Here is a 70,697-nt window from a genome sequence, read left to right as displayed (position 1 = left end):
TTTATTAAAACAGAAAAGTAGTTTTATAAACTAAAATACTTTTAAAATAATCAAAAAAAAGTTTCTTAAACTTTCTGTGAAACTAAGTCAGTTTTTCAAAACTGCTATTTTTAGTTTTTAACTTGTTCAACCTGACTTTTAATTAAAGTGACTAGCGTTTTTCTACCATAAAAAGTATTTACAAATAGAAATTATATTTTAAAAACAATTTACTCATAATAAACTATTTATTTGTTTTATGTTTATCATCTTTTAAAACGTTTTTATTAAAAACAATTCAGCTATCACATAGTTGATTTGTTGTTGTTTGCTAATATTTTTCAAATATTATGTTTTGTTTTCTTACTTAATTTTACTACTATTTTAGTTATTTTACAGTTCATATAATTTTTTTGCTAAGTAAGTATATTGCTTAAATTAACAGATGATATGTATGCTTTCCATTCATTTTCTGTCTAGCAGTCAACTCTGACACAATTTAAGTTTCTAGCTAGAAAGTTTTTAAATAAAACTTTTTTTTAATAAAAACAAGCAGTTAAGACTATTTTACAGGTTGATAAAAATGTATGGTATCAATCTGTACACTTGTAAGGTTGAAAAGACTTTTTTAAATATCATAATCTTTTATGTCTATCTATTTTTGAGTAAGTTATACTGTTGTATAATAGAAAATGTTTTAAAGTTTTTCTTTTGTTGTAATTAAAGTTTCTTTTACTTTCAAAAGGTATATAGTTTTTAACAAAAGTGTAATTGTAAATCTCTAATACACTGAGTTTATCAAAGAACAAGTACTTTATACCTTATGATTTTTATTTTAGGTTTTTGTATCTTTATCATAAGTTACCTGTATATATTTTGTTCTTTACTTGGATTAAATATACTAATAGAATGCTCTAAACCAAGGTTTACTTAAATTGGATGACATCACCCTTTTTTGAAAAGTTATATTGAAGCTTAACCAATTTACCTTTTAAAATTTAAAATGGGAAATTAAGATCCCCTTGCTTTGCAAACTATTTTGCTGTCAAAAACTACAACAAACTATTACTGTTGACTTATATTTTTTGATTATTTTCTTCAAATGTCTTACAACATCTTTGTTAATTATCTTTTTAACTTTTAATGTGTATTTAAACTAGTGTTTTACAATTACTGTGCCTATATATTTTGTGGATAAACTTTTTGATTTAATGTTTCAACTGTTATATTATTACAAATGTTGGTTTTGTTTGGTGCCAGCAATCACGTTATCAATCACAATGGTTTCTTGGACTTTTCTCAACTGTAGCCATTTGCTTAAAAATTTTAGCTTCATGAATTTTCTTTATTTCCAGTTTCAACTTTTAACTGTTATTTATTTGTTAGTGTTTTCCAGTTGACATGCAGCCAGTAATAAAAAAGATTTACCAGATTTATCACTTTAATCTTAATTGATATATTTAAACTCTCAAAATAGAAATGCAAAATTACGAATTATGGAAAATACTTTACTGCAAAAGTAAGAATGAGCCAACTTGAAAATATAACCTTTAGAAAACTGTTTTTCACTTTTTCAGTAAAAAATTAAGTGTAGTATTCCAATTTAGCTTTTTGTAGTTATATTTTAAGCCAATGGTCTTAAATTGTGTATTCTAAGCTGGCATATTTTGTATGAGCAAATTTTCAAAAATTACTAGAGCTTCACATAAAAAAAAAGCTTATCAGTATTTAAAGTTATTTATTTCAGGGTTGCCACTTTACCTGGTTCCTGGAAAAACCTGGAATTTTTAAGAACTTTAACATCTTCAGTAGTAAAGTTTCGGTTTGACTTAAAAAATTTATCATATAGATAAAAAATTTAAGTCATTACCAAAAATTTTTTTATTAAAAAACACATTTTAAGTAGCTTTACAGTATCTTTTCAATCTTTTTATACTATAGAGCACATTTTCTTACCTTAAATTTAACTTTAAACTAAAAACAGACCCAAAAATAAGTACTTTTAAAAACCTGGAAGAAATTTGAAAAACCTGGAAAAATTTTTGAAAAAACGAGTGTCAACCCTGTTATTAGCATTGTGGCAACCCTGTTGTGTACTGTGGAGTGTGGAAACCTGTGAAAAAACTGCTTTAAGCAGTATTTGTGATGCTATTTCAGTAATTTTTATTTAAGTAAAACATTCAAAAGTTGTTTGATTAAAAGTTAAAAGACATTTAAATAATACTTACAAAAAATTAACTTAAGTTTAATGTAGCTGTTTTTAGATTATGTATAAGGTGATTCATTTGTTTGAAAAAAGAAAAGTTTTGTCTTATAAAGAATGTTTTTACAATATTTATGATAATTTTTATGCTGTTTAATTTCTAATACATTGCTTAAATACTCTAAAATAAATTTTCAATAAATTATGTTTTTTAGCTGGCTTCTTGCACTACAAACCAGTTGGTCCAAAAATATTAATATGTTAATTTATTGAAAAATTAACATATATAGTTTAGTAAAAATGTACAAATCAAATTCACAAATAAAGTATAAAACAAACCTACTGTACTCCACACTTTTTAGCATGTGTAACATTTATCACAGGGTGGCATTTACCTTGAGTTTGAAACTTTTAGAAAAAACAGGAATTTTAAACTATTTTTATATGTAAAATAATTAATTTGAGATTGAAAAGAAAAAAACTATTACATACAACATAAATTACAATTGTTAGGATTTTATCTACTAAAAAACATAAAAAGTAGCATGAAAGCATCTTATCAGTTATATTATGCTATCAAGATATTTTCTAGCCAAAATTTTTCTAAAAATTTTTCAGAGTAATCTTTAATAAATATTAAGCAACTTGTAGAAAACAATTTTTTAAATTAAAATAAAAAAATATCTATAACAAATAAAAGGAAAAAAAAAAAAAGATTTTTAATTTTGTTCATAAATTTTTTAAAAGGTATTTTTCAAAAATTTACTTCCTACAAATTATTTGAATTATCAAAAAGTTAATATCTTAAAAATTTGAATTAAATTGCTTTAAGATGAAGGAGGAGATAGAATATTAGTAAAATTTTCAAAATTCAAAGAAAATTGACCTTGAAAGTTTTTGGTTCCATAGTGTTGTATCAGAATTTTTTTTACAAACCTTGTTATATCTCAAAAGTTTATAGATTTTTTTTTGTATAAAAAGTATCTTATCGAGTAGCTTTGAAATAAGAGCCAATGTTATTTTTTGAAAAAAAAAATGTTGGAACCCTATGCTCTTAATGTTAAAGCTATGCCTTTAATGTATAGAGAGATGTCTGAATATGGAAAAGAGAGATGTCTGAAAGTTTAATAAAAAAAATCTTCTAAACAACCAGTGGTCACACTGAAAACATAGTGAAACACATTCATAACTTATAACTGTGCCAAAAATAAAATTCTTAGCTAAATAATAATTTGCTGTGACATTATAATTACTGTATAGATGGACTTAAAGTTAGGAAGTAGTTTTGAAAAGGCCTTCAATAGTAACTTTACCAATTTTCATAAGTATATGTGTAGAAACTTTGTCAAAAATAAGGTTATTATTTAGAACTGAACTATAAAAAAGAATATTTCAATGTAACAAAAATCCTTATAGTAAGAACAAAAAATACATTAAAGAAATATTCAATCCTCTTTTAGATTTAAAACATTAAAATCATCCCACAATTACAATAAAAAAAATAGTTAGTTTATAACCAAGCATTTTTTAAATTTTTTTGAACACTGGACATAATCAATGGTTATTTCTGATAAATATTTCACCAGTTATTTACTCGTTTTATTTTATAATCTAAACTTATTAAATGAGTGCTTATATTTTTTACAGAGTTTAAATAGATAAGTAGTTGTATTTTGCCTTGCTGACAATATGCCAAGAGCAAAACAAAAACCAACAAAGATAAACTATGGCACTGTTGAAGACACCAAAGACCCAGGTATTGCTGTTTTAATATGTTGATAAAATCATCTTCCTTGAGTTTAGCTATTTTTCACGGGTGGGTGTCACTTTTGCACCGAGCGTCACTTTTGCACGAGCGTCACTTTTGCACGAAGGGACACTTTTGCACGACTGTCACTTTTGCATGTAGGGTCACTTTTGCACGAGGGGACACTTTTGCACGGCGACTCATTTGCACGAGCGTCACTTTTGCACGAGGGGACACTTTTGCACGGCGTCACTTTTGCACGCAGGGTCACTTTTGCACGAGGGGACACTTTTGCACGGCGTCACTTTTGCACGAGCGTCACTTTATCACGAGGTGACACTTTTGCACGGCGTCACTTTTGCACGGAGGGTCACTTTTGCACGAGGGGACACTTTTGCACGGCGACTCTTTTGCACGGAGGGTCACTTTTGCACGAAGGGACACTTTTGCACGGCGTCACTTTTGCACGCAGGGTCATTTTTGCACGGCGTAATTTTTGCACGAGGAGACACCTCTACACGGCGACATTTGTTACGGCAGCATTGTTGTACAACGGTACTTTTGCACAACGTCACATTTTTACGATGAAGATTTTGCCCAGCGACATTTTGGCACAATGATTTTTTCGCACGGAACATCAATTTTTCATTTTGGTAAAAAGTTCTTTAGCTAGCACCAAATTTTTAACATACTTATATTAAAGGTAAAAAATGAAAGATTTAAAATCTTAAACAGTAAAAGTTAATGTTAGAAACAAACTAAGGAAAGATAAAATATAGTTATTTATAAAAAATTGATACCAGGGACAAAAAAAATAATTAATTTAGAAACTAGGATAAAAAATACTTTGAGTGTAAGTTGTTCTAGTTTATTTTGAACTTTAATATATTAGTCAACAACTATGTCATATTATATATTTTACTACACAGTTACAAGTTTATTGTCCATATGATGGACCTAGGCATCAAAACCTAGACCACTTAAACTAAAAGAAACATAATAAAATTAAAATTAATACAAGAAGTTTATTTATTAAAACAAAGATAAAAACATAGTTTGATATAAAACTTATAGGTTAACATAAAAAGCAAAATTTTAAGCACAAACTTATATTTATTTACGCTTTGATGTAGAACGATGAACGTCAAATATTTAAACGCATTGATTAACAACAAAAATAAAAACCTAACGCACCAAGGACATTAAAAATAGACTGGCTAAATGAGTAATCATTAAATACATTGAAAAAGGCCTCATTATTAATAGAGTAAAGGTGCTGCTAATATAATAAATTGAATTATAAACTAAGCTTAATCTTAAAAGTAAATCAACGGTTGATGAAAATTACTTATTAATTTTACTAACACAAATATAATTTTGATAAAAAATTTTTAACTTCAATCGAAATTCTTTAAAATTTTTGCAGGAAACTAATTCATTTGTAAGTTTGTTCCATATTTCAACTGACTGATAAAAAAAATTCTGCCAAGCCTCATTATTGAAATGTTGCAGCGGTTGAAGACTAATATGGTATATTTTCTTTCAACATAAGTTCAAACTTCCAAATGTTACATTCTCTTTGGCTTATCATGATCATGCAAAGTTATAATGCTGAAATAATCCAAGTTCAAATCATTTTATTGCTCTTTTTATTCTCACACTAAATTAAAAAATAGACTGAAAAATAAACGTCAAGTAAAATCTGAAATACCTTTACAATTCAAAAATTAACTAAATCTTTTGTTTTATTTTAACAATCGTTTAAAATTAAAATAAATTTTAACCATTAGTTTAACAACTATATATTGCTAATTTTAACATCAAGAGAATATAAATAAAAAATAATACTCAAGATTCGTGTTTCAAAGCCTTACTAAATTAAGGTTATCTTTCTCTTTAAAATATAACAAGATTCAGATAATTTTTTTATTTAAATTATTCAAAATTGCTTGTTATTCATCTAGTTTGTTTTGATTAAGATTATAAATATGAATAAATGAATTGTGGTACGTAATTATATTGTTCTCCGTAAAACTTAAGATAAAAACTTTTATTTAAGAAATTTATTTAAGCACTGACGAGGTATTGGACCGAAACTTAGTTTGTAAAATAAATTTTTGCAACAATAATTTCATAAAAACTTTACATTAAAAATTCATTAAAAAACTACAACATTTTATTGATTCAAAACAACTTGCGTTTAAAAGCGAATATTATTTAAATTAATAAAAAAAAATGTATTTATATTTTTATTTGAGAAAATAAAAATTAGAAGCGTGCAAAAGTGAAGTTCCGTTCAAAATTGACTGATTATTTAAAATTTTGCAGTTCATAAGTATACCCGTAAAATTATAATGCCGTGCGAAAGTGACGCTTTGCAAAAATGTCGTCATGCAAATGTAACGTCGTGCAAAAGTTTTGACGTAATGTTGCTGTGCAAAAGTGACGACCGTGCAAAAGTGACGCCGTGCAAAAGTGTCCTTCGTGCAAAAGTGACCCTCCGTGCAAAAGAGTCGCCGTGCAAAAGTGTCACCTCGTGAAAAAGTGACCCTCCGTGCAAAAGTGACGCCGTGCAAAAGTGTCACCTCGTGCTAAAGTGACGCTCGTGCAAAAGAGTCGCCGTGCAAAAGTGTCCCCTCGTGCAAAAGTGACCCTGCGTGCAAAATTGACGCCGTGCAAAAGTGTCCCCTCGTGCTAAAGTGTCGCTCGTGCAAAAGAGTCGCCGTGCAAAAGTGTCCCCTCGTGCAAAAGTGACCCTTCGTGCAAAAGTGACGCTCGTGCAAAAGTGTCTCCTCGTGCAAAAGTGTCTTCGTGCAAAAGTGACGCTCGTGCAAAAGTGACCCGTTCCCATTTTTCACAGTAGTATAATATTTTTTGAAAGTTCATTTTCAATATATTTTTTTTAATTTTGTTGTAGGCTAAATTAAAATAAACTTATAAATTTTTTTTTTTTGAACTTGTATTAAAGTTTAAAATAACATACACAGCTTGAGTTTTAATTTTTTATACAACACTTTTAAATTTTTAAAGAATTGTTTTGCTAAGGTATTAAAACTACTTTTTTTTGAAAAAATTATAAAGTTATAAATACAAAGTATAAAATAAACTATAGACTTTAAACATAGCACAATCTGTCTATTTTTAAATTACTAACAATTTTTTCTTAGTGTATGAGTGTAAAAACAAATAGTTGAACTTTCTAATTTTTTAAATTACTTTTGCAGGAATAAAGGGAAATGAGCTTGAAATAAAAGATGAAGCAGTAACTTCAAACATAGATGCTGCAACTGAAGATGCTGACCGTCAATCTTTTGCAGGCTCCCCTGGGACACCAAAGTCTGAAAAAGATGCTGAAGAAAGTAAAGCGAGCGCCTTGTCACCAGAAGATGCAAAAGAACCAGAGTTTAAAGTAGAGATTTCCAGAGATGGAAGTATTGACGCTGAAATCAACAATGAAGGTAGCTTGAAAGTAGAAGTGAACAAAACAGAAAGCATCAAATCTGAAAGCATCAAGTCGGAGAGCATCAAGTCAGAGAACATCAAGGAGGAAAGTCTAAAAGATGAAAGCCTGAACGACGAACCAGAGCTGACAATAGCCCTGCCAGAGCCCATGGAACAGGACAATGGGGAATTGTCTGGAAGCAACTTTCTGGCAGAATGGAGCGGAAGCTCTAAATACAACGGTGGCTTCAAAAAGAGTCGTCTGCACTTCTCAGTGTGGAACCGCAAAAGAGAAACATTGTCAAGTCATCTGACATGTATGTGTGGAATTGGTGAGTTGAAATTTTGAAAAAAAATTTGTACACTTGTACTGTACATGTGTGCTAAAGTGCAGACTTTACCATCTTATGTTTAAAAACTTTTTAGATATAAAATACTATGTATAAAAACTATTTTACTTCAAAAAAATCAACAAAATTTTTATTTTTTATACTCATTGTATTGTTTGAAGTACTTTTATAAGATAATGGCAAAGTATCACAAAGAATAATTGACATACCTAAGGACGATTTGAGAATTTTAAATATTATAATGTTGTTACTGTAGATATAAAATAAAGTTTTAGAAGTTTTGTTGACTCTCCTGACTCTTTTTTAATTAAAATTCAAATGAAGTTATCTAAAATTTTAGTTTCCTTAACAAAAAGTTTGTTAAATTTTTATATGCAAAAACAAACAGGGTGCAAGAGAACTTGTGCTTGAGGAGCGGGTACAGACTTTCTGCCTCCGAGGTCTTGGAGGCTTACCATCAGGCACAGGATGCTGACCCGAACGCCGCCAACGACTTACGTGCCAGTTGTCATAAAGTAAGTAACCACAAAGTGAGTGATTTCACAAAAAATATTTGTTGTCTGTTAATCAATAAATATGTTTTTTATCAGCTTTAACAACTTTTATAGTATGTTTTAACAGTAAAATTAGTAATATTTTTTTAAGAAACAAAATATGTTTCTTAGTTTTATTTTACTGATAGCACATTACATGGTTAATTTAATACTTTAGTTTTCATTAGGTATTAGATTTATAATTTAGTACAAGTCATAAATTTTTAAAGTTTTTATTTATCTTAGTTAACTCTGTATTATGTTTGCTTTAAAACTAAAATAAAAGAATGATGTTATAAGAACAAAAAGGTTTTTGGCTTAACATATGTTTAAATTCAAACAAAAATAACAAGTTATGTAATGTAGTTCATTTTAGATTGTATATTTTTATTTATATAAAGTCTAAGTTCTTTATACTTAACTTATTGGTTATTTTTGAATATTTATATTTTTTTTCTAAATGTTAAGCAATCAAACAATTTTTTTTGATGTTTGTTTTAGCTTAAATTGTATTATAGAAAGTTTACTAATGTGTAAGTATCATAATTTCAGTTTAAGCTTAACTTACTTTTTATACACTAAACTAATCAAGTAATTTTTTTTCAGATATCTGTTTTAGCTTAACTTTTGTCATATACAATTGCCTTATCAAGTAATTCGTTCTCACAGATAGGCATGCTGGTGAGACGCATGTTTCCGGACATACAGAGGTGCAAGATCACCGTGCAGGGCAAACGCGTGTGGGTGTACAAAAACCTGTGCCTGAAATCAATGATCAAGGACAATGGGAACGACCCACCTGCCTGTTAGTGTTTTTAATTTTATATTTTGTAATTATGTTATATATTACATGTTGAAATCAATGATCAAAGACAACGGAAACGTTTCTAGAAGTCATGTGCTCCTATTTTGCAAACTAAGTTTTTACATATGCTTCTTAAAATTTACTGTTTAGATGGAACATAATTATAACTTTACTTTTTCAACCAATACATAAAGCCACATGATAGAAATACTTTAATGTTCAGACTTACCAAGTCTCAGGGGCGTAGGCTAATTAAAAATAACAAACATAAAAAGTATTATTTTTGTACAAAGCTGAACTTAATTTAGTTCAATAAAATATTTTTAAGAATCATTATAAAGTGAGACTAATTGATTTTTTTAATTTATATTTCTGCAGAACTAACTTATGATTACTTATACACAAATTTGGCTAGCGTTAAGTTTATTTTATTTTTAATTCTATTTTATTATGCGGCTCTAAGTGTTTTTTTAGAAAATATATTTATGAACTCTGGTTAAAATCATTATAGTCATTACTTATAGGAAGTTAACTGTTTAAGTATTACTTACATTTAAAACTGATTTCTACTTTAAATTGAAGTAATATTTTTATTTCTTTGAAAATTAAACAAATTTTTAAAGAAGTTTTATTTATAAAAGTTTTACCTTAACAAAGTAGTTCTTTAGAAGTTTCAATAATGCTTAGCACATTTATAGGTCTTAATTGTATTACTAATGTTGAAAATGTGTTTAACTAATAAAAACAAAATATACACTATTAACCGACCACCCAAAAATTATGTTTTAAGTAAAGTGTAGATAAACTAATTATCTACATTTGTTAAGGGAAAGTCAATTGTGGGCTTCATTATAATACAGGTAATTATTCAAGTTGTTTGTACAGTGATAAATCAAATTATTCAGACAGTCTGCTGAAAAAATTACATCTGTCTGCTAAGTCCTGTCTTTTGTTAGGTAACATGAATTTGTTTCGTTAAAATTTTTTCTTCTGGTTAGCATGTTCCGAAAAAATAGTTTGGTAAACATTTTTTGTTGATTTGAAAAATACAAATAAGTGTCAAAATTCATACATTATCTAGTTTCACTAAAGTGTAAATTGGTTTTATTACTAAACGCAGATTACCAACATTTTTTTAAACGTAAACAATGTTTTTAGCTTTTAATAAATTTTATCATAGGTTTAATTTTTTTTCTTTTTAAAATAAAACACAAAATAATGTAATTCTGTACTACTAACTTAATTAATAGAATAAATTACAGTGTAACATTTCAGTTTTATTTCTTTAGATTATTTTTTATAACTTAAGTTAATAAACAAGCTTATTACAAATTAGAACAAGGCTTTGTAAAAATGTAATGCACTTTAACATAGAGTTTATAAAGCACACAACACAAATGTTAAGTTGTAACTTCCGTTACAAAATGCCAAGATTTATTTTGGGTAATTAAAAAAATTTCAAGCATCACATAAAGCTTTATAACTCAACATAATTATTTTCTTACCAGGTTAAAAATAGTAATAACAAAATACAATCCATTCGAAATTACAAATGACAGTCCTCGCCTCACCGTGCGAAATTTAAATAAACACGACCCGCCCACGAGCGACTTATCAAAATACGTACACGTCAGACCGTAAAAAAGTGTTGACGAAATTTTTGCACGCAGCAAAACTCATACCACCAGCTCTTTCATACACTTGTTTTACGACCACCACATCAGCAGCTATGTGGCAAAGCAGTCCAAACGCGCGCGCTGCGAAATAATTCACTTTACTGTTTGGCAGTATCCGCTTTGAGCAGCGAATTATCGACGTGTTTGTGTGCTGCCCACCACCTTCTGTATGTATCGGATTTTAATTTGGTTTTTTTTTCAGCAGCAACGAATCTGCCTCCTCGGTCGAGCGGAAAGACATTGTGGAGCTGCAAGACCAACATTTCCAACAGAAACAGGTTAGAATATTATTATTAATGTTTTAATGTTGACATTTAAGTTGAAATTTATTTCGTTTTTGAATAATTTTCTCGTGTAACTTTTAACCTTGAAATAAGTTATTATAATAGCTTGTTGGTTACAGTATTGGAAAACGTTTGAAATTATTATCTTATTGTACCACAAACAATTTCAAACGTAGTTTAAAACCCAATAGTTTCCTTTAAATGCACTGTGCACTTTAAACGGCCATCAAAAAACTCGCCCGTACCCTTCGTTTAAAAATTCACAAAAAAAAAAGCAAAATTCAAAACGGGCGGCTGCCATACCTTATAAAGCACAAGCAGTATATCGAAGTCGTGACGCTTCGAATTTCTCTGCTGCTGTACCACATACACTGCACGAACACAGCTCCTTGTATCGGCCCCCCTCCCACCTTCTCTCTTCCCTTCTCTCCCACTCCTGCTGACTGCGCGCACCGCTCACTCTGCTGCTTGCTTGCCTCTCTCTCTCCTTTCTGCTGCCACACACGCACACAAGTTGCCGTTTCGGTTGCTAGCAGACCAGAAAGGCAGTTTTTCTTCTGCCACGCTGGCACTGTGCGTGCTCGAGGCTTCGATTGCCAGGTATTTCCTCTATTGCCCGCTTTATTTCAGAATTTTCTTGCCTGCGTTTGCGAACCGAGTACTTTATGGTATTTTTTCTGACGTTTGCATTTAAGAATTGCCGTTGAAACGTGCTGATTGTTTTTGTACTTGATTTTTTTAATTAAGCATAAACTTTTTAAGCTTTGAAAATAATAATTATAAACATAAATATTGTGATGTTTATTAGTACTAATTTAAGGTGTCATGTCTAATGTCAGGTTTTTTTGTTTAATACTATTGAGTTATTTTATACTTTTCTATTTATTATAATTGCTTATGTAATTTTAATAAAAGCTGAAAAGTTTGGCATATTTAACTAAAATAAATTGAAACCTAAAATAGTTTTTATACAATTCAACTAGCATTAGTTAAGCAGTGAAACTATTGAATCATCGCAAGTGAATAATTTTAGTTAAATGTTAAAAAAACACAACTTTTAGTAAGACTATCTAAAACGGCAACGGTCAAACGTGTTTTGAGCTTTCTTTAAAAACAAAAACGATATTTATAAGCATTCAGTGACTGTAAGGTGAAATTTTTCGAATTTTGTTTCCTCCTGTATAATACACACATAAAAATTTCTAAAAAACGTAAAAAGTTGTACATGTTTGCAATTAAGCGCCTATGTGTGGTTTATGGTGTTTTCGACTTGTTTGTTGTTATCCTCACTAAATTTTTTAATAACACCAATACATTGTAGCTTGTGTATTTGCTCGATAATTTCTTATTCCCTGTTATATCAATTTATGTAAAATAAAGTATTTAAACCTAAGTATTACTAATTGGAAAAATTACTTGTAAAGCTTGATAAATAATTGGGTTTTTGCTTCGTTAATTTTTTTAACTTGTAGTTTTTTATTTCAAACATCGTGTTTGACGGACGTGTAGCTTGGTCCTTTTTTTATAATCTTGCAAAAAAATAATGCAAGTACAGTAAAGTTTCAACTTTGTTAACTTTTCGCAGTCTATTTTATTAAAAAAATGAAGTAAATTTTTTAAGTTTTTTTTCGTGAAACTTAAAGTGTTTAAGTTAATTATATTTATACAAAAGTCTTATATTTTAATTATAATTTCAAACAGTTTATGATATTCTAAACATAATGAGTATTCATAATAATAATCATATCTAAAACTTTAAAATTATATTACGCAAAATTTTTTATTAATGATTCTGATATAAATTTATTACAGAATATCAAAAAAAACAGTCATTACAATCGTGTATCAAACTTTACCAAAATGCTATTCAATATTTTACAGTTAATACACTTATAGAATTATATTTGTGTTTTGGTTTATGTTTAAATCATATTATAACTAAATTTGATTCTTCTTTTTTTCGGCGCTTTTTGAAACTAGTAGGTTTGTTCTTAGAAACATATAAAATGTTCAATTATAAAATTACCAGGTTAACAAAGCCGCACAAGAAGTATCTATCAGTTTGAATACAGCTCTATTATATAAAATATTTTATTTAAGCTTCAGATTCTTACTAATCACATAAAAACGTAATTAATGATGAGCTTCTATTGCGCAATATGTGCGCAATTATGTTTTCGAGAAATAACTCTTCAGTATAAAGTTTTCCAAAATTTTATTTACACACTGTTGAAAAAAACCTTACCGAGCAACAAATTTAGATTAAAAGTAAAACTTTCCAGCAAAAGTTTTAAAAATATTTCCGACTGTCTACCAAACTTTTGCTTTTTTAAGATGTTTGTGTGTGCAGAATTAAACTTACGATTATGTTTTAGGTGTACATTTTTCTACGATAAAAATTTAATGGCATAACTGAAATTATAAAAAAATGATAATGGTGTTTCAACAAACAGGTGTTAATCATAAACTTTGTATATTAATAGAAATATAGAAAGTGTTTTAACAAAAATTAATGAGGTATGATAATTCTTTTTCTAGAATTTTAGCAACTACCGTTTCGATTTAGTCGAATTTTAACTATAAAAATCTAGTCTAATAAGCTCAATGGCGGTAAATATTTAATTGCATGTTTTTGATTCGTTTTAAAATTGTTTTTATTAAACTACCAGATGCAAGCAACGTAAGAAAGTCTAAATTGTCGTTTTATTAAAGATAAAAGTTAGCATGTTCGAAAAGTATTCAGGGTTAAAGAAGTACATTTGCTTAAATTCTGTTTAAAATAAATTGAGGAAAAACACCCACATTATGGTTATTTTTGTCAAGACAATAAAAACTAGCAACTGAGGTCGGTTGTAAAAGTCTTTTCTATAGTTTTTATTAAATGTTGAAATAAAAAAGTTAATAAGTAAGATTTTATGAACTATACAAATGCTGACAGAATTATTAAAGTATCTAACAGTTGTAATTTATATAATTCTGTATAAAAAACCTTTATCTTTTGATTTTCTGTCGTTTTCAAAAAGCATCACTTATGTTTTGAAAATTATCTTTTTCGGTTTTCTCGGTTTTTTCTTCTTAATGATCGTAGTTCAAGTATACCTTTCTTTCGACACAAAAAAAAGTTTAATCGTTTAGTAACTGAATCGCTTATTAAAAATAAAACCCAGAAGTTGATTGATTTTTAAACAGATTTAGTTTCAAAGACATGCTACTTTAATATCCGCCCAAACCCATTTGAAATATCCGATTTAGTAAAAATAAGAATTTGATACTATCATAATAACGACGTATCATCAATTGAAAACTTCTGGCAAAATAATAAATTTTTAGCTTTCTACCTAGATATTTTCTGTTTTTTGGGAACTGTTTTCCAGTGAAACGACGTAACCTAAATAAAGTTTAATGTTGTTAATTATGCGTCTTTAAAACTAGTAGCTTCTATCAACAAAAGTAAAAAACAATAACTTGATGCAACTTAAACAAAGTCTATCATCAACTGCAAAATTTTTAGCATTAAAAATACAAATTTGTAACCATCTGATACACAACAACAACAAAACTTCATTTCATTTAACTCACCTTTCTTCAATATTTTGTTTACAAAATCCTTTCATAACGGTTCCACTCTTAAGTCCGTCCATTTCGATCCTGTGATAACTTGCGACTACGCAAATAAACGTGTTTCATCAAATGTATTGTATAATCACTAGCTTGTTTATAAAAGGTGCCGGCTTTCGTTATTTGATCACACATTGACTAATGACTTGATTCATTGTTTGCCACACGACAAAATTTAATGTTTTTCACAACAGCCTGGTGCTCGAAAGGAACGCTTTCTACGACAGCATGCAGCAGAAGAGGTCCACGTACAACCAGCACAGCAGAAGTCCGCAGATCTCAGTGAAGTCATCGATAAACAGCGATGAAGAAGACGCAGCGGTGGAGGAAAGGTCCTCGGTGATCAACACAATCACCGTATTGAACGGGCAGAACTCTATTGACATTCGCAACTGGTTTGATTTTATTTTTATTTTTTAGCTTTTAAAACTTTTCACTTAAAATTGTCCTAGTATTATATTGATGATAATAAATCCTTCTGCGCTAACATTGTCTTATGATAGGCATAAGTATGCATTGATAATCAGAAGTTTACTTAAAATTCTATTAGTTCTTTAAGTTTTAATATTTATGCACTAACTCTGCATCATTTGCTTAATACTAGACCTACATGTTTTTAAATTTAAAATTTAACTTTTTTTATTATATTGAAGTCTTTAATTTGCAAATAGTAATCTGAGTTAGCAAGTAAAAATTAAATCTAAGTAACTCGAAAATGTCATTAATGTCGCAGGCTGCAAAACAATTACGAGTATTGCGAGGGATCGAACGTGCGTTCGCAGGAAGTTTTGGAGCAGTACAACAAAGTGCACTACAACAAGGTCAGGTTCCTGTCGCACATCGGCAGAATGATCAAGATCGTGTTTCCCGACGCCAAGCACATCAGGAGACAAGTGAAAGACGCCAATAACAGGTGAGGGATAAAACGATCAAGTACAACTAAAGTGTTGTTGTTGGAATAACAACTGATAAGTACACAAGCTTTCCAAAACTAATATTTAGTAGCGGTTAAAATGTAGTCAGATCAAAAATCAGGTAAAAATATTTACTATTAAATTGCATATTTTAGATTTTTTTTTGGTTTAAAAAAGGTCAAAACTTATCACTTTGTCAGCATAAAAATTTTTTTTTTAAAGTTTGATCAACTACATCGGCTGTAAATGAATAATTAATTTACACCACAGATCAGTGCACAACAAGCGCGAGTGGCTGTACCAGAACATCCGTCCCTGCCGCCCCTTCAACAACAAGTTCCCGCGTTCGGGAGTTTCCCTCTTCCAAAACCACGAGGGCAGCCCGGCGTCGACGTGGTCGTCGGGAAAGAGGCCGATGGGACACGACCACTCGGACGAGGACGTCAACGCCAACGGGGAAGCGGGTCCGAGCAAGAGGAGGAAGAGCGGTGACGTCAGCTTCAACGACAGCAATGACGTCATAGAGATAAACGACGAGGACTCAAACGACATAAGCGTGACGTCATCGAACGGAGTGGGTCACGTGAAGCTGCTCGAGTGGAAACAGCTCGCAGTGAGTTTTCTAAGATCTAAAAAAAAATATTTTTTATAAAATTTGTCACACTAGAAAATACTTGAAAATATATACTGAACTGCTCGTAGTTTTTATTTATTTATGAGTTTATGTGTAAAACTATCGTTAATAAATAAAAAATGACCACCAAGTTTTCACCCAATTAAGTTTGAAATGCCTTTTTATTGACACTCGCATTCGAACTCTACTCGAAACTTGCACAAACACGCAAACATTTTCGCGCATTTTCGCAGGAACTTCGCCAGGTGGAGAAGTTCGGGTGGCGCATGCTGCCTCTGGGCAACCACCCGCCCCGCATGATGGAGTGGGTCAAGTTCGACGACCACGTGGTGTGCGACGGCAAGCGGGTGTACAGGGAGCTGCAGGTGCACAGCGACTTCACCATCAGGCTGTACGTCATGAGCCGCCTGGTGGTCACCCCCGTCGGTGACGTCATACCCGCGAGGCTGAGGTCGCCCGGAAAAATACTGCAGGTTGGTGGACAGCTAATTTAGATTGTTTGTTTGGTGTTGTATTATCAAGGTTGTGACACTTTAGGGCATCCTGATTTAGCAGTACAAAATAGAGTTCTATTGAAAATTGTGTTGATTTTGCAATATAACACACATTTAATAAAAGCTAGTAAAATTAAATCAACTATAACAATACACGCCTGCGTAGCCGAGCCCGGCAAAATATTGCAGGTTTGATAGCTAAAGTTGTGTTTGTCTTAATTGTTTGTTCAGCAAAATGTTGCAAGTTTAGGTTCCGTTGGTTCGACACTGTGACATATATTTAATTGTGAATAAAATAGCTTGTTAAGTCCAGCTGGTTAGTTTGGTCATCTCAGGTCGCCCATCAAAATATTGCGGGTTGTAAACAACTTTTTACAAGTCTTTCTTTTTACAGAGAAACTCTGTTTAGTGCAGTGTTTACCAAATTCTATTGCGTGATTTCCCTCTCGGCATAAGTTTACAATACTTATTTTACAATATTTTTCGTTCTTTATTTAGTTATCACCCCTAAGGTTTAGTAATATTTTTTAAACTAAATTCCATTGATTCTACAATATTTCTCGCAGTAAAACTTTTTAAAGTAAAATTAACTATATTAAAATTTAATTCTATGTTATTGAAAGTTTTTCCTAGGGCAACAAAAAAGTTTGACATTGTATATGACTTTTTATTAATTTATTTTAGTCTGTAAGTTTACAACTATACAATCCATTTTGTTATTAAAGATTTATATAACTATTAACTTTTTTGTAAGTGGGTTATATCTGCACTGCATTCATTTAATATTTTATTTAACTTCAGATACATTTATATATTTCGAACTTAAACAAAGCTGCATTTTCTCTGCTGACTAACCGGTATAATTAAGATAAGCTTATAAAACAGTTTAGTTTTTTTAGTTGTAGAGTCGAATACCAATTAGTTTACTTTGTGATGTTTGCTGTTGAACTGCAAATTCTCCCAATTTAACCATTTAATTTTCATTAGTTATTATGAAATTAGGTTTAATTTACTTTAAATTATTCAGAGCGTTGACTCAGTCTTTTGAAAGTTAATCTTTTGCAAACCATGTTATTTTAGGATTAAGCTTTATCATTTACATTGATGGTTTTTTATTTCAAAGAGTTGGTGTTTATAAAGTTGTTTATTTTTATAATAGCTTGCCACTTACTAATTAATTTTTTCTGACCACAAGATTCATTCAGAGTGCAATAATATTTCATTTTATTTACATTAACATTTATTTTTATTATTTATTTTTGAATGGAAAAAAAAAATTATACTTGATACTAATTGTAAATTTTAATAGTTTATCATGGTAACATTTCCTTTTTTTTGTAATTTATTCAAATCAAAAGGTGTATTGTATGAGAAAGTAGCAGAAGAAGTTTAGCTGATAGCAAAGCAACTGTACTTTTTTGTAAGCAGTACTGCTAAATGCGAGTCGATAAACTTTACCAGTAATAAGTAATGTTTTGTTGTCAATGAATTGACTCACATCTTAAAAACTATTTTAGAGAAACTATTTTTTTATCTGTTTATTTGAAGCAATAGAAAAATATTATTGTTCTAAGTGGTGAAACTAACAGCCAGTTTCATTTGATTAGTTTCAACTGTATTAATTTACACGTCTAAAATACTTGAGTACAACATTTTATAAAAGTATTTTAATATTTTTTTTTAGTTTTAAGTTTCAAAACTTATTTTCCACCTTGTTTTAACTTTATGATCATAAACATTGTCAGTGATCTATATTAAATTATTAACTAATGTTTTATGTTATTACTTTACAAGCTTAGAGTGTATAAAGGATTTAGTTAAACTAACAACGGCCTTTAAAATATTTCCTAATATAATCTTTTATTTTTCAACTTAATAAGCTTATGCAGATATATTTTTGTAAAATGTTATGACATTTATTGTTTAAATTTAAAGTTATATACCGCTTTATGAGCACTTGCAATTTTATTTTTGAATATATCGTCAACACGCATAATAAATTAGCAATTTTTGTTCTAATTTTTACATTATTTATTTGAAAACAGTTTTCAAAAGATATGTCTGCCTACAAAAGCATCAAAAAAAACTAAATTTAAACTATTTAATTTCAAACAAAACGTTCATAATACACTCACATTTTTCAAGCCAAATCCGCAAAAAAAAGTTCATTTAATTACTAGTGCCACGTTCGCTTCAAACTTCCTTGTTTCGCTGCAGACAACTGTACTTCGGCCGCGCAGTGTGTAGCTGGTCTATCGGTTGAGAAAAATTTGATGCAGCGCCACCCAGAGTTGAAAGTTGAAAAGTGAGAAACGGACTGCGCTCGCGTATACTGTTTCAAAATTTTTGAGGTTTTCGAAAAGCCTATTTCCTTGTTGTTTGCGTTCCACCGGGCATTTGTTCCGTTGCTGCTTTTAAACGCAAATAACAATTTGTTTGTGATTTTTCTTGCGCATTTATTGTTTATTTTTTTTAATTCATTTTGGTATAAGATTTACCATGAAGTTTTGTTGACTAGAAACTTTATTAATTTGTGCGAAGCCCGCTGATATGTTTTTTTTTAGTATTCTGTTGAAGAATCATAAGTTTCTTGCACCTTTATGTTGTGAAAAATTTGAAAAACGCACTTCACTCGCGAGGTGAGGAGTTCATATGAAGATTTGTCGAATGTTGAATTTGTTGAAATGCGAGTTGAGCGCTTATGACTCATCGGCCAACTTCCAATAAGCTTCATAACTGCTCACTAACGCCGTGCAGCGGTGATATATTTTAAACGAAGTTTACATGAGACTGTTTTTCAGCAATGTTTTCCTAAAAAGTGTGAAAGAAACATGTCAGTATTTTTTTTACCTTTTTTCATTTTTTTCAACACTTATGTTATTAACACAAATGTTATTTTCTAATCTTTTACCGTCAACAAGTTTGACTTTTTAAATCTGAAATATTAGATGCATTCAGTGAAAATACCAAATAAACACAAACTTATTTGCTATAGTTTACAATCTAGCACTTAGCAATAGTACAATGATTTAGAAAAAAAAGTACGAAAAATATTCTAGATAGTATGGACATAGTAACTAACTTTCCTACTAATAGAATTTATTTTAAATAGCAAGTTTAAATGGTTTAGTTTACAAAACAATACGTGACAAATTTTCGACCACAGGTTTTCCGCATTCATAACTCTATCACCTTATAATACTGTAACTAAAACTTTTAAACTAATATCTGTTAATTAGTAGAGTACATGATTAAGGCCATAAGGGATTGTAATAATATTTTAACAAAATCAACATTTGGCCCTATTGAAAGCTAAATTTACATACTTTATGGTGCTTTACTCTCTCTTATACTTTGAGTTTTCACCCGCAGATCTTCCGCACCTTGTCAATGTTGAGGTTGTGCAGGGGAATCGCCGCGTTCCAGTTTAGTCACGTGACGGCGCAGACGCAGGTGATCGCCACAACCGAAATATGGAGCTCGAGGCTGCACACTCAGGAGGCGCTCAGGCACAGGAGTGTCGACTGTCAGGTTTGATTTGAATATATTTGCTCGGTGTGACTTCACAATAAATCAGTGATTTTCTGATCAAAATTTCAACAAAAAAAATCAATTTAGTTCGTCTTCTCGGACGCGATGCAGGATTCCCAGCAGGGCGGAGACAAATGCTGCCCCAAGTGTCGGCAACTGCACAAAATAACCAAGAACAGCGAGAACCTGCAGCGTTCGTCCGCCAGGAGGAGCCACCATCACCATGACGACCACAACGACGAGTACGCCGCCTAGCGGTAAAAATATTTTTGCGCGCATGGTTAACACTTTAGCCACATTTAAAAGTGCAATCAATTTTTCTGACCTTTTTTACTTCAAATCGCGTTGACGGGGTTGAAACGAAAAGCCTTAAAACTGAGTGTGGGCTGTATTTGGTTAATATAATAAAATGTGAATTTTTGGCCCTAACTTTTTAGCTTTTAAACTTTATCGTGTTTTATTAGCTCTATACTTTTTATTTAAAAATGTACAATTGAGTCGTAAAAAAAGGTAAGAAAAATAGATAAAAGCTAACAATAGTGAAAATGTAGACAAAAGATGATTCAAAACCTAAGAAAATATTGACAATCTGAATTTTTTAAAGATCACATGTAATTTTATATTATTTTCACTTTAATTGTGCAGTTTTAGATGCAGTATTATGTCCATGAATGAAGTTTAACTAAGCGTTTTTTAAAATAGTATGTTTTTTATTATTATTTGGAACTTTTTTTCTTCGCTCAATCTTTCGTACTTTCAATTTTGGCTAGCTATGAAGAAAAACTCGCTATTGTTCTTACAAAAAATCGTGTGAAAAATCTTGTTTTATATAAACTTTACCCGGAACAATTATGAACAAACGGTTTTCAATTAGTAGTTTTGTTCGTAATCTCAATTTGTTTATTTCGGTCTTGCCAGTACTACTTTTCTTTCGTCTATTACTCCCCCTATACTTTTTTATACTTTTTGAAAATTCTTAACTGATTCCATTCAACTTTTTGTTGGTGTGATTTTTATCTCAAACATCAGACAAATAAACTTCTTTTGTCACAAACAGTCGTAGTATTTTTGTTTTCAATAAACAACTACTGGTAAAAGTTTTAATTTTAAGATTAGTCACTATACTAATGATAGTTTAAAAGTTAAACTTTGTTTTTACCATGGAAAATTACATGAGATGTACTTAGCAAAATTATTTAAGTGAACTGCGACAATATTTTGTCTGTCTCAATCGCTAAAAAGTTTCACAAACTCAAATTTTTAAAAGTTTTATTAACAATACAATCTTTTAATTCGTACGAAATAAATCAAACGAGATCATCATTTGAATATAAAAACTATAATATTTATATAAAATAAAAATAAATGGTTAGTTTAACTTTTCACAAGATACTGAGATGTAGAACTGAACCTGCTTTGGTAGTAGTTTATCATTTTAATTTAAAATAAGTAGTATAAATTATTAAAAATCCCTACCGTATTAAGTTAAGCCAGGGGGCGGCAAACTGCGGCCCGCGAAGGGTAAATCTGCGGCCCGCGAGCATGTTAATGTGGCCCGCTGAGCAAAAATATATGTTAAGTTAAATTTTTTTTATTAGTTTAGTTTTAAGTCCCTGTATAACTTTTAAAAAGAATTAATAGACTTTACTGATTTAGTTTCAAAATGTTAAAAAGACAGTTTAGCATTCAACCAGGTTTTATTCTTAATTTCGTTATAAACTTCTTCTTACAACAGCATATTATTTTCTGAAAAAGAGTGTAAAAAGTGCTTTGAATTAGTAAGATAAATAAACAATACCTATTTAGTAAATAAAGTAAATGCAAGTGTTTTCCGTTTTGTACAAAATTAATGCAAAATAATTAACTAAATTTTCATTTCTTTACAGTTTTGTTTTTTTTTACGCTTTTTTTATACCTAAGTTTCTTTTACAGATGTTTTATTACTAAATGTTATATGTTAGTGTGCACAAAAATGTTTAAAGTAGAATAAAAATAATAATAGGAAGTAAAGTTATTTTCTTTTGGTTCTGACACCTTTGTTTTTTAGAAGTTTTCTTTGCAGTTTAAAATAGTTTTTATTCACATCAATGAACAAAAATACTCATATTTTAAACCACTTTTTATTTAATACTTAACGAGATAAAACTTAGTTGAAGCATAATTTTCTAACATTATTGTTTCTACATCTAATATCTAAGTTTGTACAGACACATTTAAAACAATATATATGACATAAATTAAAAAAGTTTTAATTAGTTATACTTTTTTGATTTTTCAAACAATGTTTTTTGGCAAAATAAGTTATTTTTTATGCGTTGCATACTAATATAAACAGTTGGTGTTTTTTAGAATTGCCTATATAATACAAACTATATTGAGAAATGGTAATTTTTTAATTTGTAAATTTTTAATCATAATAGTTCAAATTCGATCAAACAAACAAATAAAAATTGCCACACACTCAGACTATGACTATTTTAAGACTTCAAACCTCATGCCAATTTAGTCATTTTTCAGTTTTTGGCTTGAATTGCTTTTGTATGCTAAAATATCAGGCTAGTTTTGGTCACTCGTACTGACTTTTTTGCTTTAAAGAGTGGTAAACTAAATTTATGATGTATGCTTTGTTTAATGCACAGTGTTGGTTTGAATAAAAATATATTTTAAATTTTAAGTCTTGCAGCTGATATAGTTTTAATAATTATTTGTATTATTTTTATACATATAAGTCTGAACAATTAGTGTTGTCAAAAAATCCTGGATAAACTTTGAATTTAAAAATTTATACTTAAAAAATCTGTAAAAGCCTTGAATTTGAGAATTATCGAAAAAACCTGGAATTTTAAACAATTTTTACATGTAAAGTAATGAAACTTCGATTTGACACAAAAAATCTACCATATAAATGTTTTTTATTATAAAACACATTTAAGTAGCTTAAAAGTATCTTTTTAACTTTTCTATGTTATTTAAGACAGTTTTTTTAACTTTAACTTGATTTTATACTAAAAATAGAAGAAAAAAGCTGTACATTTAAAAGATTTTTCTTGGTGCATTGCACCATTGCTTTTATAATATCTTTACCTATTGTTATGCTTTGTATTGGAACCAAACCTAGAAATTCTTCTAAAATGTCATTAAATTAGTAAAACCACTTGTAATAAAAATTCTAAAATGAGCAATATCTGTTGTATCAGTTCTCTCATCTTAACAGGTTGATTTAAGTCCTACTTTAGTTTATGCGGCTTTATAATCTTCAGACATTTCCTAAACACGACTACTTGTTGATATTGAAGAAATAAACAAAAATATTTTTCAAACTCAAACACAAATTATTTAAATAAGTTTTCAACTCTCAACGGTATCTCTTTTTAGTAATTACTTTTGCTACTTTATAACTTGCCTTAACAGTTTTTTCTGATCAGTCTGTAGTTACTGAAAATAATCATGTGCGTTGTTCAAACTGACTTAAGCGATTTGTTTTTTTTTTGTTTCTTGCAATAACTCCAAACTAACGTATTATAGTTCTTATAGCGCGTCTTATAATTCACATTTGCTCTTTTTAAATGCAATATTTTTATTGCAGATAATAAATTGCTATAATGTTCAATAAAAAATTATTTTTCTAATTCATTAATTAAGTCCTGGACAAGACGTTAAAAGGTTTCCTTGGTGTGCGACTCGATAACCGAAAGGTTCTTTGTGCACCAGGTCATTGGACCAACTATTTTGAGCGTCTTTTTTGTCGTTCAATAAACTATAATAATAGCTTAATAAACTTTTATACATTTGTTAAAAATCTTTAAAAACTTAATTGTCCATTCCAGCTGAATTATGATATTTCTAGTTAAATAATTAATTCACTAAAATAAACTTCGATATTTCAGTTTTTACTTTTTTTTAAACAGGGTTGCCTAACAAACAGGCTAGTTGAAAAATTTTAAAAACTCAGACTAGGTCTAAGCTGTTTAAAATTTTTTTAAAATTTTAGACCTGTTTAAAACTCAGGTGTGTCTGAAACTTTTATTGAAACACTTTCAATAAATATTTGAATTCTCAGAAAAGTTTTTATGACTGTAGTGTAGTTTACTAATTTTAATTTTTTTTTCTATTAGCTTTTTTTAGTAATGATATTTTAGTTATGTATTTAAGCTTGATCAACAGAAAGTTTTTAGCTATTTTAACTTTTAATAAACTTTTATTATAATTCAGACAATTTTGCTGAAGTGGCGACCGTGTAAACGACTGATTAATTACTAATAAAGTATTTTATTAAAGAATTCGAGCACTGATTATGTTAAAAAAAATTGATTTAGTTTATCTACAGTATATATAGGTATTAATTTTAATTAATAAACTAATAACTGAATTTTCAAAAGAGTGCAAACTATTTCAGACGAAAAAATTATTTAAAAAAGTTAACATTTTTTTAAATATGAAAAGGTGGTTCATAATATAAAAAATGTATAAAAGTGACCAACAAATGTTTTTTAAGCTCGGTTTTTATAGAGAGTTAGGTTGTAAGAAAAATAATAAAAATAACTTTTAAGTTTAACTCATGAAGTGTTTAAGAAAGTATATATTTTATTAAGACTTAAGTATATTAAACAATGTAAATTCTATTCCAATAGATATTTATATATTAAATAGGCATTCTATGTGTAGCTAAAAGTCATTCAAATTAATTAAGTGAATAAAAGTAAAACTATCTCTGGTGTGACAAAAACTAATGCCAAGATTACTCAAATATCACTAAAACTGTGGCCCACAAAGAATTTGAAAACTTGAAATTTGGCCCGCGAGCACCAACTGCCTGCCAAGTGCCAACCCCTGTTCTAGATATTTAACGCTATTAAAGATCACCAGTTTTGTTGAAAACAAAACACATAAAAATAAAGTGTCTACAATAACGATAAATAAACAGCTTTCAGTTTCAAGACTAAAATATTTCCTAAAAGTTGACTTGATGAAAAATAAAGAAACTAAAATCTATACTCAGCTAACAATTAAAAAAAAAATATTGTTAGCAAGTAGACTATAATCGTTTTATCTTAGTAGAAACATAACGTACTTGTTTAATAAAGTTAGTAATTAAAACCTTATTTATGTGTTTTTATTTATATTTTTTGAGTATTAATATAAACTACAAATTTGTTTTGTATACTGTTTTCCGAACAACAAAATAATAAAAACAATAATGATAGTTTCAAATGTTCGCTAAAAGAACTCAAAAACTTAATAGATTTTTTAAACTAAACGTAATTATACCTACTGTAATACTTTAAATAGTTTTGTGAATTTAAAAAAGTTATAATCACATAGACAAGTCTAAATTTATGTAAGTTAGTATATATTGTCATACAAACATACTAAAAATTGCAACTAGACAATTGCATATTTTTTCTTAATGTATTACTACAAAAGTATCCGCAAGAGTATGCTAAATCGTGCTTATAACGCGCTTATACAACAAAATACTTTTATTTAAAACTCTTTAATTTTAACAATTTATAAAGTACTGTTTTTTATAAACATAAATAGAACAAACTTTATTTTTCGAAGTCTGACTTTTCTTTAACCTATAAAATCATAAAGAAAAAAAAGTATTATAAATTTGCTTTACTAAGCACAATCTTTTCTTGATATTAATAAAAACACAACACTGATAAATGGAGTATACTTTTTGCTTAAAAACACAAAATGTTTCAAATTCCATCAACTGTTATCCAGTAACTAAGTTTAAAAATTTTATCAGTATAAGTCTTTCACCATGTAAGTTTGAAAACTTTTCATTAAAAAAATAAGGAAGATAATTAAGGTTTACTCTAAAAATAAACCGATCAAAAATGTGCTGGTTCTCAGTTTGTCTGCTGTTTTTTAGTATTTTATAGAAGACTAACTAATATTTGTAGCACACATGTAATTTTATTCAAATTAATATTGCTTTGCTTGTAATATTTAGCAACTAATCGAGCATGAATATTTACTGCTCTGACTGCACTATTTTTTTTAAATTGAAATATATAATATTGTGTATATTGAAATAACATAAAACAAAGTTTTACAAAGAATACTAATTGAAATTTTTTGTGATGATACTCTTATTAATTATAATATGAAATTTAAACAAACATTCTAGACCTATATAACCAAAACAATCATATCTAATTTGAGTACATATGAAAAAAAATTCTCAAAGATTAGGGTATTTATTAAAACCTTTTTATCAATTTAAAACTTAGGTTATATGTTTACTCAGTTAATTTTTCTACGTATTGCTTTGATTAAACTAGATTTTTTCGCAAATATTTAGTTTCTAAAATTTGTATAAAACGTTGCTTAAAATGTTTTAAGAATTTATTCTTACTTTTTGTTATTGCGTACAAACATATTAAAAAATGCAAGTTTTTTAAATTTTATATGCTTTAAAATTAACTTGTATACTAAGTGAATGAATTTACTTACTTTTAGTTTGTAAAAAAGTAAAACTTTTAGGATGATTAAAAATAATATACACTTTTTTACTGTGAAAGACTTTAGAAAAATTAAAAACTAAAGTTAAGTAAGTGTATTTTGTTTAAAGTTTCTACTGCAACTAGTATTTGAAAAAAATCCTATTTGAGATGTATGCTATAGTTTTTTTTTCACGAAAACATGACTTTAGCTTTCTATTTGAAAAGATTTCAATAAATAAACTTACTTTCTACTACTTCATTTATATATATATATATATTTGATGTTTAGACTTTGAAAACAATTTCTTAAGCAAATACAATTCTTTGGTTGGAATAAAATACGTTTTATGAAAAATTTGCAAGGTAAACTTCAAAATTATGACAACTAAATCTTGAGTATGTTTTATTTATTTATATACGTAAAAGTTAATAAATCTAAACAATAAAAACTTCTATCGGCACTTTTTGTTAAATGTTTAACATTAAATAACAAAAATGATGTTTTTAGATAGTTTTTATTCAAAATGTTGCTTTTCAAACAGTCATTCTGTACGAATTAAACAAGTTAAATTACTTTCTGTAGTTTGTATTTAACAAATATATTAAAAGAACCGCAAAACAAAACTTTTATTTAAATTAATTACATATTTTAATGCAAGGGAGACAATATTGCATTACGGAAGCATAATAACTATTATCTCCACAAGAAGATAATATGCTGAAACAATGCAGACATAAGTTATCTGCCATCGTGATGCAACAAGCATCCAACGGTGACGTCATAAAAGATAATAATGCGATAAGAGACAATCAGGGAAAAACGCATGAGGTAATGCAAGTTGTCTCCGTCCGAACTATTTTGTCATTCGGTTATAGCTTCCGAGCTGTACCGAACTATTGGATAACACTTTTTGAACAAATAAGAAAGAAATAGATATTTGTTAGTTTTTTGTTTTATATACTTGAAAATAGATAAATATTTTGTAAACTGTTTACTATTATAAAGAAGAGCAATTTCTAATAGGATAGAGTACATCTTTAAAATGAATATCCAAAGAAACATTTATTAAAAAACTTGGTAAAAAAATAAACTATAGTTGAAAATTATAAGAATTTTTTATTAGGTATGTTTTTAGAATACAAGTTAAAAAAAAAGTTATACTTATATCTAGTAAAGGAGTAATCTAGGAGTAAATCTATTTAAAATATTACTTTGTACACGTCTTGTATACAAAATATTATAAAATATGAAATATTTTAGAACTGTAAAAGAAAATCCATAAAAGTATTTTACACATTCGTATTAATTTAATGTTTTATAAGTTTCATAATCAATATTGCTAGCCCATTGCGTTAATTAAAAACAATTAAAAAATGTAGAACTTAGATTCATAAAGTTATCGTAAAAGAAAATCATTTGTGTTTTCTATATTTTTTTTTTGTTAAAATTGATATTTTTTAAGTTGAAATTTTAGTTTAGAATCAAATCCTTATTTTTTTTTTATAAAGTCGAAAAACTAGACTAATTAAAAAAAATCAATCAATCTTTCAAAGCTTTATATAAATTTTGGTAAACCGTTTAGTTTTCGAGCTTTATAACTTTGATACTCATGGTAAACATAGTTAACTATTTTGTGCACGAATATTAAAACAATATGATCGATTGACAAAGAGGCAAATAGGTGTATTAAAAGCGTCTAGGTGGTGTTACCTAATTTTTACTTTAAGCATGCGGCATTTGCAAAAAGCACGAATTAGTCATCTCTAAACCACAACCAATGAACTTTGAAAACCTTAAACCATATATTACAAATATTCACAAATTAAAACATTGTGAGAAGAACATGCCAAAAATAATCAATTTACTTTATTATTTAAAGTTTAAACATTTGTTTTAAACTTTGGTTCTGTACAACACATTTTTGCAACAAGTTATAATCGCGTATAGAAGTTCTTTCCTAAAAGGAAAATTTAGAAATTAATAATTTTTAAACAGATAACACGAAAAATGGCCACTGACGTCACTGAAGAAAATGACGTCACTGAGCCGGAAATGCCGTGTTTTTTGCAGCCGCTTCAGAACGTGGTGGCAGTGAAGGACTGGAGTGTACAGTTCGAATGCATAGTTGGGGGTTTGCTTTTTTTATTTAAATTATTTTTTACAATTTTAGAACATCTTTGTTTAGAGCAGGGAAGTAAATGTTTGGGCCCATGGCAAGATTTTATTTAAAAGTTTTGTGTAAAACCCGAATTAAGAAAAAACTGTAATGGGAATTCCCACACTAACACTTATAATATTTACAAGTATATTAAAGTTTTGACTCAGCTACGGTGCTAATTGCGTGATTATTACGTTTTGAACGTTATGAAAAAAAAAATCTCGGCTTCCGAAACATGTTTTAAATTTTAATAAACTCATGTAAGTTTTTTTAAATAATTTTTAGTTTAAACTTTTTATACAACAATTACAAACAATAACTGAGTGCAATTTATGCACATCATTAATTTGAAATAAATGTTTTACTAAAACAAATGTAATCAATGAAAATTCTTTCACGTTAGTTTTTTTACTACTTCTCATATAAGATTAAAAAACAAAACTAATTTATTAAAACTTATTAAAACTTAAAAAAAACCTATTTTTATTTTGGTTAAAAAAACAAAAACGTACTTATACTATTTTAGCTTAAAACCTTATAAAACTATTAGGTTATAACTAAATACTATTTATAGAGTTTTGATCATACCACTTCGATCATCCGACCACAAGCTTTCGGTTTCAATAAGAACGAAACTCGGGTCTCAGTCTACCGAAAGCTTGCGGTCTGATGATTGAATTGGTATTATCATGCTTTATATTAACTTGGGCTTGTCTGAAGGCATACGAATGTCCAGACTTAGGCTCTGTGGACTTTCACTGATGTTTTCTTGTTTATACTATTCAACCTAAAAGTGTTTAATTTTTTATTAAATCACTTCCATACAAAGATCTCTACTTTGTACCCACGCAATCTGCAATGATGTATTTTTGATTTTGGTTAATGAAAGTGCTTTTACTTAATATATGTTTTGTATCTACATGAAAAAGGAACATATCTTTCGTGTTTTAAACAGTTTTTATTAAAAAAATGACTGTACCGCGCAACCTTTAGACCAACGTGCTTTTAAGAATTACTTATTTAGCGGAAATCATTATTTCTTCAAAAAATTATTCTTGAATTTAAGCCGTTAAAATTTCGCACGCTTAAACATATTTTACGAAAAGTTTTATTAGTTTTCAAACAAACTCCGTTGCAGGATCGCCGCGCCCAAAAATACGTTGGTTCTACGAGGGAGTGGACGTGACGTCATCGCCGCGGTTCCAGCTGGCCAACTTCGAGAACGGCAAGTGCGTGCTGCGGATCGACAAGGTGATACTGGGGGACGGGGGCAGGTACGCGTGCTACGTCAGCAACGACAAGGGAGAAAACTCCTCCACCGCCAACCTCAGCATCAGATGTTCGTGCAATTTTTTTTAAAATATTAAGTATCAACAAAAGAACAAACTTTTGTAAACATAATTTTAGTAGCGCATCAAGATTTGTTTAGATAAAGCTGTTTGACTTGTGGCATTGAAACAAAAGTAGCCTTTATAAAGCTGGTTAGCATGATTTGAAAACTCCTCCTGTTTTTAGAAATTAAAACATGTAAAGTCTAAGTTAGTGAGTTTGCATAGACTTACTTATTTAACATTTTTTAATTACAATGTTTTTCTTATTTATCATACTAGCAGTATGAAGCTCTTCCAAGTTAAATTATGTATGCTCAACAAAAACTTAACTTTTTTACTTCTACAAACTTAATATCAAATTCTAAGTTAAAATAAATTTAACATCACATAGCGATGGCGATTTCACCGAGGTTCGAAACTCAACTTGAGGGAGTTAGGGTTTCGCCAGGTGGTGACGCTGTTTTCAATGCGATAATTTTTGGAACCCCCACACCCATCGTTGCTTGGTACAAAGAGGTGAGACTTTTTTATTTTATTAAGTTTAAATTTGACGTTGAATACCAAAAAAATAGGCATTGAGAAAATAAGATATTACAAGTTTATAACTTTGTAACTTCTAAGTTTGTTTTTTTCATACCAACTCATTTTAATTAATTAGACATAAGGTGAAAAAGATTTTAATAAAAACTTTAATTCTTAGTTAGTCAAACGCATAACTCAATTTTGAAATAAAAGGGAGTACAAGTACACGATTCTGTCAGCTGCCAAGTGCGAAGCGACAGGGAGAAGCACACTCTGACACTAGTGGGCGTAGCAGAGGAGGACAGCGGAACAATCACATGCGCCATCGCCAACCAGCAGGGCCAGACAACTTCATCGGCTCCATTGGTTGTCATGGACGGTAAGTTTACATTTCAAAAAGTTTACAATCTTATAAAAAAGATAACTATTGAAGCATTGAGTAAAACATAATATATTAAAATGCAGGTGAACAAGAAAATACTTCGGAGGGAGGAGTAGTCTCATATGAGGCAAATGAGAGCAAATTCGCCGCACAATCTTCCAGTCAGGAGCAACACGCAACAGTTAGCTTCAAACTAAAATTATTACAATTTGATTTATGTTTTTGGGTGCATATGTAAAACATGAACCTTATGAATTTTTTGTGTTTTTTTTTTAACTTGTTAATGTCAAACAGAGTGAGGTTTTCGACGGAAACGTTCACGAAATGAAGTCAATAATGAAGAAGAAGGAGCAGCAGCAGCAAGAAGCGAGCATGAGGAGCGTCAGGATCAGTCCTTCAGTGGTTGTTTGAGTTTTTTTATTGCATAAAAAGTATTTTACAAAGTGAGTTATTCAGTTTGTAGATGTCAAAAGTTTCTTAAAAATTGATAAAGCAATTGTAGAAGGGTTGTTACGGAATTTCGGGGAGCTTGTATTTTTCGATGAACCTTGAAACTACCAAGTTCAATAATAATTCCTAACTGTTGAATTTTAAAAATATCTTTTAATTACTACAAAAAGCTACATGGCTAAAAATATATTTAATTTCAGGGAATAGCAAACATCCCGCCTTCGCCGGGCGTCGTTCAACCCTCCCTGTTCCCCGACGACTTCAGTCAGTTGTCGGGTGAAAACAAGCACCAGGTGATTACGTCACGCTCATATCGTCATCACCAAAAAACAAATCAGACGCGTCATCAAACCAACAAAAAGCAGCGTCATCTCAGATACGAGCCGTACGAGATGACGCACCATTCTCCTAACCGGAGCTTCGAAAACATGCATCATTACGTCATGAGCCACGAATCATTGCGTCATCGCGATTACATGACGTCACCAAACATGTCATCATCGAGTCATAATTACGAGAATCAGCGTTTCGATCATCATCAACCGAAACGCACTCACCGTCATGACTTTAGTTCAAGTAACCAAGGTTATAGGAACCGAGGCCACAGGCAAACGAGTGGCTTCGAACGAAACAGCTACATGCCTTTTAGTAAAGTGAGAATAAAATCTGAGTGTGGTTTGCATTGCGCACTGTTGGTTTTTTAAAGACAATTTGCGCACACTATATCAACGAATAAAAAGCACAGTAGAATCATTTTTATAAGAATTCTACGAAAAATGTATAAAATAGTTCTGTATAATATAGGGGTGGGCAACTTTTCTACTCATAGATCAAATTATAGTAGAAAAGGTCTTTAGCGAGCCGCTTTATATTTCATAACAACAAAAAGCGTCTTTAGATGAAAGATTTTAATATGTGTTTAATTTTAAGGCAACAGTATACTTTAAATACAAATTATGATTTAGTGTTTCAATATTTGTTTTAAAAAAACTAAACTTTTTGTGGTTTTATATAGTTTTTTTAGTCATAAAAATCAATCCGTAGATTTCCCATTTCAAAGGGAAGGTAAATATTTGTTACAAACAAAAATTACTGGCACATTAGGTTGTTAGTGCACTATCTAAATCACACTTGAACAAAATTTTGTATAAGCATGATCACAGTTGCTAAATTTTATTCTTAAGCATTTTTTAGTTTGTTCATAATTTGTAAACTATGTTCGACTCAAAGTGTAAACATACTTATATTGAAAAAATTCTTACAAACTTTTTCAATGTACATACATAATTTGAAATCAATACATAAGCTTGTTTATCAACGGTAAAGGTATTTAACAAATGTTTGTTAAATAAAACGGTATTTTTACGTGAAAACAATATAAATAATTATAGTATTTCGTTTCATTATAGAAATAAATGTAGTGCGATTTTTGATTTGCTTGTTTAAAAAACTAGTCAATGTTTATAAAAATGTTAGTAATAGTAGGGTTTGTACTTTTAAAAAATAAACTAAATGCATCTATACTTTTTAGTTTACAAAAAAAGTAGCTTTTGCTTACTAACTTGTAAGTTGGACAAGTTAACAATTTTTAATTATGTAAAACTACTTAAGTTTATTTAACATAACAGGTTTTAAAAATTTATCAATAATAGATCCTACAAAAATGTTAATCAAGAATAAAATGAACTTTAATTGTAAGCTAGTTTTAAGAGTTTCGTTGAAGTATTTCATATATTTAAAAAATTGAAATTTTTTTCAATTTATTCTTAGTAAAATATTTTTACACAATATAAATATTTACAATAAATTTGTATTGAAACCCCTAATTTAAAAAAGTTAGTGTTTATTTTAACGTAGTAGTGATAGCATTGCGACAGCTGCACGCTTCTGCATGTTTCTTATTTTGGATGTTACGATTATTTCTACTCACGTGACCAACTCAAGGTCGGTAACTACTTCAACTGCTTGCTTGTGTTTTAAATTGCCGTGATCAGTAGTTTTAATCACTTTGCTTTATTTTTTTCACAAAGCTCAAAAACTTTGATCTTTTTCACTAAATATTATTTTCAAATATGACTAGCAGGCTCATTTTGTTTGCTTTACATTTTCATGGTAACATCATAGTTAGCAACATTTTGATATTTTATCAAATATTCAAAGTAGTAAAAAAATATAACTAACATTACTAAACCAAAAACGTAACTAACTAAAATCTGAGAAGTTGCTTTTTTAATTTATTTACATTAAATTTTATAAAAAATTATTATTATGATTCTAAAACAAAATACATACAAAAACTTCTAAAACCTATTTTTAAGCTTGGCTTTTGTAAGCTTGTCCTTGTTTTTGTTATCAGTAATATAACAATTGATTATATTTAATATAATAATAAAATTTAAATACAAGGTATCATGCTCGGCGCCTCAGGTGAAGTCGGAGAAAGCCCAGTTGCGGGTTCCGTTGGGTCAACTGACCCTGATGACGTGCAAAATATCTGGGGACCCGGTCCCCGAAGTTGCCTGGTACCGAGGAGGTAGTTAAAATTTAGTATTATGAGTTTTATAAAAAATATTATTAAAAAATAAATAAAAAAAATTATAATATAATACGTATTGAAAAAATAGTTTTAGCGTTGTGTCTAATTTTATTTTATAGATTAGACTTAACTTTTATTAACAAGTAAGAATTTACTTAAGTTTTAAAGGTAAAAAAAAATTTGAAATTAAAGAGTCTTTTGTGTAGAAAAGAAATGCTATTAGTTTTTTGTTTAACTTTTTTCATAGAGTAGACTTAAGTTTTATTAATAAGTAAGAATTTGCTTAAGTTTTAAAAGCAAGTAAAAGGTGAGCAAAATTAAACTGTGTACTTTAATATTTTTTGTACGCAGACCAAATGGTGGAATCGAACCAGGACTTTGAAATAACGTACGACGGAACCACCACCCACCTGATAATCAGGGAGAGTTACCTGGACGACAGCGACCTGTACACCTGCACCGCCACCAACGAGCACGGAACCTCCTCCCATGCATTCACACTGCAAGTTTGTACAATGAAATAAAAATGATCAATACAATTTAGCTGCATTTAAAATTGACTATAATACTATCGACTCTTTATATTTGATATGTTTTTATATTTTTCACAAAAACCCACAAAATAGTAGAATAAATACAAGCTTGTTTTAATTTTACTTGTACAAAAATCATTACGCACAGGTGTACGCATCCAATGTAAAGCCAAGGGGCGACGGTCGGCCCCCTTCAAATATTTCAACCACCGACGTTTCAACCACCAGTTACGACGGTTTTGAAAGGTATTTGTTTAAAGCCCTTTTTTTAATTAAAAGCCTTTTAATGTTTATAAATGTAAATTCATATTTTTTGTTAAACTTTCACCTTTAAATGAGTGTAAACGTTTTTAAGACTAGCATTCAATTATAAAAATTGCCATTTGTTAACGAAAAATACCTTTAAAATAAACCTCATTTACAAGCCTTCTTATACAAATAATATTTATATTATAAATTATTCAAACTCTATTCATTTTTCAAAGCGCCGACATGGAGTTTGTGTCGGAGAGCGACCTGGTAACCACTGACGATCAGGGGTCCCATCAGGGCTCCCAGCGACCCGAGTCCCAGACGAGGCAGGGGCGACCGAGCAGCGCGACACCTAACGGCAGACCCCCGTGCTTCGTCACCACGCCCGACCCGGTCATGACGCTGGTCGAAGGGGGCCAGGTTCGCATCGATTGCGTCATCACGGGGGCTCCCCGTCCGCTGGTCACGTGGGGTCGCAACAACGTCACGCTGACGGGAAACCACCGGGTCAGGATAACTTGCGACGAATCAATAAGTTAGTTTTAACAACTTAAAAAATTATCATTAAATATTCAAATTTTTTGTAATTAGAATTTAAAAAATGTGTTCTTTTTAAACAAATAAGTTATTTTTTTGTACTGGTAAACTTTATTTTAACATCTTTAAGTCATAACTTAATCAATCAAACTTTAAGTACTAATACTTACTAAATGGTGAAAAAAACATTCCAGATTTGTACAGTCTGGTAATAGATGACGCGCAGTATGACGACATCGGGGAATATCAGATATCTGCGACCAATCAGTTCGGTTTTATCAGCGGTGCCGTCAAAGTTATCAGTGAAGGTTTATATTTCAATAAAGTTGATAATTAGTTATATTTAAGTTGACAACTGTTAGTATAACGTATTGTGAAATGAAGGAGTGTTAATCCTTTTATGAAATTTGAAACAAATATATTTTACCTTACTTTGTGCGATATTGTATTGAAAACGTTTTATAGAAGTACTAAAGTGCCTACATTTTTACCTATATCATCATTTTTAACATCAAAATTTTGTCATCTTTTATAATCTAAGTATTATTTTCTAGCAAAAAAAAAGTTTTTCTTTAAAACTATGAAAATTTTATTGTGTTATTATTGTTCATATAAGTATATAAAATTCATATAAAATATAAGGTTCTTTTTTTGTTCTAAAATTGGTACAACAAAATAAATTTCAAAGATAATGTAGGCTTTTACAAGTTTTGGTTATGTTTTTTAGTTTGTCAAACTTTAAGCATACTTTTATTCCATTAAAAACTGTTAATTTTTCAAATTAAATCTTTAATGATGTAAGTTTACCAAAATTGTACTTTATATTTCATAGATCAGTATAGAATGAGTCAGGAAGAAACTGCAGTTAGCGAGCAAACTACATCTATTAGGTTTGTTTGATTGTAAAGTAGTTCTTAATAAAATAATAAAATAACCCTTTATTTACTTAAACTTTAAGGTTAAATGATTGTGTTTGTTACTTATTTGTTTTTACTTTGTGCAACTTAATAAGCTAAGTTTGGTTTTTAATCTACTTGATCTAATAGTCATAAATACTTATCGTATTGTTCTTTTTATTTTTACTCTGGAAGTTTCAGATCTCGTTTAACTTCAGCTATAGCTGTTTATTAGGACCTCTATCAACAATTAAATTATTGTTCCTCTTATAAAACAACTACTTTTTCTTTTCCACGAAACCTGGTATAATTAAATCTTTAATATATGTCATCCTCTAAATACTTAAATTAATATGTTCGTCAAACACTGTGTTTTCTTACCAAAAATACTTTTTACCATATATAATACGCCAGGGGTCGTAAAGAGCGCAGGTCTTCATCCAGGGGCGTTGCCAGGCAATCGCCCAGTGTGCAGTGGAGCGCAAATGCGCGGGAAAGTTCGAACTCACCCGCGCTGACCCACGTGACCAACCTGACGACGAGATCCACCAATCACAAGCAAGCGTACACCGAGAAGAGCTACCAAAGCGACATTGAAAAATCCTACTTGTAATTTGTTTTAATTTTTTGTTGTATTTTTGCGTTTTTAGACATAAAATGATAAAATCCCCTTTTTTGTGTAATTTTTAAATAAAAACATTTTTAAAAGTTATTCATGCTCTATTTGAATTTATATTAGTTTTATAGATATATTGATCAGTTTTAGTTTTTGTAGACTTAGTTTCAGTAAAACTTAAGTTTGAAACAGTTGTTTCTTTGTTGTACCTTGAAAAGCTTAATCTTTTCCGTTGTTGCTTAATAATAATAAGATTTGAAAAATCACCAAATTGAATTAAATTAGTTATAAAACTATTTTTTTAATTTGCTTACAATTGCAGTATATTTTAAAGATCTCTAAAAATAATTAGTTAATAATTGAGTCTTTGTTTTGGTGTTAAGTAATTAAAAACAACAATTTAAAAGTAATTTCGTCTAAATTTTTGTAGTAATTCTGTGTGAATTTTTGTAAACGAGTCTTTACATAATCAAATACGGATAACAGCAAACTTTGATTTAGACCTTTTAATTGCAACTAAACAACTTTAAGATTTTGAAAATTGAACAGGTTTTATGTCTATTTTGTAAATTAAAGAAAGCTCGAACTGTAACTTTGTATGTTTACGAACAGGCCTCGTTTTCTTTCAAAACCAGACAGTATTGTGTGCACTGAAGGCAACGCAACCAGAATCGACTGCAAAGTCACAGGAAGACCAATGCCTGAAGTTACTTTCTTCTTAAAAGGTTATTTTGATGAAGTTTACTAATTTTTATAACTACACACTTAAAAAGTAAAAATGCCATAAACTAAATATAAACTTAACAAACGCACAAAAGTAGTTATTTATCTTAAAAGTTCGACTAAACATTAGAACTTTTCAAAGCTTGTTTACCACATTTAGCTATTAAGTCGTAATTTTTAAACTTTTACTCGTGAAATTTTTCTTAGACAAACAAATAATTTTAAACAACTTTTAAAAGCTTCTGCAGTAACCTAAGCAAATAATCTGTTCTTACACTAGCAAATATACTTTTGATACTCAAGCTGAAGTAGCTGTTAATAGCACTTGTTGCACAAAAAATCAAAAATACTGCATTTTAATGAATGGCTGTTTTACAAAAAAATTTGAAACACAACTGTACTTTGCAGTTATTTTTATTAATTTTTTTTTCTTTTAAATTTAGTAATAAGACTTTAGTAAAGTTTTTTATGGAGAAGGTGTTTGATTATTCAAAAATTGTTGGAATAAGGCTTATTTAGTATAAGACAGATTGAAAGTTGAAATAGTTCAGCAATTAAATTTTGTTAATGAAACGGACTATGTAGAAATAAATGAAACTTACCATGGCTGTTTTTTTTGTAAAACTTAAAAGAAAAAAGTGTACCGGTATATATTAATTCAAATAGTTGTCTTTTAAATTCTAAGGGTTTCTTTATAACTTCATAATTTAAATGTTTATTTATAAAAATTAATTCAAATTTAGAAATAAATTTATTTAAACTAAACTAGTTATTACTTAAGTTGATTGTTTAGTATAAGATAATAAGTTAATCAGTAGCTTCATACGACTAGTATAAAACCTAAAAGGAAAGTCGTGAGGCGTCAAGTCTAAGTATTTTATCACCGACTGAGCAAGCAGAATTGAACAAACAAAAAGCAAACTTCAATCGGAAAGTGACTCTTTGCTGTCTTTTGAGCAAACAAAAATAAAGCGGGCAAAGCTACTACAAAAAATAAAAATAAAACTTCAACAGCCCCTCGTGCTGCCACTTGAGTGAATGGGCAGCTCGTTTTTGAGAGAAAGTTTACAAAAAAAAGCTGTTTTGTTGCTGGCAAGTGTTTCAAGTTTATTATTTCGTGCGACAAAATTTTGCTAGAAAAAAAAGCTCATGTAGGTTCGCGAGGCAACGCGGTTTGCGACGGTTTGATTTTGTTTATACAGCAGCTTTCGATTTGTAAACTATTGTTTTTATTTATATAAAAACCTAAAATTTGTAGGTTACAGCTAGGTTTTTGTATTGTTTATTCGTAAAACGTTAATTTGTATTTTAAAACCAGTTTGTACTTTTTTTTCACTATTATAATAGTGTTTTATGATATTTAAGTTTATTAGTATTTTAAACAGAATGATTTTTGAACTTATTTAATTTTTTTTTGTATTAGTTTATGGAAAGCTACATATATGGAATAGCAGTAAGGTTTAACCAGCCTCAACTTATCATAAACATGCACTGTGACAAAAAAGATGCAAAAGTCAAAAAAGGTAAACTGAACAGCTTGAACAAGCTAAAAAGGGTGTCTAGTAATCCGTTTTTAAGAGACGACATAAACAAAAATCCGGAGTCCAGAAGAAGCTTTAGAACTCCGAAGCAGGTTCGAAAATTTAACAAAACTCGAGAAGCGGAAAATTTGACTTTTTCACAAAGCTTAAAAAATATCAGGTCAAGCTTAAACAAGTCGTTTAGTGAATTTTCAAAGAAAAAAGAGTCTAAAAGCAACATATTGAAAGAAAAAGAAAACAAGGTTAAAGTAAACGGTGAACAGGAAATTAGCTGTAGCGAGGATGACGTTAAAAAGGTACAGAGATCCGAGTCTTTCACGGATTCTAGCGATTCGGGGTTCGTGAAGTCGATAAAAAGCGAAAAAAATATCTTTGCTCCCAAGTCCAGGTACAAACTGCTAGCGCCGAGAAAGTTTAGAAGAAGTTTAAAAAGAAACAAAGTAAATAACAGCGCAGAAAACATTGATGAAAGTAAAAACTTCTTCAATAATGATACCAAACTTAAACGCTCTACTTCGGATAGACTGGGGTCCAATGGCATTAAAGAACAAGAAAAAATATTTATTAATGATAACAAACTTAAACGCTCATCTTCAATCAAACTAGGAGTAAATGGTTTTAAACAAGAGGAGAAACTATTAAATAATGATATTTTACCTAAACGCTCTGCTTCTGTTAGACTGGGAGTAAATAATCTTAAGGAACAAGAAAATTTATTAAGAAATAACATTAAAGTTGAAACAAATAACAATGGTCAAGATGCTTTTCATAGCTGGATACAGCTAGATTTAAACGTATACGTGTGTATAACCAGTTGCAAAGGTAAACTATTTTATCAGTTAATTTTATCTTGTTTTAGTTTTGTACAGTTTTAAGTTGTAATTGATAAATACTTTACTAATAAACGACATAGCTAAGGTACACTAGGCTTTTTTAATGAACAAACGCTTTCTTTAAATAGCTAGTTTATTCATGTATGTTACTACTTAAAGAGTTTAAGAGCCAGCCTAAGCACTCTTGACTTATCGCGAAACATTTTTAGAATTTAGCTTACTCAATTTTTGGAAGAGTATTCGAATATTTGTTTAAGTTGGTAGTTGAAAAAATTCACGTTGTACAACTTTTATATATGATGAAAAGCGGTTGAAATTAAAATACTATTTAAAACTAACTAATAACTGAACAGTACAAAATTTATACTAAATAGATAGTTAAAAAAGGTGTTACTTAAAAAGTAATTAATTTTTTTTTTCAGAATATAATCTACCAACATAACTTGACTATTAAGAAAATGTTATCCAAAGACTGTTATACTTAAAACCATTAAAAACATATTATAGTAACCAACTTAGTCAAAGAAAAACTTTAACCATAAATTCTTAAACCACATTTGCAATATTTATTAGCATTATGATACATTGTACATGTTTAATAAAGCACAACAATTAAACATTTTTATATACAGGTAACGAAGTGCAGGAAGATTACAGTCACAGATTGGTCATCAAGGAGGACGGAGTCAGGTCCTTGATAATCTCCCCGGCCAAGCTGGACGACACGGGAAAGTACACCATCATCGCCAAGAACGAGGCTGGAAAGGCTTACACCTCACTCAACCTCACAATCGTCGGTGAGCAAAATTAAATACGCTTGTGTTGAAAAAAATATAAATATTTCAAGTTTTTAAAAGTTATCTTAAACTAAAGATTCAACTCTCAAGATTTTGATTGTTAAGTACTTTTGTTTTGTGCTTGGTGAAAATCAAGACAATTTGTATTCAATTTTTCCTATAAGTTTATCTAATTTTCTTTATGTACGTACAATTAACATTGCACAAAATAAAACGAAACTTATTTAAGCAAAAAAAAACTGCATGTAAAAATTTGTAGCTAAAAGCTTAAACGCAAAAAATTATCCAAGTTTATAAATTTTGATTATGAATTTTAACCCCTAATTTATATTTCATTAATAAGAATTGTTGTTTTAAATCTAGCAAAAGAGGGAGCGGAGATACCGAAGATTCTCGAGAAGCCGCAAAGTTTGACGGCGAAGGAGGGGGACACGATCAGGTTGGAGGTGTTCGCGGTGGGAAAACCCACTCCTGAGATCGTGTGGATGCGCGACAACGTCCTCCTGCACCCCGAAGGAAACCACGATTTTCTGTACGTTGAAATATACGTTCCATTGTTTATTTCAAATCTACCTTATATAGTGAAAATGCAATCAACGTAATTAATAATAAAGCAAAGAATAGTTAACAATACATAAGTACTTCTAATTGCAAGAAAAATTGCATTTTCACCATAAAAGCTAGATTTGAAATTTTGTTTTTATTGCTTAGTATACAACTGACGAAATAACCATTAATTATTTACCTACATAATTTACATTTATAATTAAAAATAAATTCGACAAAAAAATGCTTGTCTTGGTAAACGTAATTCTACGTTTTTTGTTAACAAAGTTAAAAAAAGTAGCTTTGAATTTTTTTATTTGTAAGAATATTAAAACTTCAAAATAAATTTAATTTATACTAAAAATTAAAGACTTTATTTTTTTTACAGGATCGACGGGGTCGACGGTCACGGGCTGCTGACGATAGGTGGCGCCAGCAAGCGGGAGCACGACGCGTGGTACACGGCAACGGCGGTGAACAAGCACGGGAGGGACCTGGCGAGGTGCAAGGTGACGGTGAAGCAGGAGCAGAAGGTCCAGGAGGACAAGGGAAGGAGGTTCACCGTGAAGAAGGGATCGGGTCAGAAGTCCCAGCTGGAGGCGGGGAAGTCTTCGGAGAGGCACAAGGTATGAAACTAAAATGAATAAATTACAAATAAAATAAAAGATACAGTTGGTTTAAAAGGTTCTAATGATATCGACTAAATTGTTTTTAACTTTACTTCTACTTTATTTGAACCTTTTTAAAGCTGCTTTTTTTCTGTGATTGATTTATAAGTTGTCTAATTTTTATCATAAATTCAGAGAGGCACAAAGTATAGAACTAAAAAGAGTAAACTACGACTAAAATTAAAAAAACGGTATTTTTTTTGATAGGTTTTAACGAAATTAAACAAGTCATTATTTAAGTTTGCTTCTACGTTCTTTAAGCAGCTTAAAAAAAAATTGGAACTGATAAAAATCTTGTTCAATTTTTCTATTATAAAGTTTTAAACAAAAAGTTATGAAATGTAAGTTTAATTAGCGTTTTAAAACTAGTCCCTGTAAAACTGTTTTTGTAACCAACTTTATACTTGATATACAAATCGATACCTTAAACAAACTTTAACTATTCCAGCTTGACCACTATGACGATGCTGACATGTACAACGAAAAGAAGAAGCAGAAGCCGAAGTTCAGAAAGAAGTTGGAATCCGTCAGACAGAAAATATACGGATCCGCCAGGTTTCAGTGTTACGTCGTGCCCATCTGCGATCCCAACATGAAAGTTTGTTTGAATTTTTAGCTTTCTCTGATCAAATACCAAATTTAGAATGTAACAAGCTCTATAATGGTATAACCCGTAATTCTGTTTCAAACATAAGATTTTGAAAGTTAAATAAAAAATTTTATTAGCTCAAAAATAGTCTCCGCAACGGTTACCATAAGCATTAATTTTTTTTTTTAAAGTGCTTATTTCAGTTAATTTAACTTTTTTTCTAACCAACCTCAATTGAATATTTTTACATAAAGAATTAGAAGCTTTATGTAAACAACAACTTTATACCACGTTACCAATGTAAAGCTAATTTGCACGGTTTTAGGTTGAATGGTTGCTGGACAACAAGCCGTTGGAGCACGCAACCAGGATAACGACCCTGTTCGAGTTTGGCTACGCATCATTGAACTTCGCCTCTGTGTTTCCGCGGGATACAGGTCTCATAACTTTTATGCTGTTTTTAGGAACATTATCTTTATAAAAGTCTAAAATGTGTATACATTACTTGTTAGTACTTTTTTTTTTAAACTTGACTGAACTGTTTCAGGTGTGATCAGTTGCAGAGTGACGAATTCTTTCGGCATCGCCCAATCTTCCACCAGTTTGATCGTCAAAGAAGAAAAAGGTCTCGTCGAGTCAACGCAGCTTCCTGAAAGCGATCAGCTGCACAGCATCAACTCCATTGAAAAATACCGACAAAAAGTTTGTAACTGTCTCATTAACACTGTTAAATTTTTCCTTTAATTAAAGTTAATATTAAGTACTAGTACAGTATAAGACAAATACTTTAATATCTTCTCGGTTTAAAACTCCTAAAGATAGTTTAGAAAACGTATGTAGTTGTGATGAAGTTCTTTATTTTTCAAAATTCAGAATTTAGGTAACAAAAACTAAAGAAAAACAAAATAAACTATTCAAATACAGAAAGTTTATTGTTACTCGCTGTCCAAACATTTTTTTATTGACATCTTTTTCAGTAACCTTTTAGTTTTTTCTTAAAGAAGTTTTTTTTTTGTTCTAAAAATCTTTTCTGTTTATGCAGTACTCATTGGCGCATGATCATCCGGCAGAACTGCCCAAATCGCAGCCTGTAGCGCCGCAAGTGGTCTTGCACCTGCAAAACTCCACGGTGAGGGAGCACGATTCGGCCAAGTTCATCTGCAGGGTCAACGCTCACCCGCCACCCAAAGTCGAGTGGTTCCTCAACGGGCAGGAAATCAGCTCCAGCAAGCGGTAAGTGTTTTTAAAAGTTGTACAAGCTAAAATTTTTTGAATAACACCTTTGTTTCTTAAGTTTGTTGCTATGACGTCACAAAAAACACTCAAATGTTAAAAAAAAACTTTTAACTGTCTTTTTATAGTTTTATGTTAAACACTGTCGTAAACAATTCACAAATCAAACTTTATTTTACAACTTTGAATTTAATCTAAAATAAAAGATAACTTTTTACAAAACACTTTAAAAAGTCTTTTGTAGTCGTATATTTTGTTAAACCAGTTTCCCATAGTTGGGTTTTAAATCAAACGAAAATTTTTAACAAAAACAGAAAACAAACCATAATGTGCATTAAAGTAAAAATACATTTGAAACCACATTTTATTTTCCAGTTTTGTATTTAATCTCAAACAAAAACAAATCTTATTCACAACTTCGCGCAGGTTCCGCGTATGGTACGACGGGATGTACAGCATGGAGATCACCGACGTGAGGGAGTACGACCAGGGAACGGTGGAGATCGTGGTCGCCAACGAGCTCGGCTTCGAGAAGTCGTCTGCGAGGATCGAGGTCGTCAGCCAGGAAGACTTCAGGAAGCTGCTGCACAAGTCCGAAGTCGAAGTCGAGAAGAAGTACTATTTGAACGGTTGGAATGTTTGCTTGTTTTGAATTAAAAAATTTCCGAGCTAAAGTTGATGCGCTTAGAAAATTAACAGTTTATTGAAAAACAAAGTGAGAACAGTTTAAAGATAAAAATAATAACTTGATTTGAACAAAAAAAAAAAAAACTAGTCATTAAAACTAAAACCACGCAAGCAAAAATAACTTTAATCAAAAATTTCAGTCCTTCAAGTTCTAAAATTGCTATAACATAACTTTAATTCACTTATAAAAAGATGCAAAACAAATGTGTCGCAGCCATCAAGCTTTTCTACAAACTTTTAATGATCTTCAAATCAACCAGCTGTTCTTAACAACATTTTTTCTGCAGAGGATCAAGGACGCCGCATGGTGGAGCTGCAGCAGATCGAGCAGAACGAGAACCTGATGAGGAAGATGGAGCTGAGGAAGGTGGAGAGGAACGAGGAGCTGCAGTCGAAGTTCTCCAAGCTGAACGACGAGGAGCAGCTGGTGAGGAAGCTCGACACAAACTCGACCAGGGTGAGTTTGAAACAAAAACAATTAAATACTAAAACAAAGTATCAATGTATATATAGTCGTAAAAAAACAATTCAAAAATAAAGTCTTACACGTGTTGCAAAAAATTATGATAATAGAAGTTTAAAAAATAAAGGTTTACACCAACTCGGCCAGAGTGAGTTTGAAATAACTTTTTTTTTGGACTTTTACAAGATGTCGGTATTTATAGTTATAAAGAAAACTTTTTAGAAACAAAATTAAACGTGTGTTTTAATAAAATGTTATAATAATTTTTTCTATAAAGTTTTACACACACGTAACAAAGCCAAGTACCAAAGTTAGTATTCACAACACATTTTTTTTCTTTGACTTGCTAATGCTATCTCCAAAACGTTTGGTAATAAAAAACTGACTTATGATCTTTAAAATTGTTTCCGCTAGGTGTCAGAAAGAGACAGGAGTTACGAGATGCACTTGCGCGAAACGAAAAGAGAACTGCTTCACCACAAATCCAGCCAATCACAGGATCACAAGTCGAACGCTCCCTGGCTTCACAGAGCCAACCAGATGGCTCCCGACTACGAGCTCAACAAGGCAATTTGTTATTAAATTAAAAATATTAAAATTATCATATAAAAAAAAAATATAGGCAAACACTAGAGAAACAAATTTGATAAGTGTTATTTTTTTATTATTACTACTTTATTAGGCAATTTGTTATTAAATTAAAAAGATTAAAACAAATTGCGTTTATATAAGAAAAACAAATTTTATTATCATTATTATTATTGTAATTTTTATTATTGTTACTATATAAATAGTTTTTTTTATGTTTAGCTTGTAAAACAACTAGATTTTTGTTTTCAAAAAAAAATATTGCGATCTCGATAAGAATAACACAAATCGTTGAAACAGGTTCAGATCACTCCCGACATGCAGGCGCCGATCGTCGTCGAAGGGCTGAGGAACTGCAAGGTGAGGGCGGGAAGCGACGCCAGCTTCCACGTCAAGTTCGACTCCGACCCCCTGCCGAAAGTCACGTGGGTTCACAACGAGGACGTGCTGCGATTAGACGGCAGAATCACGTGGTCGTACCCGAAAGTGAGAACATTTGTAATTTCGAATTTTTAAACTTAAAATCTGTGAGTTGTTACCGAAGCTAACATTTTCTGATATTTTAGTATGCTTCTTACCAAAGTTAATAGTACTGTTTAGTTTCATTTTTTCCTACACAAACATGTTACTTGTTTTTCGTTTTTGGTGATTTTTTATGTTGATATGTTGTGTCTTATTATTTAAAGTATATATTTTTCAAAACAAAAAATTTTGAATACACCTTTACGCTTATAACTTCCGTTGTTTTCTTTATAAGACGAACAATCTTTGTCATTTTCTTACAAAGCAGTTAACATCAAACGAAACGCTTTAAAATAAAGCAACAGTATTTTATAACGCAACATGCTGTTAACAGAGGGATGTGTGCGAGCTTTTGATAAGGAATGTGTGCGCGGAAGACGCCGGAGCTTACTCGGTCAAACTCATGAATCCTGCTGGAAAGGCCGGGAGCCAAGCGTTCCTTGTTGTAAAAGGTAAGCGTCTTTGCATAATCTTACATTACTATACAAAGTTGTTAAAATGCATTCGTATATGTTTTGCTATAAAAAACAACGAATAAAAACAACAAACAGAAGTAACACTTTTATGAAGTCGATTTTTTCAACAGTTTAATAGATCAAAATCTTAAAAATACTGTTGACGTAATCTAGCTAATTTTTTGTTCAAGTCTTTTACTATCATTACACATCTACATACTAACTGCTTAATATTTTAATTGTCAATAGAAAAAAATCTGCCCCGTAAAAAAAATAAATATCCGAAAAATATTTAACTTTTCCACTTTAATTTTTATAACTTCAGAAACCAAAGAGAAGCCGCTCCTGTTCTCGAAGAACCTGCGGAACCGCATGGCGACCGAGTTCGACCGGTCCGTCATGCTCGAGTGCTCCTCCCGCGCCGACGTCTCGAGCGTGACGTGGCGGGTGGGCGATGACGTCATAGAGAACGGGGACAAGTACCAGGTGAGGAGGGACGAGGACTCGTTCTACCTGAGGGTGTCCGACGTGAGGTGCGAGGACTCGGGGGTGTACTCGTGCCAGATCGAGGACGGGAACGGGAGGAGGGCTTTCACCTCGGCCGAAGTCAGGGTGGCAGGTGGGATTTTGTTTGTTTTGTGCTTTTGATCTTAGCTGTCAGATCTAAACAAGTTCAAGTGAGAAAATTATTAGGAAATAGTTCTCTATTGAAATAAGAGTATTCGTTGAGTTGTCGATTATTTTTAATCAAAAAATAATTTAAAGCTTACAATTTTTTTACGAACAGTTTAGTTGGCCATACAACTAAGTGGATTATTTGTCATAGCGAAGGTGCAAAGTTTTATATTAGAATTGTCTAAAAAGTTAACAATGTTTAGTCAAACCTCACTTAATATAAACAGTTTTAAAAATTGTTTTAATATAATCAAATTAATAAAGCTTTCTATCAACCTTACAGCGAGACAGAAGGCGATCATGGAAGAGTTGCAGGACAGCAAGGCGGACATGGGAGAAATGGCGGTGATACAAACAACTGTTTCTCACAACGAGGTGCAAGGACAGTGGCTCATTAACGGACAACCTGTGCAGGTATGAAAAGAAACGTCAAACAAAAACAGCCGTAAAAATGTTGCTTTTACCTAGAATTTGAATTAATACAATGAAAATACTGATTTAAACGTTGCCATAAAACCATTAGAGTTTGTTTTACTACATGAAAGTTATAAACATTGTTTTTTTGAAACATTTTTTACCCTTTATGATTTTTTTTCTTTGATATTTTGTCTTAACTACAGTAAATGATATAGAGTAACTTAAATTTAACATGTAGTCTTAATACTTTTTTGTTCCTCCCACAGAAAGAAGACAGGTTTGTCGAGGAGTGCTTCTTGAACAAGCGCAAGTTGATCATAACTTGCGCTCAGCCCCAGGACGATGGTCACGTTGAGTTTGTTTACGGAAAGAACATCTCCAGATGCAGACTGCAAGTTGCAAGTTTGCAGTTTAAACAAAAAAAAAAAAAAATTTTTTAATTTAATTTGCCTTTAAAAATCAAAATTTGCCAAGAAATGTATATTTTTGCTAAACCTAGGCTAATTTAGTTTTATATTTAATATATAACTCTTTGTTGAAACTTTACCAGTTGTTTAAATACGAAATAAATTTCTAACAAACATTTCTGACTTTTCGATTTTCAGCGCAAAACGTCGGAATCTTGCAACCGATGACCAACACGACGATGTACGAGGGAGACACGGTGAAGCTGAAGTGCAAAATAAACAAGGACCGTCATGGGTCTCTGGTACCACGATGGCGTGTTCATCAAGCAGTCCGAGAGGTTTGTGGCTTCAACGAGATAAAATTTTGGCTGCAAATTTGCGGCAAAATAAGATTTTGTTTTAAAAGCAGAGTCTTTATAAGTAAAAACTGCTTAGATCTAAGGGTACTAAAATATTTTTTTTTGCACTTAAATCATCAGTATCGTACTAATTTACGATTAAAATACTGGAAGCCATGCCATTTAAAATTTCTAAGTTGACAAAAATTTAATTTATAGTAGTTCTGCTGAAAAAAAAGTAGTCATGAACTTAATGCTTCTGTTGTTTGGTAAAACAGTCAAATTAGCAAACGATTTTCATCACACAGGTTCGATCGTCACCAGATGGTGCTGGACAGACGAGAGCACATCCTAACAATATCCGAGTGCGAACTGAAGGATTCAGGAACTTACACGTTCAGAACCGGAAACGCTGAAACAACCTGCCAGCTGACTGTGAAAGGTTAACACGTGAAACTTTTTATCTGAAATCCGTAGCACTGTTTCTATTTATTAAAGAAAATAAGTGTTGCAGTTTACCTGCGAAACACTGACGGGAACAACTGAAAATTTCAAATAACCTTTTTTTAAAACACTGTTATATGTTTTGGTTTAAAGAAAACATTTATTTAAGCACTGACGAGGTCTTTGACCAAAACTTAGTTTGTAAAATAAATTTTTGAAAGAATAAATTCATTTTTTTTAAACTTTAAATTTAAAAGGTGATATTTAAAAAATAGAAAACCCACACAGACTTCCTGATCACGACCCACCTGAAATCCGTCACCGTCACCGAGTCCAACTCGGCCGTGTTCGAGTGCAACGTCAACCGGCAGGCGTACACGCAGGGCGCGTGGCTCTACAACGACCAGCCGCTGCAAACGCTGCCCGGCTTCAGCGTGGGCGAGTCGGACTCGGCCAAGTTCAACGTGCAGACCATCGGAAGCAAGCAGGTGCTGGTGGTGCGGAACGTGGTGCCGTCGGACGCGGGCAGGTACTCGTTCCAGGGCAAGAGCTGCTCGCTACGCACCAACGCCGAGCTGAGCGTGAGGGAGGTGAGCCTCGCCAACGAGCTGTGTGACGTCACAGCGCACGAGACGAACCCCGTGACGCTGCGCGTGGACGTTTCGGAGAGCGAGGTGCGGGCGGTGTGGACCAAAGACGACAGAGTTATTTCGGTTTGTGAAGTTACTGTTGTTTGCAAATAATGTTTGTACTGTTGTTTTATTGTGCAATCTGTAGAATTTGTACCAAAATTACTTTTGGATAAACCACAAAAATATTTGTTATTCAACGCGTTCGTTTTAGTATGAAGCAAAACTATTTTGGTCTGTAAACTATAAAAGGATAGTGCTTCTTAGATTTTTTTTTCTTAAAAACCTCTTTGTTAAACTGCTTGCTAACAATAAAGTTAATTATGAAAACAGGAGAAATCGTCGAGCATCAAGATGACCAAGGAGGGAGGAACTTGCAAGCTGTTCATCAGCTCACTGAACGTCGATCACCAGGGCGAGTACAAGCTGACGTGCGGGAGCAAGACGAGCGTCTGCAACCTGCAAGTTAAAGGTTGGATTGTGTTTAGTATTGTAAAAATAAAAATAAATTGATAACTGAAAGAAAAATAATTGTTGATTTTTAATCATTATCTTTTTATCATGGTTGGATTGCATATATTTTTCAACTAAAGTAAAAAGCATGTTAAAGATGAAACGAAAAAAAATCTCCTTTGGTTATTTTTATTAGCGTGTACAAGTGAACGTTTAAATAAGAATTAATTTTGTCAGTTTTCATCAACATATTGTGATAACAGTACAAGACATGTAAACAAGAGTGTGTAAAAATTTAAACCTTAACCAAACTAAATTAAAAATTACAAATGTTTTAAAATTTTCAAGGAGCGGCAATCGTGAGTCTATCTAAAATACAGAAAAAAGCACACACGTTGAAATAATTAAATTTGAAAGTAAAAATCCAAGCAAAACATTTACAAAATTTTTCAACAAACTCTCAGGAGCGGGAATCGTGAAACCGCTGCATGATATTGACATCCTGGAGTGCGAGGGGGCGACTCTCGAGTGCCACCTGGCGAACGACGACGTCACCGGCGCGTGGCTGAAGGACGGCAAGCGGGTGCGGGAGGGCGAGATGGTGAGGGTGGTGGAAAGCGGCAGGGTGCGGAGGCTGGTGATGGCGGAGGTGACGGCGAGGGACGCGGGGGTCTACTCGTTCAAGGTGGGAAGGACCACCACCACCGCCAAAGTAACCGTCATCAGTGAGTGAACCTTGCAATAAAAAATATTGTGTGAACGAGGCATAGATTCTAGTTTGAGAAATATTGAGCTGTAGTTGAAATTATAAAAATAACGGCAAAGTGCTATTTTCATAACAAAATAAAGCCAAAGTAATATTTTTTCTAGTTTGACAATCTTTCGTTATTAACTATTTTCAATATTTTTCGTAATCAAAAAGCTTTAACACTGATGGAAAAGTCACGAGATTTATTTCACAGCTGAACACAAAAAATACGCATATATTCACTTAACAGTCTAAATAATAATAAAACAGGCCCCCGGTTCAGCTTGGGGCTGAAGAACGTGACGGTGGCGGAGGGTGGCGACGCGGTGTTCGAGGCGATGCTGCGCGAGGGGGATTACCCGCCCGGAGTGCGGTGGGAGAAGAACGAGCGCGTGCTGCGGGAAGACCAGAGGAAATTGCTCATCAGCGACTCGGGCAGCGGCATGCACCACCTGGTGGTGAAAGACTGCGGGAAGGCGGACGAGGGGGTGTACAGCTGCTTCGCCGGATCCACGCAGACCAGCGCTCGGCTTTTTGTTGAAAGTTTGTGTTTTTTTCGGATTATTAAAATTATCAAAAAACATTAAAAATGGTCAGTTGTTTAAATGATTAATATTTCTCTAATAAATGAATTAACTTTTAATTTGATTGTTACACTACTAAAATATTTCTTTTTTTTAATTAACGTAAAAAATAAAACTACAACCAAAAAATGGAGCCAAACAACACGTAGCTTTAATCTGAAACTCTCGAAAATCAGAGGTGGAAATAACGAAGAAGCTGCACGGGAGCCGGCGAGTCGTGCAATCGAAAGATTTCGAGATGATCACGGAGACCAGCAAATCGCAAGTAACCGGAAGGTGGATGCACAACGGAACCGAAGTGAAGAACTCGCAAAGAACTACGGTAAACCATACTTATAACTAACCGTGTTTTAGTTATGATAGAACAAATTTAATCATAAGAACGTAGAAGTTTTTTTTTTTACTTTAGTTTTAATTTGGTTAGATTTCTCAAAACACTTCGAAAATCAATTCTGAAATTTTCCTCGTTTCAACTTTTCTTTTGATGTTTTTTTTTTCATTTTTCCGAAGGCTTAAACCACGCATAGGCTTTAAAAAAATGATTTGTAATTATTACAATAAAACTTACAAACACGCAACAAAAACAACCGAAACGCAGGTCACGCAAAGAGGGGCGCAGCACTCGCTGAAAGTGCGCGGGGCGACGCCGAGCGACGGGGGCGAGTACACGTTCAAGGTGGGCAGCAAGCAGACGTCGATGCGGGTTCACGTGGAAGAGGTGAAGGTGACGAGGGGATTCACCGAACAGAGGGTGAAGGAGACTCACGGCACGTCGTTCGAAGTGGAGCTCTCGGTGGAGGATTCCGGAGTGTGCACGTGGTTGAAGGACGATCGGATCGTTACTGTGAGATTGTTTAAAATTTAAACACCCTAGTAAAAAATTTCAATCAATGAAATATAATAGAAAAAAATTTTATATAAAGAAAAAGGTTTTTAAAACAATTTTTTTAGTATTTCTGGAAAATTATTTACATGTTACTGTCTACATTACTTCAAGTCAATACGTTTTATTATTTACTACTCAAGTTGGTTTAATTAACAAGGCAATCGCTTGTTTTTGTTGTTTCAAGCTGTTTGTTGTTAAAACTAACAAAAACAGTTGTATATTTTTAAACTTGTATTTATCTCAAAAGCCGACGAGCAACATTCGCATTTCGAACGAAGGGAAAGTCCGGAAGTTGGAAATTAAAAGTTGCGGAGACGGCGATGCCGGATTGTACAAGTGTCAGGTTTTGGACGGAGTTGATGAGTGTGCCGCCAGATTGTGTGTATCTCGTAAGTTTCAAAACTGTTATTTGTCACGTATTGTTGTCTAATTATTTTTTTATAAATTACATACTACGGTTGTTTGATTTATGCATAGTCTGTTTTTTGAAACTTTTGTATAAAAAAGGAATAAATGATAATGTTAAAATACACATGATTTAGTACAAAATTTAATACTTAGAATTGCGTCAATACAAATCATAAAATCTTTAATAAACTTGATCTATACCAATAGCTGTTTTAAATAGCATAAGGCGCTAGGATTTTGTTTCATATACGAACCAAACAAACCTCCCTTGTTTTCCTTTTCAGCTGTCAGGTTCACTTCGGAGCTCCCGAAATCAGTCAAGTGTGACGAGTCGACGCGCGAGGTGGACATCTCGTGCGAGATCGATTGCGATGACGTCACCGTCAGTTGGAAGAAGGGCGAAAAGAGCATCGCCACCACCGGGGGGCGTTACACTTCCTTCAGGCGGGGAAACACCCACGTGCTGAGGGTGAGGGAGCCGCGGAAGGCGCACAGCGGGGTTTACACGGCGGTGGCCGGCAGCAAGTTCACCACCTGCCGGCTCAACGTCACAAGTTTGTGTTTTGATAATTTTTTTCTACTTGTATACTATTTCATCTGGTTATATACCTTATCATCAGTGTTTTAAAATCAAATTTGAGTTACTTATAATTTAGTTGCAATCTGCGCCTAGTTGTTTTAGCAAGTGTAAAAGTCTGAAGGAGGTCCTTTAGCTTTAAAGGAAATTTTTTTTAGAAACAGGTTATTCAAATTTAGCCTCTGTTAGAAAAATTAATAAAATATACTGCTTTGTTAAGTTCAAGCAGTAGCAATAATAAAATTTTTGTTTGGATAGCACTTCTAAGTAATTTAACTTAACTTTTTATTCTTTTTATATTTCTTTTGATTTTTATTTCCATTGTATTTCATTATATCATAAGTTATCTTCTTTAATCGTATAACTCAACAATGTATTCAAGTACAACTTATTAGACTACTGAAAAATATTAAGTTATAATTTACATGTGAAGAAGAAAATAAACTTTGCTGTACTAAAAAAAAATGAAGAGCTAACAAAATGTTTAAAACTTTATGGGGTAACTCTTAATTTAAAAGAGTACAAAGACTAATTTTATGAACAAAGTTATCAACTTTATAGGCAGTCATATTGATATTTTAAAGTCAATGGAAGACGTTGAAGTTTTAGAAAATGAGAAAGCTGTTCTTGAATTTATGATTAGCAAGCCGGATATTGTGGCTGAATGGTCACATAATGGAAAAGTAATTGACATTAACAAAGATGAAAGGTTTGTAGCTTGAAATACTAAGTTTAACTGAAACAATAACGCCTTATAAAATTCACATATTCATTAGAACAAACCTTAATTTCTTTTCATTTTAATACAAATTTTTGTCATATATTTATTAACTAGAACCTATGTGAAATAAAAAATGTTCGAAAGACTAACAATCTTTAACAATTAATTCGATTTTAATTATCTTTAAATAAAATTCTATCCATAGTTTTATAAGTTACTTAACTTATGTGAATTTCTTATTAGATTCAAGTATATAGTTGACGGAACGAAACACAAGCTGATCATTGAAAACACACACTTCAACGACTCTGGAGAATACAAGTTCGATGTCGACGGAACATCAATGAAGTCTTTTGTTTACGTGCAAAGTTGGTTCATTGAAATAAACTCTAATTGTAAACATGTCTAGTATTATTTAATTTGCTCTCTCTCTACGTAATAAAGGTATAGTAAAAAAAAATCATGAAACAGCGCCCGAAGAGCCGAGTTTCTCGCAAGAGATGCGCGACTGCATAGTGGAGTGCGGACAGGAAGCCCGTTTCAGCGTCAGGGTCAATGGAAGGCCGCTGCCACAAGTAAAGTGGTCGTTCAACGGGAGTGAGATAGTCGAAGGTGCGGTTTTAAATTGAACAGAAATAAACTTTTATGCTACATAATTGAGCTTGTTAAACTTTGTTCTCTTTTTTTATTTATAAGTTATCAGAGAAAATTTTTAGCGAGTTTTGTTAGTATACTTAATCTTTGTCTCGCTTATTTACAGCCATTGTTCTTGTGTGTGAATTGTTTCATTTTTTTTCTAAGGAGCTGTTTTTGCGGTAAAATGTCGTAAAGTGAATAAAGTTTAAAACTACACGTAATTCAAACATCGTTGCGTTAGGATTAACAACTCTGAAATAATGTGCTTTTACTGACGCATAAACTTTTGTACTAACTGGTAACTTTCAGGGGAAAAGTACAAGATTGAAGCAAAGGACGAGCAGTTCACGCTGGTGGATGCCGACATCTGCAACCAGGACATCGGGAAGTTCACCTGCGAGGCATCCAACAAGTACGGAAGCTTCAGGTCGTCCGGACTGCTATTTACTACTGAATGTGAGTTTCGAAAAGTTTATTTGTTATGTTTTTTGCATAAAGCTATGTTTTTGGAGCGGTAAAAAGCTTTATGCAGAAGTTACGAAGGTGCTTGATGTGGCTTTGTATTCAGCTGTCTAATTAATTTTATTAAAGTTTTAAGCATTAATTTTCTATTCTATAAGAAACTTTGTAGACCGATTAAGAATTTTTTGAAAACAATTACAAACAATTGCTGACGTGTTTTATTTCAATACAGCTGAACAAGAAGAAAGAAGAAACCGAGGAAGTGGAACAAAACGAAGAACAAGTAGAAAAAGTCAAACATGTTGAGGGTAGCAAATCTTGGAAAGGGAAGAAGAGGAAGCTGTCCAAATCGTCCAGCCTCTTCAAGACTTCCACGCCAAGAAAGGACAGACCGCTAGATTTACTTGTGAAATTGCAGGAACGAGTAAGACTGAGTTTCAAATTCTATTGAAATAAAAACTTTTAAGCTAAACAAACACTTAGTAGAAAACAATATTTTTACTAATGCATTTTTTACTACATATAAAATTTTACTAAACTAATTTTCTTTTTTGGATAAACGTATTTTACGTAATCACTAATTAAAACTGTTTTTATTTATAGTTTAAATAGCTATGTTCTATAATCAAGTGCTAAAGTATTTCTAACATCCCTTCATGTTGCTTTCAATCAGATCCTACAGTCGTGTGGCGACGAAACGATGTTGAAGTAAAGAACGGTGAAATTACAAGATCACCGCCATCGGTTGCAAGCTTCAGCTTGAAATTGCCGAGGTCAGGGAGGAAGACGAAGGCACTTACGAGTGCATTGTTTCAAACTCGGTAAACAAACGTTTCGCAGGCCAAACTCGACATCGAAAGTAAGCTCGTAAAATGAGGCTTGTTTGTGTTTTGGTTGACTTCATTGAAATCATTCAGAGTGTTCGTTTCAGTTAGAATTTTGTTCCCTTTTTTGTTTTTGAATTTATTATTTTAGAAAAAAAAACAGAAATCAGTTTCATTTGTGTGTTTTCATTTGTTTAATAAGATAAAGAAAGTTAGTCATGATCGTAGTTCACAGTTAAAAAAAAGAACTTATAATTTAAACTTGTTTTAGATCTAAATAATGAAACTATTGCGTCTTCATACGTTTAAATTCATACGTCTTCATACGATAAATTTTTTTAAAGTTTAAACATTTTATTTTGCTAGCAAAATTAGCTTTTTGATACATTTTATTGGAGGGAGCCATGTATTTGCCAATTTATTTGAAAATTAAGCAGAAGCTAAGATAAAAAAAAGAACTCTTTTTTTTTTGCTTTTTGAAATAAAGAGACAATCACATCGCCATCAGTTTGTTCAGCATTTCATATCATTCAACATGTTAAGAAGAAATTCATAAACAACCTAATTATTCCAGTTTTGCCGCCAAAAGTTTTGAGCCCGTTGCAGCCTTTGCACGTCATAGAGGGCAGCATAGTCAGAATGAGCTGCGTCATAGAAGGAGACCGGCTCGGTGTCAGGTGGTTTCTGAATGGCGAGGACATAACAAACAGAAACAAGGTCTGTGTCGTAGACATACCTAAAACTTAAAGAACGAAAATAATTTGAACGTAAAGTCAACATTGTAAGAAGCAGTTCTAACTTTGTTCTAATTCATCACAGTGCGGGCGGTTGAGTAGCACAGGCCAATGCTGGTTGGTTATAGAGTCTTCCAGGGTGCAAGACTCAGGCGAAGTGAGGTGCCACGCTTCGAACAGCTGCGGCGAAGCAATCAGCAGCACCGACTTGAAAGTTACAGGTAAAATAATCTGCAATTGTCATCATGAAGTGTTTGTTTTGGTTGAGATTTATTTCAAAGTATGTTTTTTTTTGCTTACATCATACTTTTCTGGTGCAGTTCGTCGTTTGTTCAGTAGGTTGGATTTTTAATATATTGCCATGTTAACAATAACAAAAGTCATCAGATTGGATTTTCATAAACAGTGGGTTTCGTCATACTAAACTCAAAGCTTGTTGTGAGTTTGAAATCATTCGGAATGCCTTGAAATTTACAAACTCTTCAACAAAAACTCACTTTGTTTTCAACATTTCAGAAAACTGAAGCTAGACAAGCAGAAGCAGGGCTTTTGTGACGCAAATCGAAAGGTTCGAGTCGCGCACTCCCTACGAGATAAAAGTCCCCGTACCAGTTCTGGAAGTCGAGTTCTCGCCCACCGTCGTCGAAAAGATGCGGGTCGATCCCGAGAACGGGGAAACCCGGTTGAGGGTCAAGTTTGCCGCGTGCCCCGACCCGCAGGTTGCGTGGTACAAGGACGGGCAGCCGATCCGTCCGTACCAAAGTGGCGGGAAAATCGACATGCGGAGGAGGTTCTCGTACGAGGTGAGGGACCACGAGTACACCTCGTGCCTGGTGGTGTCCCAGCTGCAGGAGCAGGACGTCGGGTTGTACGAGTGCGTGGCCAGCAACAAGCTGGGGCGCGTCGTCAGCGCCACCAACGTCGTTGCCAGGGAGGACACGAGGCGAAGGAGGCGAAGGGAGACGGAAGGTAAATTCCTTGTCAACTACTTGTCCGCCGCTGCAGCTGCTTAAAATTTTCGTTTTAAGACTTTGAATCTGATTTGTGTTTTAAGAATTGTTTTGGCAGCAAATTAATATCCGTATTTATTTAAAATTTTTTTTGTTTGTGTAGCGCGATTTGATACAGTCATTTTTTCTTAGAAAAAATCTAACACAAATCTTTTTTTTCAAAACTTTTCATAGTTTTTATTTAGCATGCCTTATATAAAAAACCTTTTTTCCTTCTACTTACTATAACTTTTTTTTTACATGTTTCTTTGCTGCTTCCCCCATGGCTGTATCAATCGCTGCTCTGTTATCGTGTGTATGACGTCACAATGAAAAATAAAACGAATTCGGGAAACTGTGTCTTCTCTATTCACGTAAGTAGTTACTAGTAGTTTAAGTAGCAAGTTGGTGACCACCAACACGTTGAAAAACTTCAACAAAGTCCACCACGTCACCATGAAATCGGCGAACGTGGACAGATTAGGTAGCTTGTCCTCGACTGGCCACTTTTACATGACCTACACGGGCCAGGGCTCCACCATGTGCCACTGCTACGACCACTTCCTGGACAGGGACATCACCACCTACACAATGCAGGTGCCGGCCGTCCAGAGAGCGATAACTCCCGGTTTCAACGTCACCGTTGGAAGGACGCCCTCGCCAGGTTTGAGGATGTTCAGGAAGGGGGGTAGGAGCGAGGTGGAAAGCAGGCAGGAGATCCGCCTGAAGGTGTCAAGCAGGTCTCCCTCCCCACCGGTTTCCACGGTGGTTCTCGAGAAGCGCGCGTTCGACGAGGAGGCTCTTTACAACGAGCTGCACAAGTCGATCCAGGAGGCGCGTGACGTCATAATGGGAGACGAAGATGCGTCACACCACCAGAAGGAGCAGCAAAGAAGAGTTCTCTTTCAGACACCGCCCCTCTTTAACGTCCACGCAGGCAGGTCTCCGAGTCCCTACCGAAGAGAATCGCACCGCAGCGAGGTGACGGCGACGATGCGGGAGACGAGAGCCCTTTCTCCCGTCAAACATCATGTTCAGGAGCAACGAGAGGCAGCAGAACAGCCAGAGCGTCCTTTCTCAATACTCCCTGAACGCTCAGGCCGACTACGAGATTCCCTTCGACGTGCGGGAGGAAGAGGAGGAGAGGAGCAGGAGCGTGATGAGCATGAAGATAAGAGGAGGCCACGGAGCCATAACTCCTTCGCTGTTCAGCGCGCAAGTGGGAAGACCCGTGTCGGCCGAACCGGAAGAAAATCGAAGAAGAAAAAGAAGTCGAAACGGTCAACGAGAACCTGAACCAGGAGAAGCAGCTGACGAAGGCGCTGGAATTCTCATCCGACGAAGAAAAAGCCCGAGGAAGAGGAAAAGCCGAAAGCTCCTCCCGAAATTTCCAGGTCCGAGTTCAAGCTGATGCTGAAGGAGCGTCGCACCCCGCCTCCCATGGTCTTCACCTTTCCCAAGCCGCAGCCCGTCAAGTACAAGTCGGCCGAGAAGAAGGAGCTGATGTTCGAGCGGTCGTCGGCGCAGTCGGAGGACGAGTCCTTGTACGAGGAGGTGTTGGAAGAGGAGGAGAGCAGCGTGGTGGGGAGGCACGAGATCGAGACGCAGACGACGCCGACCGAGTCGCTGGACGAGCGGCAGGTGGAGGAGTTCAAGCCGTCGGTGTACGTTACCGAGGAGAGCGTGTACGAGGACGTCGTCACCAGGAAGAGGAGGAAGTCGCTGAGGGACAACCTGAAGAACAGCGCCCTGGACCACCTGAAGTACGACAGGAGCACGATGCCGCTGCCGCCCGAGGACCACACCGGCATCAAGGAGAAAGCGCTGGGCGACGAGGAGACAAGATCGTGCTGGTGGAGACGACGGAGACGACGACCACGACGCGGATCAAGCAGCAGGGCGACGGCAAGAAGCTGCAGACGAAGCAGGAGAGGATCAGCTACGAGGTGTACAACCCGGCGACGGGGGAAAAGTTCGTGTCGACCGTCAAGCAGGATCAGCACGAGAACAGGGGCGATTTGATCAACGAGCCCATGCCGAGGACCGAGTTCAAGGTGGAGGAGGGCTGGATGATAGAGGACGACAAGGACCGCGCCAGGATAACCGAGCTGAACGACGTCGACCTGGAAAAACTGGTGAACCCTTACAAGCGGCCGGCCTCCACCGACTGCATAAGGACGCAGTCGCCCCAGCGGGTCGGACGTCTTCACCCAGAAGCGCCGCTGGAACCCGAGGACGCGCGCCTTCGAGATAGTCTTCGCCGAGTCGGACGACAAGAAAGAGTCTCGAGCCAGGAGCAAGGAGAAGAAGAAGCAGGAGCTGCGCAGGATCAACATGGAGTACTTTGGCGGAGTCGTGCCCCCCGCCGCCACGACGAAAACGCACGAGCGGAGGTACGACGAAATGAGCTCCATAGCCGACTCGCAGCAGTCGGTGGACGAGATCAAGAACCTGATGTCGGACGACGACACGTTTTCGATCTGCTCCTCCTCCACCATGCAGCGGCCTCCTTCCAAGCTCGCGTACGACCTCGACGCGCGGAGGAGGCCGGAGACGTGCGACTGCGTCAGGTCGGACAGCGTGTCGAGCTCGCTCAAGGAGGGGTGGCGGAGGAGGTGTAACCCGCGCAGGAGGGGCTTCGAGATGGTGTTTGTCGGGGAGGAGGAGCTGAAGGAGGTGGCCGAGGAGGTGAGGCAGCCGGTGATCGGCAGGAAGGAGGAGAGGGCGGAAGCGAAGGAAGAGAGCGTGAGCAGCAAGATGCGGCAGATGAAGCGGGACTACCTGGCGACTGTGGGGCGACCGGAGGCAGATGAAGAGCTTCGTCGAGGAGCAGCAGAGGAAGCAGCAGAGCCAATCAGGTGGTATAAGAGGAGTCACGTGACGTGTTGTCAGGTAGAAAGCGTCCAAACAACCGTCTGCTGGGAAACTTCGGGGCCCCGGCATCTTTAGAAGATCTTACTTTTGAGAATGATTTGGACGATTTCTCAAGACAAGATACTGAGTCGCCGGGGCGAACACCCAGTAGTGATAACTTAGATGACGTTTATAACATTTCAAATACTAGCACAGAAAACAGAGAAAATACAGATTATGTAAATACAGATACAAACTTGGAAACAAAAACTTAATGAATCAAATAAAGCTTTTGAACAATTTGATAAAACAAATGACTTTTATGTAAATGAAAATTTAGAAAATAAACTAAACGAGTCAGAGAGTGTTTTTGAAAAACATAAAAGTACAAACAGTTCAAATGTTGATAAAGTGTCCAAAATTAAATTAAATGAGTCAGAAAATGCTTTTGAACAACACAATAATTTAAACATGTTTAATATAGATATAAATTCAAATAACAAACTAAATACCTCAGAAAATGCTTTTGAATGCAACAAGAACACACATGATTTTAATGTTAATAAAAACATAGATAATAAATTGTATGAGTCAGAAAAAACCATTGAACAAAAGAATGCAAATAAATCTAACATAGACAGTTTAAGCACTTTTGATTCTCATATTGAAGACAATTGTGAAAGTTTAAAACTTGAAAATAATGACAGTGCTTTTAAAGATGACTTTGATAATAGAAAATAAGGAGGCAAAAAATAAGCTAGACGAATTAGAAGCTTTAATCAAACTTTGTGAAACAAAATCAGAAAGTATAAAAGATGGTATATCTGAAGCACTTAACGACAGCTTGAAAAAGCAAGAGTCTATAATTAAAAGTTTTAAAGAAGCAAATAATCAGTTAACTGAAAATAAAATAAAAGACGAAAAAGCTTCAGACTCAAATGCTCCCTCTAATCTTACTTCAAAAAATGCTAGTTTAAATGCTCAAACAAATGAACAGAATAATCAAAGTAAACAAAGCAACAATTTTAATAATTTGGTTAATAGCAAGGTACATAGCAGTACAAAAAATGACGAGATTAGTTTGAATCTAGTTGCAAAAAAGAAAAACAAACAGTCAGAGCAATGTAAAATATCTGAAGATAAAGAACAAAGCTCTAATAAAAATAACAGCAAATACGAACAAGCTTCAAAAAGTGATAAAGCAAGTTTGATTAATAAAATAGCTACTTCTATTGAAGAGACATCAATTAAAAATGAAACAACTGCTGTTGATCTCAAGAAAAAAACTGAAAAATTGATGAAAACAAAGGACCAATCAGTGAGCAAAAGCACGGCTGAAAGCAGTTTGACAAGCAAAATAAAAAGATCAAGCTCAAGCAAAAAGTCCTCAGTTAAAAACAAAACAAAATCTTCCGAGTCGAAAATTTCAAAAAAAGCGAACAAATCCGGTAAAAAGCTGGTCAGGCAGTCGAAAACAACCGAGAGGCCGAAACTGCGCAGGAAGGAAAGCGACTCGAGGCCGGGAAGCCGACCAGACGCTGCCTCCGAAACCTTCAGGAGGGCGGCAGAGGGGCCGAACGTCCGGCAGGTCGAACCAGCAGGTTGAGGAGCAGGTGGAGCTGGCGAGGTACTCGAAGGCGAAGCGGAGGAACGAGTCCTTGGTGGCGCTGAAGAACTTGAAGGCGGTGCAAAAAGACAAGAGGGTCGTCGACGACACGGAGGAGGCCAACAGGAGGAGCCTGGCGCAGATCAGGAGCGGGCTGCGGTCGAGGGACGCCAGCGAGCAGCGGTTCAGGTCGCGCGACTCGAGCACGTCCAGGTTCGAAGGAGAAACGCAATCTTCAACGATTGAAACGAACAGGGAGTCTTCTTTCAGCGAAGTCGACAAGGACCTGCGAGAATCTTCGTCGCTGACGTCGGTGGAAAGGAAGAAGTTTACAGGACGCACAACTTCAGGAAGGAAAGGAGCAAGCACGAGAGGTTGGAGGGCGCGGCGAGCGAGAGCAAGCTGACTGACACCGCGAAAGCAGAGAGCGAGATGGAGTCCTTGAAGAGGTCGTCGATGGGATTGCAGAAGGAAGACAGGGAAAAAGTCGAAGAAAAAAGATCGGTCGACGCGCTTTCGGCTTTCAAGGAGGCCAAGCAGCAGTTTGTTGAAAGTAATACCTCTGTTTTAGAAAAAGAAACTTCGCTTTCTCAAAATGAGCAACATATTAAGAAGAGTGATAAAATAGCCCAGGCATCTGAAGTGACTAAAACTGGCAAAGAAAACAAAACTGAGAAGAAAAAGGTTAAAGCAACCAAAAAGTCGTCAAAAAAATTAAAGTCAAACAAAAACAAAACTTCTTCAAAAAACTTAAAAAACACAGAAAAAATAAAAACCAAAAAAGATGTTGTACAATCCAATAAATCTTCAGAAAGTGCAGCTAGATTGAAAACTAGTACACGTGATGAAAAAATTTCATTAGAAAATAAAAGTTCAAATAAAACACATATAGAGAGTAGCTATACAGTTAAACAAGACCAATCTAGCACCCTGAAAAAAGTCTAGGAAATTAAAAAAGACAAAAAACAAATCGAAAATTGAAACAGCAAAAACTGATATAAAGACAGAGGAAAGCAAAGATCGTTATGAAAAAGCAATCGAAAAGGAAGTAGAACCGATTGTGACGCAGCAAAGCGACGAGGAGATTGTCGTTGAAGAGTCTCAGCAGAGCTTCATTGAGATCGACGAAGTAACGGACGAGAGCGAATGCGGTCAGAGCTACGTGTCCACTCCCAGCAAGGTGGAGTACTGCGAGGAGGAGCTGTGGCAGGGCGTCAGCATGAACATGCAGTCCCAAGACAGCCTGTCCACCGTTGAGTTCTCCGTCATCGGGGATTACCCCGTCACCCCCAAGCCGACCAGGGCGCCGGAAAGCTTCGCGCCGTGCTTCAAAAAGTCCCTCACCGCGCAATCGTGCTTCGAGTCCGAAGCGGCCGAGTTCACGTGCCAGGTGGAAGGGTTGGGGCTGGTCAGGTGGACCGTCAACGAGACAGAGGTGAGGCCGGCTCAGGTGGGATACTCGATCCTGGTCGACGACGTGTGCGGGGTGCACACGCTGATCGTAGAGCGGCCGAACAGGAAGGAGCATGACGGGTGCAGCGTCAAGTGCTGGGTCTGCAACACTCACGGGTCGGCGAGCTGCGAAGCAACGCTCAGAGTCGGTTAGTGGGAGCTTTCTCAATATTTGTTTTATAAACGTTACATAAAAGATGGCTTGTTTGTTCAAAATTATTTTGTCGATACCTTTTTTTATTTTTTCCCTAATATTTTTTTTATGTTACTTTGTTTTAAATATGTATAGAAGAAACGATTTTTTCTAAAGAAAATTAAGCTGACCGTATTTAAAGTTACAGTTATTTCAAGAAACTCAAGCTGGTTTACATTAAAATAAAAAAAGTAATATTTTTTGTACTGATGCACTCAAACATTAATACTACCTATACTAAAACGAACAACTGTTTGTTTCAAAAATGCCTTGACTTCATTTATCAACCTTCCCACAGAAAAGAGAAAGTCGTACTGGCAGCAGCGGTCCTCATCCTCGGACCGACCCCCGTCCGTGCTCCGGCCCGTGGAATCGCCCACGTTGAACGAGAAGGACGTGCGGCTGGAGTGCGTCATGTCCGGCTCTTCCTCCGTGGAGTGGCGGAGGGACGGCGAGCCGCTGAACCCGAAGCTGTTCAGGAAGTCGTCGTGGAAGACGGAGGACGGGGACACGCGGGCGCGGCTGGAGGCGAGGGGAGGCGGGGCGGAGATGAGCGGGGTGTACACGTGCGTGGGGCGGGACGAGTTCGGGGGCGAGGTGGCCAGCTCGAGCACCCACGTGTTCTTCGACCGAGGTGACGGGAGAGTGGCGTGTGAACTCCATGCGTGAAAATATCATCAGCGTGTGAGAGGGTGGCGTGTGAACTCATGCGTGAAAATATCATCGAAGTGTGAGAGGGTGGCGTGTGAACTCATGCGTGAAGATATCATCGAAGTGTGAGAGGGTGGCGTGTGAACTCATGCGTGAAGATATCATCAACATGAGCTTTTGCACCTCAAGGTCCATTTGTGGAGAGGAGTGCAGATTCATTGCTTAAACTTTGTGTTCATGCGTGGAAAAAAATCAAACCAATGCAAAATAAAGAACATTAGTTTGTGTGTGTACATAATACAGTCGTGTATGCCTGATACAAAAGTTACTCAAATTCATGCTTTGGTTTGCTGAAGGTCATTTTTGATAACTACTTGTTTCACCTTATTTTAAATAATCTTGTTTCAATTTTTTTTGTTTTTCAACCAAGGTTCATAATGCAAAAAGGGTGTTGTGAACATTACAGGATGTTCACGCGCGAAAATCGTGTAAAGTCGGAAACACAAATTTTCTGATCAAAAGTTTAGAATCAATTCAGACTGCAGGTTGATACAGGCATTATATTCAAATAACAAAAGTCCTGTTTTGGTTCGCTTAAATGTGGTTTTAAAATTAAAAGTTTCCTTTCATGCTATTTTACATACATTTTGTGTTATTTTTTTACAAAAAAGTTATCATTCTACTCATGGTTTGCTGCTATGCTTTTATTAAAGACTTTTTAAATCTTGAAGCAAATTGGAGTGAGCCATGTTTATAATATTACTTCCAAACAGTTTTAAAATTTATTTATTTTGTTATGGATAGAATACTGTTTTTTCAAATAAGAATTATTCATAAGGAGAAGTTCAACAGTGATTTCATTTTATTGTGTTTAAGTTTACTTTAAGTTTTTCTTCTTTTGCTGTTAAGAGACTTTAATTTTGCTTGTTTATTTCAAGTATATGTGTGTTTCAGCAGTTTCATTAAAACGTGCATAAACAGAACAATTCTAAAGTTAGCATGAGAAAAAAAAACGCAACTAATTATAATATAAACATTCGTTTTCATTTCATTCTAGTTTTATTTTGCAGTGTTTCTTGTATATATTTCAATGGAGTCATACTATTTTTGTATTCAATTTTGCAAAAATATTTATTACTATTGTACTTAAAACAATTTAACAAAATTAAATTTCAACAGAAGAAGAAAGTTTAAGAAAATCAGAAACCAAAGATAATGAAGACGGTAAGAATACATGTATAAGTAGTGATTTTATAAATAATATTATAGACAACTATAATTATTTAAAACTTAATAATATCTTTAAATAAAACCTTCTAAGTCCATAAACAATACATATATTTTTTACTTTTTATATTTCTCATTTTTGTGCTTATTATGCGACTTTTAAAATAATATGTTACTTTATTTGTTTTGTTTCTCTAGTTGTTTTTTCTTTTCTTTGCATTTCAACAGAAAAAAGGTACTTTAGAAAATTAGCTTGTTTGATTCGCACTGCAGTTAATAAAAAGTAGACTGTTAAAAGATGTTAGATTTCAGCATAGTTTGATTTAGTTAAAGACAGCTTTATTCGTTTCTTTTATTTTTGACACAAATTTTATCGAAAGTTTGAATTTTTTTACCCCTTTCAACGACAATCAAATGCACAATTAATTCTTCCTCGTTTCTGTTTCAATTTCTCCTGCTACCATTTTTAAGGTGAGATTTTTACAACGTTTCTTTTTAAATTACTCTCTATTCTAAATCTGTAGACAACTTTATATGTTTTCTTGATGTGATTTAAAATAAAACTAGTATTACTCATAAATATAAATATAAGCATTACAATAAATCAAATTAAACTATCTCAACTTTTTTAAATTAAAATATTTATATAAATACAATACACTTACAATCATATTTGTTACTTTAAACACAATGTTATCAATAATAACAGATAAAACATCAAGTATCAACTTACACAATCTCGATTTAAAGTACGGAGCAAAGATCTATCATTTTTACATTGATCCTACCCTCAAAGAAACACTTGACGTAGCCAAGTTTGTACACAAAACATTTTGACTAAATTACAAAACATATAGTTTGTAAACTTAAGCTAAGCTTAGTGTTTCTATAAATTTTATATCGATTTTCGACTATTTATTGTAATTTAGAATGTCGTTAATAACAAATATTAGTTAAGTGAAACAGTATTTTATAAATAAGTTTATAAGATAATGATTTTATAAAAAAATAAAAATTTGAATAATAAAACCTTTTCAGGCCAGTTGCTAAAGCCAGATCAAAAGCGAACAACGTCAAACCGGCGTTTCTCATCAAGCCAAAACGCTCATACGACGTTCCAGTAGATGAAAGGTTCAGAATTAAGTGCACGTTTGTTGCCAGTCCAAAACCGATTGTCGAGTGGTATTTTAACGATGAAAAGGTTACTAGCTAGCAGTTGTTAATTATCATTCAATAAATATATTTATAAACATTTAAAAAATGATTTTAAACATATAAAGTCGAATATATTTATGCCTGTCGTAGTTTTTATGGAATGAGTTAAAAATGTAATTAAAAGTTTTATATTAGAAATAAGAAAAAGTAATATATAGTGTAAAAGTAAGAAGTCATTAATTTTAATATACTTGGCTTTTTCATTAAAGTCGTTAAAGACTACAAAAAATGACTTTTTTACTTAGTGTTAAAATAAACTCAATAAATCTTTGTTTTAAATTTGACTCAAAATTTCAATTTTTTCTACAGTTTGATACTGAAATAATGAGAAGAATCGAGCTGAACAGGGAAATGTTCTCTTATGACGCAGTAATGACTTTTAAAAAGTTTCAAAAATACTACAGCGGCGAATACAAAGTCACTGTCTCAAACGAAGAAGGAAATATTACCACCAAATTTTCACTGGGAGTTAAAAAAGACGACTTGAGCAAAAGCCTGCCGATACCAAGCAAAGATGAATCAATAAGAGAGGAAAGTGTGGAAGAACTTAAGCCAAAAAAAAGGCGTTCGTACCCTTTGAAGCCCAAAATCAGAAGCAACAGCCACAAGAGCAGGCAGTTGAAAACGCGTACTAGAAACAAGCTAGCTCCGAATGACAAGGAACGACTGCCCAAGCTAGATTTGAACGATCTCTCTTCCGATAAAAGCAACAGTGAAAAAGTTTCGGAAGACAGACTTAAGAAACAGAGTGGTGATAACTTGGACGAATCAACTACGATCAGCATGTTTTCTGACTGCGAAACGGTGGGAACGGAAGATTGTTCCTTCCTCAACTCCTTCAACGGATCAATTCCCGGAAACTTCTCCCCTCGAAGCACCAGCACGAAACTGCCGACGAGGTGCAGCAGCAGGAACGATCTGCTGGACAACGACGCCGTGTTCGAAGCTTTGAGCATCGCGGAGCCTAAAACAAGTGGTTCGATGGACAATATACCGATTGAAATAAATCCACCTAAGACAAGTGGTTACACGGACAAGATGCCCTATGCGAGTCAAACAGACGCTCCAAAGATCGTTATTGATGACTGCAATTCCGCCTCAACGCGTCAAAACAAAACATTGAGTGACGACGACCTTAAAGCAAGTGGTTTAGATAAGGTCCCATCTCAAACAGACGCTCCTAAGATCGTCATTAATGACTGCGCGTCTACCTCAACGCATCTAGTTGACACATCTCCCGCTGATGACTGTATTTCCGCCTCAACGCATCAAGGCGACAAATCTCCTGCAGGCAGCAACGACACGAGCGTGTTTTCAGACTGCGACACTATTGCCACCAAAGACATTTCGTTTTTGGACGGAACTTGCGACATTTTTACAGACGATGAGTCGAGCAAACAGTTATCAATTCTCCTCAGCAGCTCATCTAGTGACATTTCAACTTCCAGCTGCACTACCTTGGTAGCTGATATGGCAGTTTCGTCCAGTGACGAATCTAATGGTGTCGTTAGTTTGTCAAGGAAAAGTTCTAATAGTAAAAAAGACAAGTTGGTAAACGATAAACTGACTGAAAAAGTTTTCGGGACTTTTGGAGAAAAGTTAGTCTTGTGTCCTTGCTTAAAACAAATAAAACCAGAAAAGTGCAATTGGACGAAAAAACGGCGATAAAGTAAGAAACAATATTCAGCTGTCCAATAAGATAGATGAAAATTCACATTCATTGACAATAAATAACTTTCAAACTGAACACACTGGTAAATACGTTTTTGTTGCTGAAGGTGATAAAAAACAACTTTTTAAACAAACTTTTGACGTTAGAGTAAAAAATCAAAAAACTGTTAAAAAAGGTAAGTAAAAACCTAAAATAAGTTTAAAATAAATATTGCACTTTTATTTTTGAAGTTTTACAAATTTTGTCTTAATATAAAAGTTTTCACTGTACCTCGAATTTTTTCGGTAAAAAACCATAAGCTAAGAATACCAAAAATATTTTACAACTAAAAGTAGTTTAGTAATGAAAAAAGTATTTAAAAAAATAGATTTTTGTAATGTACATTTATTTCAAATGTCAGTTTTACCAGCTGGAATAAAAGCTTTAGTTACAAAAATAACTATGCATGATTTTTGTCAAACGTTTTTGTGTATCACAAATGCTTTTTGTTTATATTTATTAAGTTTTATATCGAAATTAAGCCATTTTTTGTTTAATTATACATTTTGTTGTTTTTGTTTTACTAACTTACTTAAATTTTTGACACATATAAGTCAGAATGTTAATACTTAAAAAATCACATCAGCATATTTTACATTTAAATGTTTTTATAGAGTTTTACTTAAATTTAATTTTTATTCACACACACTACTGTTTTATCAAAATATATTAACATGTGAGCTTCATTAGCATTAAAACATACTTTTGCATGCTGAACATAGATGTCTTCAAAACTAAACATTTATCACTCGAATGCTTATACTGATAGAATAAAGTTATACATAAACTAGCTTTATTTTGTTGTTATATGTGTATATTTTTTTCTAAACTTATGTAAAACACTTTTATTTATTGTAAAACTTTATTTTAAACTACCACTAAGTTGTTGTCAATTGTTTCTTTTAAAATATAACAACTAAACCGCTCGTACTAAGATTAGGTGTTTCTTATGGCACTGATGTAAAATAGAACAAATAAATTCTAAAACTAAGTATCAAAAAAGCCTACTACGATATATAGTTTAGTGTGTTACTGGAAACCCAAAGTAATACTAACAAATTTTATCAGTATTCAACCATAAGACTATAATTTCACGGCATGAATTTATAAAAACTAGTCAAAAAGGTATTTGAGAGTTTGTTAAACATTTTGTAAGCATGTTAAACTCTTAAAACAAAGGTTCTCCTCAAACAATAACAATAGAGAGTTTTTTCTGACTTTTATATCTATTAAAGGAAAAAATTATTTTTACTTCAAAAAATAGTTTGTAAAATTTTAATTATGTCTGATGATATTTGAAAACTTTTTACTGATTAAAATAAACAAAGTCATCTTTATTTCTTAAATACTCTGGATTTTTGGAATGATCTAACGCTAACGAATGTGCACAATGTTGCTTTGCTTGATGTTTTAGAGTTGAGTGTTAGCTTAAAAAGACAAAAATAATAGAGTTTTTAAAACTGGTATTATTTTTTTAGATTTCATACGAACCAGTCTTCAATTGCATTCGAAGTTCAACACGCCACAGTTGTTAAAAACTCATTAGAACTTAGATGCTTTAGTTTAGTCACATGTTTTTGTTTAGACAGTCTCAGCTTTCAGATCAGTCAATATTTTCATCTTAGCGGAACTTTTTTTTTTCAGTGAAATTAGTACAAAAAATGCGCACATCATACTAAAACTTTTACGAGAAAATTTAAAGTAACTCCTTATCCAAATATAGATCTTATCGGTGATGACCTTGAAGAAGAAGAAGCAAAAGAAGATCATCAAAGCTCCTCTGTCACCAGAGATGTGCTGATGAGCCACCCGTCCATGGTGATGAAGGGAGGCCACCATGCGGTCAATTTATTTTCCAAGTCAATTCAGCAGCTAACTAAATCATCGCACGAGGGCGACGCGAAGAGGAAACACGACGAAGTCGAGTCGGACTCGGTGGCGAGCCAGGACGAGCCGCTGTACAAAATGGCGCTCACCGAGAACTGGTCCGACAGGATCAAGACCGTGATCAGGGAGGAAATAAAGACCAACAAAAAAGCTACAGATGATAACAAAAGCTTTCAAACTGAACCTCCGGAGTTTCTAAAGACGATCTCTGATTGCTGCGTCGCGGAGGGCCAACCCGCGCACTTCGTCTACACCCTCAAGCCGAGCAGCTGCGAAACGAGCGTTCAGTGGTTCAGGAACAACGAACCCGTCGAACCGATGAAGGACAAAATTGAGGTGATCAGCGATGGGAACGAAGCGGGATGCCTGATAATAAGCCAATCAGCGACTTCGAACTCGGGTACATACAAGGTGCTGGCTTCAAACGAGAAGGGAAGCACTCAGTGC

At 33.2% G+C, this 70,697-nt stretch overlaps 7 protein-coding genes across 7 annotated transcripts; 6 read left to right on the top strand and 1 right to left on the bottom strand.

Annotated features, from left to right (window-relative positions):
- Positions 1-7,584: 7,584 nt before the first annotated feature.
- LOC145846183 (uncharacterized) lies at positions 7,585-20,717 on the top strand. Its single transcript, XM_082953097.1, has 10 exons — positions 7,585-7,702; positions 8,109-8,235; positions 8,923-9,058; positions 10,937-11,012; positions 14,831-15,031; positions 15,370-15,549; positions 15,821-16,163; positions 16,418-16,657; positions 20,051-20,209; positions 20,297-20,717. Exons 1-10 carry the CDS (start codon positions 7,686-7,688, stop codon positions 20,462-20,464), a joined length of 1,647 nt encoding a protein of 548 aa, XP_082809223.1. The 5' UTR covers positions 7,585-7,685; the 3' UTR covers positions 20,465-20,717.
- A 6,820-nt stretch (positions 20,718-27,537) lies between these two features.
- On the top strand, positions 27,538-49,232 carry LOC145846179 (titin-like). The gene is made up of 34 exons (XM_082953094.1): positions 27,538-27,604; positions 28,661-28,796; positions 29,962-30,162; positions 30,546-30,670; positions 30,890-31,055; positions 31,142-31,239; positions 31,353-31,460; positions 31,709-31,801; positions 33,915-34,041; positions 34,396-34,550; positions 34,726-34,823; positions 35,063-35,364; positions 35,561-35,674; positions 36,199-36,256; positions 36,677-36,871; positions 37,491-37,603; positions 40,608-40,772; positions 41,136-41,304; positions 41,707-41,944; positions 42,435-42,584; positions 42,901-43,012; positions 43,123-43,277; positions 43,618-43,808; positions 44,235-44,437; positions 44,783-44,952; positions 45,373-45,525; positions 45,847-46,032; positions 46,403-46,520; positions 46,849-47,142; positions 47,482-47,612; positions 47,882-48,017; positions 48,221-48,360; positions 48,669-48,802; positions 49,093-49,232. The coding sequence occupies exons 2-33, from the start codon at positions 28,673-28,675 to the stop codon at positions 48,774-48,776; spliced, it is 4,896 nt and encodes a 1,631-aa protein (XP_082809220.1). The 5' UTR covers positions 27,538-27,604; positions 28,661-28,672; the 3' UTR covers positions 48,777-48,802; positions 49,093-49,232.
- Positions 49,233-50,932: 1,700 nt separating this feature from the next.
- Positions 50,933-51,743, bottom strand: LOC145846186 (uncharacterized). The gene is made up of 3 exons (XM_082953101.1): positions 51,737-51,743; positions 51,395-51,535; positions 50,933-51,177 (listed from the first exon to the last, which is right to left on the bottom strand). The coding sequence occupies exons 1-3, from the start codon at positions 51,741-51,743 to the stop codon at positions 50,990-50,992; spliced, it is 336 nt and encodes a 111-aa protein (XP_082809227.1). The 3' UTR covers positions 50,933-50,989.
- A 13-nt stretch (positions 51,744-51,756) lies between these two features.
- Positions 51,757-55,771, top strand: LOC145846185 (immunoglobulin superfamily member 22-like). The gene is made up of 9 exons (XM_082953100.1): positions 51,757-52,062; positions 52,352-52,493; positions 52,797-53,066; positions 53,651-53,798; positions 54,054-54,178; positions 54,282-54,422; positions 54,756-54,916; positions 55,141-55,332; positions 55,640-55,771. The coding sequence occupies exons 1-9, from the start codon at positions 51,757-51,759 to the stop codon at positions 55,769-55,771; spliced, it is 1,617 nt and encodes a 538-aa protein (XP_082809226.1).
- On the top strand, positions 55,148-57,006 carry LOC145846181 (immunoglobulin-like and fibronectin type III domain-containing protein 1). The gene is made up of 5 exons (XM_082953095.1): positions 55,148-55,332; positions 55,582-55,767; positions 56,307-56,449; positions 56,552-56,687; positions 56,983-57,006. Exons 3-5 carry the CDS (start codon positions 56,372-56,374, stop codon positions 56,988-56,990), a joined length of 222 nt encoding a protein of 73 aa, XP_082809221.1. The 5' UTR covers positions 55,148-55,332; positions 55,582-55,767; positions 56,307-56,371; the 3' UTR covers positions 56,991-57,006.
- Positions 57,007-61,026: 4,020 nt separating this feature from the next.
- Positions 61,027-70,661, top strand: LOC145846184 (uncharacterized; the record flags this gene model as incomplete). Its single annotated transcript, XM_082953099.1, has 7 exons — positions 61,027-61,756; positions 61,809-62,223; positions 62,265-62,598; positions 62,855-63,515; positions 63,858-64,193; positions 65,390-65,434; positions 70,087-70,661. Coding segments are annotated over exons 1-7 (3,096 nt in total), but the record flags the coding sequence as incomplete, so codon positions are not given.
- On the top strand, positions 66,080-68,320 carry LOC145846182 (uncharacterized). The gene is made up of 3 exons (XM_082953096.1): positions 66,080-66,252; positions 66,476-66,638; positions 66,962-68,320. Exons 1-3 carry the CDS (start codon positions 66,128-66,130, stop codon positions 68,318-68,320), a joined length of 1,647 nt encoding a protein of 548 aa, XP_082809222.1. The 5' UTR covers positions 66,080-66,127.
- Positions 70,662-70,697: the final 36 nt, after the last annotated feature.

Source organism: Thalia democratica, unplaced genomic scaffold (genome assembly GCF_965202585.1).
Source record: "Thalia democratica unplaced genomic scaffold, ktThaDemo2.hap1.1 HAP1_SCAFFOLD_306, whole genome shotgun sequence".
NCBI classification, from domain to species: Eukaryota; Metazoa; Chordata; class Thaliacea; order Salpida; family Salpidae; genus Thalia; species Thalia democratica.
Note: the sequence above shows the minus strand (reverse complement) of the source record. Positions and strands in the feature narration are given on the sequence as shown.

Excerpts from the sequence above, each read along its gene's own strand:
- LOC145846183 (XM_082953097.1), top strand. Across the intron at positions 16,164-16,417 it reads TCGAGTGGAAACAGCTCGCA|GAACTTCGCCAGGTGGAGAA; the intron begins GTGAGTTTTCTA and ends GCATTTTCGCAG. Across the intron at positions 20,210-20,296 it reads ACAGGAGTGTCGACTGTCAG|TTCGTCTTCTCGGACGCGAT; the intron begins GTTTGATTTGAA and ends AAATCAATTTAG.
- LOC145846179 (XM_082953094.1), top strand. The coding sequence starts at position 28,673 with ATGGCCACTGACGTCACTGAAGAAAATGACGTCACTGAGCCGGAAATG. Across the intron at positions 42,585-42,900 it reads TCTGCGATCCCAACATGAAA|GTTGAATGGTTGCTGGACAA; the intron begins GTTTGTTTGAAT and ends GCACGGTTTTAG. Across the intron at positions 44,438-44,782 it reads GAAGAAGTACTATTTGAACG|AGGATCAAGGACGCCGCATG; the intron begins GTTGGAATGTTT and ends TTTTTTCTGCAG.
- LOC145846186 (XM_082953101.1), bottom strand. Across the intron at positions 51,178-51,394 it reads CTTCTTCGTTATTTCCACCT|TTTCAACAAAAAGCCGAGCG; the intron begins CTGATTTTCGAG and ends AAAAACACAAAC.
- LOC145846185 (XM_082953100.1), top strand. The coding sequence starts at position 51,757 with ATGATTTGTAATTATTACAATAAAACTTACAAACACGCAACAAAAACA. Across the intron at positions 54,179-54,281 it reads GTCTTTTGTTTACGTGCAAA|CGCCCGAAGAGCCGAGTTTC; the intron begins GTTGGTTCATTG and ends ATCATGAAACAG. Across the intron at positions 54,917-55,140 it reads CTGAATGTGAGTTTCGAAAA|CTGAACAAGAAGAAAGAAGA; the intron begins GTTTATTTGTTA and ends ATTTCAATACAG.
- LOC145846181 (XM_082953095.1), top strand. The coding sequence starts at position 56,372 with ATGAGCTGCGTCATAGAAGGAGACCGGCTCGGTGTCAGGTGGTTTCTG. Across the intron at positions 56,450-56,551 it reads ACATAACAAACAGAAACAAG|TGCGGGCGGTTGAGTAGCAC; the intron begins GTCTGTGTCGTA and ends AATTCATCACAG.
- LOC145846182 (XM_082953096.1), top strand. The coding sequence starts at position 66,128 with ATGTTATCAATAATAACAGATAAAACATCAAGTATCAACTTACACAAT. Across the intron at positions 66,253-66,475 it reads GAAACACTTGACGTAGCCAA|GCCAGTTGCTAAAGCCAGAT; the intron begins GTTTGTACACAA and ends AAACCTTTTCAG. Across the intron at positions 66,639-66,961 it reads GGTATTTTAACGATGAAAAG|TTTGATACTGAAATAATGAG; the intron begins GTTACTAGCTAG and ends TTTTTTCTACAG.